Source organism: Cibotium barometz, chromosome 33 (genome assembly GCF_041138505.1).
Source record: "Cibotium barometz isolate CiBa-2024 chromosome 33, ASM4113850v1, whole genome shotgun sequence".
In the NCBI taxonomy this organism is placed as follows: domain Eukaryota; kingdom Viridiplantae; phylum Streptophyta; class Polypodiopsida; order Cyatheales; family Cibotiaceae; genus Cibotium; species Cibotium barometz.
The window spans coordinates 37,704,386-37,769,343 of record NC_141078.1 but is presented as its reverse complement, the minus strand read 5'-3'; the positions used below and the strand labels follow the sequence as shown (position 1 = coordinate 37,769,343).

At 41.7% G+C, this 64,958-nt stretch overlaps 1 protein-coding gene across 2 annotated transcripts; it reads right to left on the bottom strand.

Annotated features, from left to right (window-relative positions):
* Positions 1 to 7,539: 7,539 nt before the first annotated feature.
* RBL13 (RHOMBOID-like protein 13) lies at positions 7,540 to 32,316 on the bottom strand. 2 transcript variants are annotated; one of them, XM_086773224.1, is made up of 3 exons: positions 32,142 to 32,315; positions 31,733 to 31,825; positions 7,540 to 8,434 (listed from the first exon to the last, which is right to left on the bottom strand). In XM_086773224.1, exon 3 carries the CDS (start codon positions 8,394 to 8,396, stop codon positions 7,578 to 7,580), a length of 819 nt encoding a protein of 272 aa, XP_086629350.1. In that variant the 5' UTR covers positions 8,397 to 8,434; positions 31,733 to 31,825; positions 32,142 to 32,315; the 3' UTR covers positions 7,540 to 7,577. The 2 variants fall into 2 exon arrangements, with proteins under 2 accessions (XP_086629350.1, XP_086629351.1); XM_086773225.1 differs by lacking the exon at positions 31,733 to 31,825 and having other exon boundaries at positions 32,142 to 32,316.
* Positions 32,317 to 64,958: the final 32,642 nt, after the last annotated feature.

The window sequence follows — 64,958 nt, the reverse complement described above, 5'->3', positions numbered from 1 at the left end:
GAAATGTCAAGCTCGTATACAGCTGGGTGGAGGATAGCACATGGGTGCTGACAGAGTGACAGTATGGTAGATAGATATCGTGTGGTGTGTTTATGACCGCGTCCAGTTGGTCATGTGTGGTGTGGACATTACATTAGGTTTACTTTGTAGTGTGGACACAACACTATGTTGTGTTCTCCTTTGTGTGTGTGAGAGAGAGGGTGACTATGGCTTCTCTCCTTCTTTATGATTGATGGATATGGATTAGGGTTTGCTTCTCTTGTGTGTGCTCTCTCCTGCTTCTGTTTTTTTATCAAAACAGCTGCTTGAATTTATAAAGGTGTCCTTATCTAAACCTGTTTAAGAGAATCCATAAATAATAGGAAACATGAAAATTAAATTCTATAAATTATATCTCATAACAATTTATGTAAGTCATCACGAAAAATTTGGACTAAAAAAGAGCTCTTTAAGAAGAGCCATGTCGTCACTTTTCTATAAAAATGAGAACCATGGTGAACCTATATATCTTATGTCAAAACCCCCACACGTGACATACCATTAGAAAGCCCTTGAAAAGTAGATCATAAATCTACCACCTTCGACAAATTTAGAGTTGATATGCTCAAGTTATGCCTTCCCCACTAAAGAGTAGATTCCAACGATTGTGACATCCATGTTACAATCGCTGGAATCTACCTTTTAATGGAGAAGGCATAACTTGAGCATATAAACTCCATGGATGTCACAATCGTTGGAATCTATCTTGTAGTGGGGAAGGCATAACTTGAGCATATCAACTCCATGGATGTTAAAATTATTAGAATTAACCTTTTAGTTAGGAAGACATAACTTGAGCATATCAACCCCATAGATGTCACAATCGTTCAAATCTATCTTTTAGTGGGGAAGAAGGCATAACTTAAGCATATCAACTCCAAATTTATCAAAGGTGGTAGATTTAGAATCTACTTTACAAAGAACTATGGATGTCACAATCATTGGTATCTACCTTTTAGAGTGGAGAAGGCATAACTTGAACATATCCTAATTTGTCGGTGGGAGTAGATTTAACTTTTCAAGGGATTTCCAACGGTATGTCACATGTGGGGGTTTTGACATAAGATACATAGGGTTCACCATGGCCCCCTTTTTTCTTAGAAAAATAATGGCATGGCTCTTCTTAGAGGGGCCTTTTTTTAGTCTAAATTTTCTTTGCTCTCCCTCAATATTGTTGGAGTGGAGATCAAGATAGCAAACACACACACAGATGCAACAAAGCAAGGAGAGAGAGATAGAATCATAACACTTAAAGTAGATTGATGAGAATAAGTGAAGTACAAGTGAAGTGACATAATAAGGCCACTTACACTCATAAGAGTGTGTATATATGCTTGATTGAAAAAACCTCATAAAAAGTACTTGTGCACATTATTAGCCTACGCCCACACATCACTACAAATCCTCCCTATAGTGATGATGTAAACATGTGCAGGGATCATGTGGTTGATCCTTAATAAGCCCAAAGCTTTGCGAAAAGCTTCAAACTTGTCTCATATGAGAGAGCCTTTGTGAACGTATCTGCTACTACATTTTTGTACGTAGAGACATTAGCCATGCTAATCTCTTCCTTACATAATAATAATGCACCTTAATGTGCTGTATACGAGCATAAAACACTAGTTTCCTCGTCACAAAATGGCTAACGCACTCCTGGTCCGCCATACACTTCACAGTTGCTATAAAAATTACCCTATACTCAGCTTCATAACTCAAAGGGGCCATTGTTGAGCGGTTTCTTATTAAACTATGATAAACATAAATCACCAAGATGAAATCAAAAGCCACTAGTGACACTTGCATGTCATAATATCTAGCCCAATCGGAATCACTGAAAGAATACAACTGAATATCATCCCCCCCAGCATAGAATAGACCAAGGGACTAAGTTCCCTATAAATTTTGGAATACTCGTTTGGCATCTTGCCAATTCTTACTTAGAAGACTATGCATAAACCTCTTTGAGGATTGATTCATACTCATCCTGCATGTCTTGCATCCAATGATCATTTTCTTGTGCTTCCTCGAAGGAAATGGGTACCTCTTCATTGCATAATATAGTGGCAATGATGAGAGCATGATCCATAAAAGAATAACATGTCTTCCTTGGTAAAGAAGTAGATGATATGTGCAATGTTTACACACCATCCATTTTGGCATACCCTTAGATGCCTGTATGATTTCCCTTTCCTCATCCATTGCAAAATCCACAATTGCCTCATCACTAGAATGATTTGTGGGTTGAAGTTTAAGCTGATTTTCAACTCATATTGGTTAATTTTGCAACACCTTATTGAGTATTCATGTGTTCCACATATGGTTGCACAACATTATACAAAGGGAAGAGTGTATCAAGGATTTCCTATGAGCATACGTTTTGTTGTTTTTTGTATAAAAGCATCAATTGAACTATGTTCTCAACAAAGACAATATCTCTACTCACCAAAATCTACTTTGTCCCGGAGAGTAGAGTATATACTCTTTACCTTTTGAGCCATATTCCATAAAAATATATTTTACCATCTTATCATCCAACTTATTACATTGCTACTCATCATGTAGACGAGCATAAGCAAGATAATAAAAAACACGCAAATAAGCCACAAAGGGCTTCTTGCCATTCTAAGCTTCATAAGGGTTAATTGTCTATAAGGCCTTGGTGGGGCTTATGTTTAAGTACATAAGTGGCACATAGCTCCCTCCAACCAAAAAACATGAGGTAAATCCTAGCACACTATGTATAAGCTATAATTTCATGACAAGCCTAAACTTATCCATCTTTTGAGAATGATGCATGTTACATCTTGCCTACCCGCTTCTTGGGTCCACCTAGCCACCCACTTTTCAGTGCTTAATCCTTTTCCTACTTCGACCAGATCCATAGGCTCAACCTAGCCCCATCCAATCCCATGGGTCTAGCTTGCCACCTTGCACTCGACTTATGGAGCTACCCATGTGAGCTCACACCCCCATAATTGAAATTGCCATGTTACCCACACACACCACTTTTCAGCGTGCTTAATCTTTTTCCTACTTTGACCAGATCCATAGGCTTAGCCTAGCCCTATCTAATCCCATGGGTCTAGCCTACCACCCTTAGCAGCATTGGACCTTTGGAGCCAATGTGAGCTCACACACCCATGTAACCCACAGATACACCTAATGTTGCAAGACTTCGGGGGAAGTTACTTGCTACTTCTGCAATGGAAGGGATCCTCTTAAGGCTGAGGAGAGGTGCTTGCATTAAGAGGAAGAGAAGTAACAAGTACATATGTGTGTGATTTGAGCTCTATGTTACCTAGTTTGGATGCTTACTTGGATGCCATTCCAGTGATACATGTTGATGTGAGTACTGATAACACTAGTGCAAGTCAAGATGTCATTGATGTCATGACTAATCACAGTTGTGATATGAGTGCTTTGCCTCAATTGGACATTAGCAACAATGTGATAGAGATGGTAGATGAATGCCTTGAAGAGGAAGAGAAGTAACAAGTATAAGTGTGTGATTTGAGCTCTATGTTACCTAGTTTCAATGCTTACTTGGATGCCATTCTAGTGATACATGTTGATGTAAGATGTTAATCATAGAAGATGGTATGGCTGCAAATTTTGATGTCATTGAGCCAATGTCTGAAGCCTCGGCTTACAGTAGAATCCATGCTTGAAGAGATGTCATGTGAAGGATGTAGGCAATTTTGGCCTTGTGAGTCCTTGTTTGAGATAGCAAGATGGTTTATAGATCCAAAGGAGTGTTTGCTTAGGCAAGATTATGGCTTGGATTTGGATGTATCATCCAAAGGAGTGTTTGCTTAGGCAAGATTATGGCTTGGATTTGGATGTATCATCCAAATTGAGGCAGGATGCTTTGATTTCAATGATTTGTTGAGTGAGACTGAGATAGATGCAAGAGCTCACGAGAATGCCATGCAATTTGGTGAGATGAGAGAGCTTGTACTGTGGATAGAATGTGGTTTTACATGTGTTTCATAGCAAATCTACTATGTCTACGTTGTTGGATTCCAAGCTCTCACATGTGGATTGGTTACATCACAATTTTGGATTAAAAAAGGTAAATTATGGTGTAAAGATATAGCAAATTGAGTTTGTCTTTTTTGGCTACCTTTGATTTCATATGATTGACCCCTACTCCCGTCTTACACTCTATTCTCTTGTCCTTCCTAAATCTAACAATATTTTTGGAAACCTTCTTTCTTTTCTTCTTCTTCTGTCAAAACTTCTTCTTCATTCACAATCTCTCCTGTTTGCATACATATCCCTATATTGAGAAACCAATTCCATGCTTGAAGATACCATTGAGTACACTCCAATCCAATAGTCCTAGTTTGTGTATAAATCAATCCTATATTATAGGCAATATCAAAGTCTAGTACCATTCATGAGGTAGGGGATACATTCAACTTCTTGAGCATAGGGTTTGTGATTCATCCCTCTACTTATCTTTCTATTTTTGGACACATGGAAAGAGAAAATTATGCTCCAACGGCCATATATTGGTTTGCAATGTTGCATCAAATACCATATAAGGATGTCTAAGATACTAGTACCAATACAAGGATTATGAAAATGTATGCCTCACCATTATGTACGTTCATCACTATCAACCATGGAGAAAGAAGAGGAGAGTTTACCTTTGGTTTATTAAAGATTATAGACATAGACTCCACCATTCACCAAAATGGGAAATGAATTTATCACCTATCAAAACAAAGGCTAGATTTTCAAAAAACAAACAAAAAATCAATTAAGGACACCCAAGTTTGCTAGATTTTTTTCAAAACAAATCAAATAAGTACCCTTCAAAAGACACCCAAATTTACATTACAAAAAGGGTGGATCTACCCTTCTAAATGAAATTTGGGCTAGTATTCAACTTTGAGGCCTATGACAATAACCCCATTGTAGAACTGACTTTGTGGATCACCAGTTTGGAGTATTACATCTAATTTAGAGAAGTTGGCATGTGGCTTTATTTCGAGTGTGCCTCTCGGGTCATGAACCCCATAAGTGTGCACTAACAACAAACATTTCAATCTTGCCACTCCACATCACATGATTTTTGTTATGAAATTTGTTTATTTGACAAGTTCTCGAGAGATGCTATGGATTTGCTGGTGGAAGGTTCTATTGTGAAAGATTTTAAGCCATGGCTTTCATCTCTTTAGAGTATCAAAGTTAAGAACCAATAGGGGTGTCCGACTATGCCTTATTCTAGTGGAGCAATATGAACATGTACAATGAATTATAGAAAGCAATACATGTAGATGATTTAAATGTTGCTTCTTTTTTGGCCATCTCTTAATTTGTTATTTTTTGTATATGAAGAATTTTAAAGCTACCCTTTAGTTACTATTAGTTATTATTAATTATTTTTCTATTATCTAAACAAAAGTAGTGGCAATAGTAGCTCTTCAATCTACCATGGCCTCATCAAATGCAGACCCTAACCCAACGGTGCAATTAAGGGTAATGCACAAAATAAACTTGGTTAGAGGCTGAGGTATGTTAAGGCCTGAACCTCCAAACCTTGACCTTAGGAAGAGCCATCATTACAGTAATATAAGCTAAATATGAATACATTATATCTTAGGGGGAGCTATCAATATTGTTAATTATGAGATAATATGACATCAAGGAGGATAACTAAAGTATTCATTTCCAATTTCTCTCCACCCATTACCTATTAGTGTAGTAAGACCAACCAAACCTGCACCTACATGAGGAGTTGTATTAGTATTGAATGGTTTTGGAAATCCTCTAAAATACAACATGAATAAGGCAAAGCACAACTATGGTAGATGATAGAAGAGAGTATATTAGATAGATAAAGGCCATATACTTTAGGAGTGAGTGTTGTGTACACTTTGTAGTAATAGTAATTTTACTCTATATTTCCCTTGCGATTATATTATCAAGTACTAGTTCCTAGGCTATCTATAATGTTAATGGAAGTTTGACATAAGTAAATTAGAAGTTAACTTGGAAACATAAACAAGATGTACGAAACCCCAATTAAAATGCAAACTTTGTGCTTCACATGTTCAAATGAATGCAATTATATCAGGGTATGTGAAAGCTATGAATTGCAAAAGAAAACAAGTCCAATAGAGTCAATGCAATAATCTAGGTGATGTGGACTCTAGAGGCTGTGGATTAAATGTTGTATACGGCCTAGTATCATTTGTTTGAAATGCATAGTGATCACTACTGTGAATGAAATACAAGTATTGAATTGTAGTTAGCCATCCTTAACGGGAATGCATTTACATGATTGCATGCATTAGAAATGTACATGGTGATAACTAATGAGAATGGATTGCATGTGCTGTAGAAGTATTATAAGATAGAGATCATTGTTGAGAATCTCGTTACAGCATTTGGGCAAATGACTCTAAAAGACTTGCCCAATTTTTGAGGGTTAATGTGGCCAATAACTGAAGCCATTAAAAAGGCTGGTCTTTAATTTGGACAAGCCATACCATCTTGCAAGCTACATAAGCAATCACTTTCATTGTTTTAAAACACAATCAGTCAAATCACTGGCATGACATAAATTGATTGCAAAGAAGGGAGGACGTGAAGCATTGTGTAGGGACAATTGCAGTAAACCACTCGACTAACAACCATATGTGTACTTGCATGTTGACATAAGTATACAATTTTGTCAAGCCATTAATATCTTTCAATCTAGGCACGGGTGATGCATTAGAATCAAGGACCAGTTGACGCAACCGGTCAGCACAGCCCATCATCATACAAGTGACACAAACAAGCGATCGGTTTGCAACAAACCACATGGTTTCCATAGGATTGATGGTGGTGTCTGCAAAGAGTCTTAGACTTCACTAGAAACTACTCACATACCTACTTCACCAACTACAAGAGGTTTACACAAAAGGTTAAGTAGCAATTCGCCATGGTGTATCACTGGCCCTTGATGTGTGAGGCAAAGTGATAGGATTTCTGATTACAAAAGTGATTACACCAAAAAAGATAAAGCAAATTTTGGCTATAGCTCTGACCCTCCTGCCCCCACTTTCCTTAGCAGTCCAGCTAAATAGGAATTTGCTATCTACGGTAGGTTATGTGTATGTCCCTCCACAAGGTGTACGGACTTGATAGCCCGCAGGCTCACACCTTGAAATAGCATTGCCTTCTCTGGTTGAAACATCAGTTTCTTGTATGCACAACAAATTTTTGAGTTGGGAGCACAAGAATTTTGGAAGATTAGAGGTAAAACTCAAAAGTACCAACAAAGCAACGTGTAAACAACACGGTATAAACCCGATGCATCAAAATCATGTGAATTGTGCCATCTGAGGATTCAGGTTCCCTAGAGAAATTTTGGCTATAGACGCCGGACCAACATCCTTGTATGCTACTTGTTGAAATCTCAGTAGCGATAAGGTCATCTGGAAATTTGTGTGTCGGTGGGCTTCTTGTGTAGTGCCACGATCACACAGACTATACCAACCAGCATTTTGAAAAGTCTCAAATTCATATACATAGGAAAAGGATTACACAAGTTCACTCCCATGAGGAGGCCGGACGGAACCATTTTGTACAGACCCCAACTCCATAGTAAGAAGTCCCACCTGTGGCAATGTCGGATCTGCTAGGGGCTCGATCTCTAAAAACTGCATCGGCAGCAAGCTGGTGCGCTTCAAGCTGTATATGCACGCCACAAAAATCCACCCTAAAAACACCACAGCCCAGTAATTGGTCATCCCTTGAACCAGACCCCAAGCAATAGAGTAGCCCACAATAATCCCCGCCAAGTGCCCCAGAAAGCTTGCTTGTGGGACGATGATGGATGTAAATACAAGGGACTCAAACGGGGCAAAGCTGATGGGCAATGAAAGCACCCCAAAAAGATCCAATTTTGAGGAGGGCTGCTTTGCTGACAGGATGGTCATCCATCCAAACACAACGCAGGAGTAGCCCACTGCCGTGACCCTCTTGTAGTGCTCCATCTTAAACCGATGGATCAACAAGTGATACAATGCCAGCACAAGAAAAGCTGATAGTATGATGAGGACAAGTGTATACTGCAGGTAGAACTCAAATCCGAGTCCAATATCGCCAAGCTGTTCGATGACACCCAAGCTCCAGAGAGCATTCATGTTGAACACAAGATGAAGAATGCTGATGTGAGAAAAGGCTGATGTGATGAGCCGCCAATGCTGTCGTTCCGTTACCACTGACTCATAGCTCATCCCCACATCTCCATAGCCCACACTCTTTTTCTGTATGAACAGCCAGACAGCACTGCACAACGCTATGATACAGCTGCTGGCCGGTTTCTCAATGATCTGATAAAACAGTGGCTTCCCCATGGATGGCTAGGGCCTCTGCAAGGGGCTACATCAAGCGTCTGCACACAAAAAACATGTGCAAGATAACAAACTCAGAATGTAATAAACTTACCAGATACAACTATGGAAGAGTTAAAAAGCGAAAAGCGGGAAATATGTACATTCACAAATTTCGTCTCATTAAACCTGCCTTTGAATTAAGGATAACTATGTAACCTTACAAATGGAGAGAATAATTGCACAAACTTGCAAAAAATACAAGGACATAAATAAAAATATATAAAATTTGAAGTTCAACTGATAGAGCAACGGCAAAAAGAAGAAACTTAACAAGTTATGATTTAAATCAAGAGAACTAGTCTATTAAAAAAAAGTAGGGGGAGAGGAAAGAAAGAAATTAATGAGCACAAAGGGGGGAGAGAGAGAGAGAGAGAGAGAGAGAGAGAGAGAGAGAGAGAGAGAGTTTAACAAAGCAAACAATAACAAAACTACTTTAAATATATAAAATGTGGAGTGCACATATGCATGGATGATAACTAAAAAGAAAATGCAGGCTTACAAGCTCCCCACACACACAAATTTTCTTTTCTGAAATCCTAAACATTCTAAATCCTGGAATCCCAAAAACATAACAATACTATTCAACATAGACCAAACCTTTTTCATGAACTTCTTAGCCCTAGCAAATAAGTAAAAGAACTAGATTACTAAACTAAGGAATAAAAGTAATTTTGCTTGTGCAAAGATAAGAAAATCTATGATATTAAGAAGCAACGATTCCTTATTTAGCCATATCATACACAGGGTTGTTTCCGTACCACGTACGACACCTTATTGTACGGAATGCTGCTGAATTTGGAGCCCCCCCCCCCCCTCTCTTCGCCTTGTTTGCTGCTAGCGTGCCTCTTGATTGCTAAGAGTGGCTGCCGGTTGTGAGCCTCCTTAATACCTGCAGCGACTGCCGGTGGCACACTGTTCAAAGAGGCGCACCCTCCAATCGGCGATGTGATCCAGCCTTCGTAGCGGCGCACCCTTCCAGTCGGTGAAGCGTCAACTTTTCAACAAAAAAAACGAAACGTTTACAAAAAGCCTGATGATTTAAGGCTTATACACTTAAGCCTTTTTTTAATACACGTGGCTTCCACCAGCCACGTGAGCAGTCGGGCGCCAGCACCCAACGGCCGCCAGCGCAAGGAAACCCAGCCGCCGCTGACCAGCGCGCACACAAAAAAAAAAGAAAAAGAAAAAAAAGAAGAGACGGCAAGCCAGCGACCTGCGCATTTTATAATTAAAAAAAACCCATACACTTACGGGTTCCTACGAAATGGCGCCTGCCTTGGTCTTCTGCGCGCCAACTTGCTGCCGCCTCCCTTCCTCGAAAACAGCCTTCTTCATTGCTAGGCTCCTGCAGTCTATGACGGTGTTTTCCGCAGCTTGACGACTATGACCTTGTTGCTTCTTCTCCAGCAAAACTATTTATTATGACATTCACAGCAACAAGCTGCATTCCAGCGGTTTGAAGCCATGTTCCATCAACAACCAAAAGCTTGTATCGATGAGCTTCAACATGTTTCTCAACAAAAATTCTCTTGGCATGGTTCTTCAGAGACAACTAGACACAAAGTATCTTCGTGCGAGCAACGCAAGCCTCAGCATGGATATTCTTGGAAATGTTACGGTTCTAAGCAACCAACTTCTTATTGGAATCATCAGCAACAGAAGCAGCAACATGAAGCTTCCAAAGGATCACATCTTGGAAAGAAATCAGCCATATCAAGATGGGCTTACTTAGTGGCACGTGTGTCCGACCCTAGTCGAGTACTCGGTCGTGAACGCCGCGACGTTGGACAAGTTTCCCCTCGCGAGCAATGCCCTACATTCAAGTCCTTGCAAGCTCTTGGTGGCAGTGTTGAAGACTTACTCATTCTCACGTTGTGCAAGAGGATCCTTGAGAGGTCTAAGAGGCGCAAACAACCTCAACCTCCCCCTTCTCCATTGGAAGCCTTAATACCTGCTGAGAAAGCTGAAGATTCAGAAGATTCTGGTACATGTGTGACAAATACAATGTCCACAACCCCTTTTCTTGCCGTGACCCAGGCAGAAGCAATAGCCTCGTCACCGCCCGTGCAAAACGGAGTCTTTGCCTCTGACCAGATACCGGACGCCGTGGTGAATGATGATTCTTCAAAAATGAAGACTCCAGTCCTTACCTTCAGTGGTGCAAATGAATCTTTGGACATAACTTGTCCCGAGAACAACTTTCTAAGCACAGAAAAGCATATGGAAGATATTTCTTCTCAACCTACGACAACACTTGAAGACTTTTGTGTTCCAGAAAAATCAGTGGAATCCCTTTCAGACATCCAACAGGTGGTTGTCACCTCTCAGCCGGAAAGCGTGGTGACACAATCAGATAATTTACCAATAGTTTCACTTGAAGCAGATAAAGATTCAATCTTTTCTTGGACAAAGCTCGAAGTTACCAATGATGTTAACAAAAGTTCTACTCAAGTTACAGATATGATTCTCATGCTTTTGGTAAAGATGAGACAAGTTGCAGATGCAGTTAATATTCAGTTTGGTATATGCAAGATTGTTATGGTCAACAATAATGCCATGACATGGGATCTAGCAGCTAGAGCTTTGGATGCAGAAGCAATTCAATCATTTCCCTTCTTCCAGAGTCTCAACAACTACCCCTGAGTCTTATTTTAAGTGGGAGGGAATGTCACGATTGTGACTTAGTTCATTATACACAGTCTCCTTATGGTTACAGATACTGAAGTGACATGATTACAGAGGACCCCTACACTCGGATGGTCACGACTATTCACTCTAGAGACATGCCTCTTCATCAAGAGCCACACTCCTTCGACGACTGGTCACACCCCTTCGCTCTAAGGTTGCAACTCTTCATCCAATGGTTGCAGCTATTCGTCCAAAGGATGTGTCTCTTCGCCTAGAGTCATGACTATTGGTCATGGGATGTGTCTTTTCATTCGTGTCTCTTGGACTCCTATATAAGGAGCCTGTTGTATCACAATTTCAATCAATCAATCAAACATCTGTGTTCAAGGCTACTTTCAGTTTTAGTCTTAAATACACAGATAGTGTATGAAATACTAAGTAATAACAGTAATCCTCACACAATCTTGACCTTGCATATATTCTTGGGGGCCCAAACACCAAAACTCAGCCATAAACATGTGAGCCATTATTCACAAAGTGCCCAGCTTTTACTTTGTCCATCCAGTAATAAGCGTGTGTGAATTCTTTAAAAACACCGGTTGCCCATTTAATAATTTGTCCTTCCACACTCTAATGAGTGTGGACAGCCTTGTAAAAACCAATTTTCATGCTAATTCCTTGACGCTTGGGGACTTGCCAGGCCCATTTCTCACGCGAGAACCGGGCTTAAATGACCATTTGTCATCATTTGGCCATTTATATGGTTTTCCCCAGTTTCTCATGCCCAAATGTGGCCAATTTCTCGCACCCAAATGTGGCTGGATCCGAGTGTTTTGGTCCCAATTCCGTGCTTTCCGATGTGCCGATTCACGCCCGAAAAAATGCCAATGATATACATGTTCCATGACTAGGAGATTCGTCCATAATCAAGTGCACATGCACACATTTTCACATGCATGAGATTGTTTTCGTGTGATCTGTATTCATGTGTTTTCTTGCTATAAATGTCCAATTCACGAGCTTGGGACACCTACCCGTACAACAGCTGGGCAACACCTCCTTTCTCTTTTCAACCGGCCGTACAATGGTACAGCAGTCAGTTTTTGTCTCTCTCTACAGGCTGTACAGTGGTACAGCAACGGGGCACCCTTTTTGTCTCTCTCTGGCACAAGCCGTACAATGGTACAACAGCTGGGCTGCTGCTGCTCCTCTTAGATTCACTGGCCGTACAGTGGTACAGCAACAAGCAAGTTCTTCTCTCTCTTGTGCGGGCCATCCAATGGCAGATTCTTCTCTCCCTTCACCGCCCCCTCTTGGCCATTGGTTCAAGGGTTGTTTTGGAGACATCAGAGATTGATTTGAGAGCTCCTCTAGGGCAGATTTGAGGCTCCGTTCTGAGGACTCTTTTTGGCACAGAGTTCGGTGTTGGGTTTGACACCGCACCAGGCTATTGATTCGTATTGATTCCTGTGCAAGTGTTTGCTGGGGAAGCTTTGTGGAAAATCCGGTACAGTTTTGCACCTGCACCTTGGTTTGCTTGTACCCTGTTTATTCATTGGAATAAAGCAGTTATGGTTATTTTTGCTATATTTTCATATCTTTGTTGACATCTGAAGTGACTGTCCATTGTTCTAGGTTCCCGTTCAGTTTCACTGGTATCAGAGCTTAGGCTTTCTTGGAAGCAGAGGCTTTCTTCTAACAATGAGAAAGAGAAAAGATCAAAAGTGCAGACTACAATGATCAACACTTTGGCTATTGGGCTCATGGAAGTAGTCATGTGTCCAAAGCATGAGCAGCAAACGGCTTGGCATAAGGATTTATGGATTCACAAAATTTATCCTCCAAGTATGGAGTTGGTTTACGTGCCCGTGTTTAGCACTCGTTCCGTATGGGACTATTATGGATTTTGAATCAAATTTTGTTCAAGCGAGTTATATGGAGCTATATCTCAAGGTATCTTATGTGTATGCTGAGGAGATTTTTATTTTGGCTTCACGACGAACCTGGCAAAGAAAAGCTAAGTATACTTTGAGTTTTACCAAGTTGATGCTTTTTGCCAATATCTGGAATTTTGTACATGTTGATCTCCCTTGCTAATGCAAGTGGAGAATGTTTCTCATGTCTATCTTGAGATGTGTTTCAGTAAAGTTATTTTTTTCTTAAAAGCGTTGGAAAACATTTCTAATTCTGGAAAAGGCTTTTCTATGATTTTAGAAAAAAATAAATAGTTTACGGTTTTGGTCTTGTGTATTGGAGGCTCCTAGCAATATGGGATGCTAGAATTGTCGCCTACACAAGGATCTCATATGGGGAATATTCTAGTGGTATGGTGTCACCAGGAGGTGAAACTTTTTGCAATTGTTTTCCTTATTTACATTTCTTTATAAATATATATTTTTCTTTTCTTTCTCTTTGGTTGCTGTTGCTTTCCCCCGGGATCTCTTGGAAGGGCTTGGGCCATTGCAATGTCAGAATGGGTCAACTAGTGGGACTTTGAACCAGTGGTTGGCTAAGCCTGAGAACTACACTGAAAGATGAATGACAGTGTCCAGGACATGGCCACTGAATGAGGGCATAGGCCGGTTTACACTAGTAAGTGGCCACCACCGAAATGTGAATGTATCTTGAATTCTAAGCAAATTCTGAAGTGACCATAGTGGTCAAAGATGGTCAGGAGACCAGAAGGAATGCAGATGACATCATCCCTAAAATCTAGGGAACTGCTATTTTGGGCAGTGTCGGAATTGAAAAGTGTTCGCGTCAGTTTGTGCAGAATGTCAAGGGGACCAAAAGCTGACAAAGGACTGTTGTGAGAATGTGAACCAGTCAGGAGATTTTTAGCTTGGGAGATTGCATGTGGAAAAGGCTTAAAAATGTGCCAAGTGTCAAATTTATGTGCATTTTCCACATTGAGAAGAGGGAAGCGTGGGAATTTGGGCTAAATGAGGCTCATTTGCAGCCATTATGGTGGATTGTTGCAGGAAAACCAGCATTTGTGGTGCACTCCCTTGCCCTACAACTCATGAATTGAGGGTTGAGCTTGCTCCCCACAGCCTCTCTCTCTCTTTCTCTCTCTTGCAGACTATGGAAATGCTCTCATCAGATAAAATCAGGTACATTGTGTGAATTTTTCATGCTTATATGCAAAGGCTAGTTGCCTCCTAACCGGTGTAGTTAGTTCCTACACCAAAGCAGGGATGGAAGAGGGTAATAACCTCTTCAATACAATGCTGTTTCACCACTGTTTAGGTGCTGTTTTTGGGCTGTTATGTTGACCGGTTGATGCCAAAATGCAGTAGGACTTTGCTTTAGTCCTCCAGGACAGTACAAGGGTTATTTTGGGCTGAAAACAGAGCTGAAAGCAGGTCTGTGCAGAAAATTACAGCAAGCTGAATTGTGATGTTTTGGACTCCATTGGGTAGTCTGATGCCTATGGAAGTGAGCCTGTCAGTTGGGACTCATTCTGAGATGTTATGGAACAGTTTTAGTGCAATTATGCTGGCAAATTTCTCCCAGAATTTGTAAAATTCAGCTGATGCAAGTAGAGTGCTTTGTTGCACTTGTGCTTTGTATTTTCCAACTCTTTAACAATAAAGAAATACCGTAAGGGGGCGCCGGACTTCGGGGCCAATGTGTTGTTGAGCGAGGGAGCAAGGATTCTGTGATTGTGTCTGAGTAAGTCCAGGTTATTTGTGAATGAATTACCACTTTATGTGTCCATAGACCGGTTTTATGGTTCCATTGCCGGGATAGGGTCCTCTTTTCTGCAAGAGCCCGGACACGGATTGGATTGGGTGAACAAGAGACACACATAGTGAGGCACAATTGATTACAGGTGAGAAAGAGTACGGTCTCTTTCTTTGGATACAGGTTCCCTTAAACTTTCAGTTGACAGTATGACAGACAAAGGGAAAGGTAAGCTCCCTGCCGAAGAGAGTTCCTCTTCTACTCGAAGACAGCGTATAGAGGTGACAGGTGCCCAGGTGTCAGCCTCTGCTCGGACGGAGCCAGTACTACAGCCAGCCTTGTTAGAGGAAGAATAGGAACAAGAGGATTTATTTCATGCGCAGCTCCTGTGAGCATGGTTGGTACCTTTGAACAGTTGGTGAAGAATCCCAGGATGAAGAGGTATTTGCAGTCAAGGACAGGGGATTCCCAGGCTTAATCATCTCAGCATGCAGTTGAGAGGGCACAGGAACAAATGCCAAGGATGCCACAGCATGTAGAGCAGACACCAGCAGTGGCAGCTGATCCAGTGCAACATGTTACACAGACACAGGTACATGCATTCAATGGCCAGGAAAGTAATGTGCAAAGGGTCATGCCGACCATTCCTCCATTCGTTGCTTTCCAGCCTGGCTATTTTGGTGGTGGGTCTGTTTTTCAGCCATGGCTAGGCCGCCCACAGTTTTGCCAGGATTGATGTCAAGAGGGTCACCAGGAATGATGCCTATGGAAGCTGTGAACCCTCTTTATGCCAATATAGGTGTGCAGCCCGGATTTCAAACTTATTTTAGTCCAGCTTTGGGGCCCGCAGCACCTGTCAGTGTGGCTGAATTCTCTCAACCTAGTGGACAAAGAGCAGTAAGGACTGATGCAGAAAAGGTGCAAAAGGATTACAAAGAAGCAGGTCAAGCAATAAAGTTTGAGACTTTCAGTGGGATGCAGGACAAATTGAAAGCACTGACTTTCATTCAGCAGTTTGATGCAGCATACACTGGGGGTAACTTTACAGAGTCTTCTAAGGTGCGGAAGGCTGCTACTTTCTTGAAAGGTAATGCATTGCAGTGGTGGACTTCACTGTTGATGCAAGGATAAGCACCTGCTACATGGGTTCAGTTTAAGCAACAGTTCTCTTTTGCCTGGCTTACAAATACTTTTGAAGTGGATGTTATGACAGCATGGCACAAACTTGATGCAGCCAACTGTGCAAATTTGGAAGAATATAATAAGAAGTTTTGGGATGCACTCTTGCCAGTAACTTCCTACAGGACAGTGTCCTTGTCAGAGCAAATAGAGAAGTATTGCTGTGGTTTGCCCAAAGAAATCAGGGATTATTGCATTAAGACCAATGTTTCTAATATGACTCAGCTCATTGAGAATGCAAACATGGCTAATGCATTGCTACAGGGAGGTTCACGTGGTTTTAAGAGCACAGTGAACAAGGAATCTCAAGGCAAACAGGAACCACTTGTGAAGAGGGATTTCCCACCTAGACCATTCTATAGAAAGAAGCCATTTGAGAAGAAGATTTGGCAGTCACAGCCTCAGAAAAGTGCTGGTCAAGGCAAAGGACAGAAGAGGCCACTATATGGCAAGTCATTTGAAGAGAGAAAGTGTCAAATCCCCACGGATCCCCTCGTGATCGATCTTGGTTCGAAACTCGAATCCTGCAAACAAACGAACAACAAACAACAAAGGGGGTGCAGGCCTGACTCACCTCCCAACCATGACAGCCGTGGGCTAGCCCACAGTCTTGGCTGTCCCCACCGAGCCACGAGCTGAGCTAACTAGGTTGACGTACCGACCAATCTCCTCTTCGCGACGTCCCATACCGCCACGAAGCTGCCCTCGCGGGCCTCGAGACTGCTGCCGGCCTTGGCTGCATAAAGCAGGTGCACGTCTGCACTAGATCCAGGCTCCAAGACCATAGAGCTCTCACAAACTCGCGAGACTCTCTATATCCAATAACTAACCTTGGCCACCCTTTTATAGGCTCTTGGCCGGTCATCGGGCGTCCACACTTGGCCGCCCGCCCGTCCATACTTGGGTGCCCGCCCGTTAGTATATCCCTAACTCAGCTCGTCAATCAGCCTGCCTAGTTCCAAGCTTCCCCAAGCCTCGAAACTAGTCTTGCATGCGTATAGCACACGGTAGATACCCACTGTGCACATGACATACTCCCCTTCCTCTAAGAGCTCACTCCTGAGCTCACTAGAGGAAGGGATATACTAACGGGCGGGCACCCAAGTATGGACGGGCGGGCGGCCAAGTGTGGACGCCCGATGACCGGCCAAGAGCCTATAAAAGGGTGGCCAAGGTTAGTTATTGGATATAGAGAGTCTCGCGAGTTTGTGAGAGCTCTATGGTCTTGGAGCCTGGATCTAGTGCAGACGTGCACCTGCTTTATGCAGCCAAGGCCGGCAGCAGTCTCGAGGCCCGCGAGGGCAGCTTCGTGGCGGTATGGGACGTCGCGAAGAGGAGATTGGTCGGTACATCAACCTAGTTAGCTCAGCTCGTGGCTCGGTGGGGACAGCCAAGACCGTGGGCTAGTAATCCGACTAAGCGCATCTGCAATATTATTCATGGACCCTTTCCGATAACGGATCTCAAAATCAAAATCTTGCATTAATTCTGCCCAACGAGCTTTCCTGCCTCTCAAATCGTCCGCATCACACACATACTTGATTGACTGATGATCAGTCAATACCACAAACTTGGAGCCATATAAATAATGTCTCCAAACCTTGAGAGCATGAATCACAGCATAAAGCTCCTTCTCAAGGGTTGGCCAACGAGATTGAGTGTCATCTAGCTTTTTACTTTCAAAAGCAACCGGTCTACCATCTTGAAATAAAGCAGCCCCGATAGCATAGTCACTGGCATCAGTTTCAAGAACATAAGGCCGACTAGGATCAGGCAATGCTAAGATAGGTGCTTCCTTGACTTTATCTTTCAAAAGTCTGAAGGCCATATCCAAATCGTTATTCCAAGTGATAGGCTGATTGGACTTACGTCCACGACCTTTCAATAAGTCGGTCATCGGTAGTGTGAGCTGAGAGTACTCCCGTACAGATTTCCTAAGAAAAACAACAAAACCGAGAAAAGAACGAAGTTGTTTCACTGTTCGCGGTATAGGCCAGTCCAAAACCTTCTGAACTCGGTCATAGTCAATGCTCAATCCATCTCTAGTGATCTTGTGTCCCAAGTAAATGATGTCGGTCATAAAGAACTCACATTTACTCATCTTGGCATATAGTCGATTCTGTCTTAAAATAGCTAAGACAATCGTGAGGTGTCTGACATGATCCTCAAGAGTACGACTATAAATCAAAATATCATCCAGGAACACCACCACAAATTTCCCCAAATGTTCACGAAAAAGATCGTTCATCATTTGCTGGAAAGTGGCTGGAGCATTGGTCAACCCAAAAGGTAATACGAGAAACTCGTAATGGCCATACCTAGTCCGAAAGGCGGTTCTTTCGACATGCCTTTCATGAATACGTATCTGGTGATAGCCAGTACGCAAATCTATCTTCGTGAAATATTTCGCTCCTGCTAACCGGTCAATTAGGTCATCTGATCTAGGGAGAGGATAACGGTTCTTAATGGTCAGCTTGTTCAATCTTTTGTAATCTATACACATTCGCCAAGTATTGTCCTTCTTTCTCCTAAGCAACACAGGTGCACCCCAAGGTGATTTACTTGGACGGATCTGGCCCATCCTCAAATAATCTTCGAGTTGTTTAGCCAACTCATCTTCCCCAGCTGGGCTCATCCTATAAGGTGGAATACTCACAGGATGAGCACCAGGGATCAAGTCAATACGATGATCTACTGCCCGTTCAGGTGGTAAACCCGATGGCAATTCCTTAGGAAATACATCTTGAAACGAATCAAGTATCTTCTGTAATTCTTTGCTTTCAAACACACTTAATTCATTCACATCCAATGAAGGGATGAGAAAAGAAGAAAGTGGAATCAAGACACAATGGAAAGCGGTGTACAAAGAAGAATTCATTATATTTCCAAAATCAATTGTATTTACAAGAGGTCCCTGAGAGGGATGGATACAATCACCTAAAATACTATACTTGGTGTCCCTATGCTGAAAAGAAAAAATATGACTAGACCAATCTATCTGGACATCAAGAGTCTTAAACCACTCAATCCCTAATAACAAGTCTACATTTTCCAGATGCATAACATAGCATTCCAGAGTATCTTTGTAGTCCTGAATCTGGATTGGAAGCATCTCGACCTTGCGATCCCAAACTTGTCTGCCCGCAGGTAGACGTACCTCATAGGTATGGTCGCTGAGTGTCGTGTCAAGACTCAATTTCTGCACAAGTTTGTAATTAACAAAGTTATGCGAACTGCCAGGATCTAAGAGAATGTGAATTTTATGGCCATTCACTTCTCCATAAACTCGGAGAAGATCATGCATGCCAAATACTTTAGAATTGAACAGACAATCAGAACAAGTACTAGGGCGAGAAAGTACAGTAATTGACGTACCTGTCAAAGACAACTGATTAGCTGCCTTTGGCTTGGGTCCTGCGTTTGACTTGGTACCCTTTTGCTTTGGGCACTCATTACGCATGTGTCCTTTTTCTTCGCAGATAAAACAACGTCCTTCCTTCTTGAGCTTCAAAGCCCTAAGGAGTCGTTTCTTCTTCGCTGGTGTCGAACTTGTATTCTTTGAAGGTTGGTCCGAAGACTTGCCTTCATTCGTGTTAGCCATAGGTGCGAAGAACTTTCTTTTATGCTTGTTCCCGTGCTCGGTAACGGGTTTCGATTTGGAAGAGACCATCGTATCATCATAGATACGAGCTGAATGAATGGCCTCGTCCAAAGTTTTACATTTATTATTTTTAACCTGTAATCGGTACGAGTCTGGTAAACCAGCTACGAAAAATCCCAAAAGAGTAGTGGGATCCATCTTTGTAGCCTTCATCTGCAAGTCACGAAACTTCTGGAGGTAGACCTCATAAGTGAGGTGCTGCGAGGTCATGGTCAAAGCTGAAAACCGGGCAACAACATCGTAGTCATCCTCTTTCTTGAGGAATTCTTTCTTGAAAATGTCTTCAAATTGTGCCCAAGTCGTTGGCTTTGGGTTCAGTTCCTTCCACCAAAGCAAAGCTTTGCCGGACAGGAAACCTGCTGCTAACTGTATCTTCTTTCCATCATCATATGGATGAAACTGAAAGTGAACTTGCCACTTGTGTAGCCAAGTGTCCACGATCTCCTTGGTTCTCTGCTTTTGCTCGCCCCCGAACGGTTCCGGAGTAATATTGGGGCCTAAAGCTGAAGCCAAGGTATCCATTCCCGAGAAAGTAGAGAGGGTAGTGGTCAATAGAGCGATGGAGTTCTGCAAAGCCTGCATCTGGGCTGCGATTTGTGCCTGACGTTCCGCCGAAGAAGCTTCGAGAGCTACTTTGAACTCTTGGAAATCTGATTTTGACACAAACTCGTCAAAAAGATCGGCATCAGTGCCTTCCGTAGCCGGCAAGCCTTCGCGTTCCACGAGGGGCTCCAACTCTGATTCTTGGGTCGACATCGTGAAGAGGGTACGCGGAGAGAAAATTTGGTCTTTGCACAACAAAAGTGCGAGCGAAACTCGAGAGCTTGAGAGCTTGAAAACTTGAGAACTTGAGAACTCGAAAACTTGAGAACTCGAGAACTCGAGAGATGTGTGGCAAGAAGCCCACTAGAGGGGTTTATAAAGGTTTCCCAAAAGCCAAAAAAAATCTTGAAAAGCTATGCTTAGCTTTTACTTTAGCTTTTGTGTTTTTTTTTCTTTTTTTTGTTTCTCTTGAATAAATATATATATATATATATATATATTTATTAATATATATATATGGATATATATATTCGGTTTTCTTAAAAAAAATAGACACCTTTGGAAACCTTAGAGAGGGGGGGTTCTTTTAAAATTTAAAATTTTAACCTCCCCTGAAAAAAAAACAAAAACGAAAGCATAAAAAAAACGTTGCTTTCTTACTTGTGTTTTTTTTTTTTCTTCGCATCCCTCCTGGCGCCTGGATTAGCCGGCGGTTGCCAACATGGACTGCTGACGTCACGTGCTGGTGCCTGCGTTTCATACGTGCTGCTGCCGCTGACGTCAACCTGCGCTGCAGGAGTTTGCTTTCCAGCCGGCGCCGCCTGTGCGCACAGGTGGTCTTGGCCATTGTTGCCTGCCCGCCTGGCCTAAGCGACTACGTAGGCCTGGCCTGGGCACCAGCCCGCCTGGCCTAGGCGCTGCGTAAGCTGCTGGCCGCCTGGGGGTAGGCCTGGCCGCCTGGTTACATGGCTGGCTGCCTGCGTATACAAGCTGCCTGCATACAAAGCCTGACAGCCTGCCTGCGTACAGAACCTGCCAGCGCACAAGTCTCAGCCAGCGGTACCCTGCGCATACCACAGCACGCGATGTTCTCCTCTCTCTCTCTCTCTCGTTCAACAAAAAGCAACGAAAATCAACATGCTTTTTTCTTCTTCTTTTTTTTCTGTTTTCTCTCCCTGCAAGATATGCGACTGCACACAAGGCCTCTTCTTTGAAAAAGAAATCAACCCTATTGCACTACCATCTCCCATCAACATGGGGTACTTTGATGAAGAAAAAACACATATCAAAACTGAAAACTGCAGTATGCACAGAAAAAACAGCAAGCTTTTTTAACACATACCGTACTTCGACCTCTTCTTCTCTACCTACCGACTTGCTCGTTCACGAGGTATGCTCTGATACCACTGTCAAATCCCCACGGATCCCCTCGTGATCGATCTTGGTTCGAAACTCGAATCCTGCAAACAAACGAACAACAAACAACAAAGGGGGTGCAGGCCTGACTCACCTCCCAACCATGACAGCCGTGGGCTAGCCCACAGTCTTGGCTGTCCCAAACGAGAAACGAGCTGAGCTAACTAGGTTGACGTACCGACCAATCTCCTCTTCGCGACGTCCCATACCGCCACGAAGCTGCCCTCGCGGGCCTCGAGACTGCTGCCGGCCTTGGCTGCATAAAGCAGGTGCACGTCTGCACTAGATCCAGGCTCCAAGACCATAGAGCTCTCACAAACTCGCGAGACTCTCTATATCCAATAACTAACCTTGGCCACCCTTTTATAGGCTCTTGGCCGGTCATCGGGCGTCCACACTTGGCCGCCCGCCCGTCCATACTTGGGTGCCCGCCCGTTAGTATATCCCTAACTCAGCTCGTCAATCAGCCTGCCTAGTTCCAAGCTTCCCCAAGCCTCGAAACTAGTCTTGCATGCGTATAGCACACGGTAGATACCCACTGTGCACATGACAGAAAGGCATTGATGCAAGCTGGGAAATGTTTCATCTGTGAACAAAAAGGGCATATGGCTGCAAAATGTCCACAACAGCCAGCAAAAGATGCCGAGGATAAAGAAGGGCCACCCAAGAAGAAGACAATGCCGAGTGCAGGATTGGTACCTGACATGGTTGGTGACCAGCCATGTGATAATGCTACAGAATTGTGCAGAGCATGGGGTAAAATCAGAGATGCTACAGTGCTGATTTTCTTTGACCCTGGTGCTCAAGCCAACTTTATTTCACCAGCATTGGCAGCCAAGTTGGGAATTCGTGCTGAAGAGATGGGACCAGTTGGACAGGCTGATTTGGCATGCCCTGGGCATTCAGTTCCTGTCACTCCTATACTTGGCAAACTTCGCATGGATATACAGAGTTATGTGGACACAGAGGAGTTTCTTATCATGCCCTTGGAAGGATGTGATGTCCTGTTGGGAATTCCATGGTGTCATAGGAAACATGCAGTGTTGGATGCTTTCAACAGGGAAATCACAATTGTACATAGGGACAAGACTCATGTTCTGGATGTGAAGCTAAAAGGAGAGTCTGTCCCAGTTATTTCTCCTTCTGCCATAACTTCAGTAATGAAAAATCATCTTTCTGCGTACTTGGTTTTTGCAAAGCAAGTGAATGAAGTTGAAACTGATTTGTCTACACTAGACGAAGGTAGAAAAGCTTTCTTGGATACGTTCAGAGACTGTTTTTCAGAGTCTTTACCAGGAGAGTTACCCCCTGAGAGGCCAGAGGATCATGCCATAGATCTTATTCCAGGGTCTAGTCCGCCCAATAGGCCACCATACAGGGTTAGTGCAGCCCAGCAGATTATGACACAGGTTAATGAGCTGTTAGAGAAGGGACTAATTCAGCCCAGTAGTTCCCCGTTTTGTTCACCTGTGTTACTAGTACAAAAGAAAGATGGTTCATGGCGAATGTGTATTGACTACAGAGCCTTGAACAAAAACACGATCAAGAATAGATTTCCGATTCCGCGCATAGATGATATTCTTGACCGTTTGCAAGGAGCAGAAATGTTTAGCAGGATAGATTTGAAGAGTGGGTACCGTCAGATTAGAATCAGACCCGAGGATGTGCACAAGACCGCATTTCGCACTACATTTGGTCTCTAGTCATGCCCTTTGGATTGACAAATGCTCCTGCCACATTTAACAGAATGATGGACAGAATTTTCCGTCCTTACAGAAGCTTTGTGGGCACATTCTTTGATGACATGATAGTCTATTCAAAGAGTGAAGAGGAGCACAGAGACCATCTGACAGCAATCTTTAATGAGCTGAAACACAACAGATTGCTCATTAATGGCAAGAAGAGTGGATTCTTTCTGGAAGAAATTCACTTCCTTGGGCACATTGTATCAAAGGATGGTGTCACAATGGATCCTGCTAAGATTGAAGCAATCGTTTCATGGCCAGATTTACAGACCGTGCATGATGTTCGCAGTTTTCTTGGCCTATGCTCTTACTACCGCAGATTTGTAAGGCATTTTGCAGAGATTGCTTCACCGTTACATGCGCTTGAAAAGAAGGCTATTAAATGGCAATGGACAGATAAAGAGAAATCAGCATTTAGATGCCTGAAACAGAAAATGACTACAGATCCTGTGTTGACATTGCCAGATCTGTCTAAGTCATTTGTTGTGCAATGTGATGCATGTGGGAATAGCATTGGTGCTGTCTTGATGCAGAATGGCCGAGTCGTGGCATATGAGAGTAGAATACTCTCTAACACTGAGAAGAACTATCAGATTTATGAGAAAGAGCTACTAGCTGTGATCCATGCACTTACCAGTTGGAAACACTATTTACTTGGTGCTGATTTTGTTGTGCAAACGGATCATCAGACGCTCAGATACTTTCTCACACAGGCAAAGTTGTCAGAGAAACACATGCGCTGGGCAAATTTTCTGTCAATGTTCCATTTTCAGATAGTGCATGTGGAAGGCAATGTTGCACATGCATTGTCTCGCAAACCACAAGTGTCAGCTGTTTCTATTTCTTATCACCAGGAATTGGATGATATGAAAGAGCAGTATGCCAGTGATGAAGATTTTTCTAGAATCTATGAGCAGCTAATGAATAATCAACATCATGATCACTATGTTCTGAAAGACGGCTGTCTCATGATGCATGGAAAGCTATGTGTGACTACGCAGTTAAGGCCGAAAGTAATGCTAGAAAGTCATGCTCCACCGTATGCTGGACATCGAGGCATTGATGCTACAATGAAAGCCGTTGAGACTTTCTTTTATTGGCCAGCTTTGAGACGTGATCTTGATGCTTATGTCAAATCTTGCCTAGTATGCCAAAAGATCAAGTTTGACAGAAAGAAGGCACCTGGGTTATTGCAACCACTGCCTATTCCAGAGAGACCATGGGAAAGTATTGCCATGGACTTCATTTTTGATCTTCCAAGGACAACGACAGGGAATGATGGAATCTGGACTGTTATATGTAGATTCAGTAAGCAGGCACACTTCATTCCTGTTAGAAAGAAGATTAAACCAGAGCACATGGTTAAGATTTTCATGCAGAATATCTTTAAATACCATGGTATGCCACAGTCTATTGTCAGTGTGACAGAGACCCAAGGATGACTAGCTTGTTTTGGAAAGCATTGTTTGAGAATATGGGCACAACCTTGAAATTCTCATCTTCTTTTCATCCTCAAACTGATGGGCAGTCTGAAGAGGCTAACTCTACTGTCTTGGATCTGCGGAAATGTTATGTGTCAGAACATAAGGCAGCTTGGGAGCATTATTTGCCATTAGTAGAGTATGCTTACAACAATACAGTGCATTCCTCTACTAGCAAGGCGCCTTTTGAAATTGTTGAAGGTGGCAAGAAAGTACCTCCCATTCTGCAGACAAAGGATAAGATATTTGAAGCATATCGGTATGTTGAGGGATGGCAAGAAGCGTATAAGAAGGTCAAATATGCCTTGGAAAAGTCACAAGCTAAGCAGAAAAGAGCTGCTGACATGCATCGTCAAGAGCTCTTGTTTAAAGAGAATGACTGGGTCTTATTGCGCTTTGAAAAGGCACGACTGAGAAAAAGAAAGGGCAAGGAACGTCTGTTTCCTAAGCTGAGTATGCGATATTATGGTCCTTTCCAAGTCTCAGAGAAGATAAGTGATGTAACATACAGGCTGAAATTGCCAGAAACCTGAAAGATACATAATGCATTTCATGTGAGCCTTTTGAGGCCTTTTATTGGCAATGTGCCAGAAGATATGGTGCCAGAGGAACAGCCTGAAGTGGAGGAATTGGATGAAATTCTGGTTCCTGAGCAGATTCTGGCCCATAAAGACAGAAAAATGATAGGACAAGTTGCAAGAAGATACTTGGTGAAATTCAGAAATTATTCACCAATGGATGCTAAATGGATGGATGAGGTTGAACTGGCTGATTCACCTCAGTTGATGCAACTTTACAAGGAAGCCTTCCTGTTAGAACCTGCAATGATTTAATATGCTTTTTGAAGCTGAATTCTGAATGACCTGTACATTTGTATTATATGTTTGGCAATGTACAATTTTGACATTTGTTGTCAATGACTTAATCAATGAATGAACTTTCAGTGCTTTGAAGTTGTATCTGTTACGCTTCAAATGAATGATTTACATGTTGTGACACTAATAGTACAAGATATATGCTATCGCCCTGTGTTGCATCCGGAAACATGTATTTGAAAGGCTTGAACCTGCGATGGCACAAATGGTAGTGGGGAATTCCTATCATCGCCCCGTGTCATCCGTTGGCAGGAGATACATGCAATGACACTAATCACCTGGGGAATCTTGTGATCGTCCTGTGTCATCCGTTTGCATGTGGACTTGCAATCGAGGTCGCTTGCTTCTTTCAAGAGGGGGGTATGTCACCAGGAGGTGAAACTTTTTGCAGTTGTTTTCCTTATTTACATTTCTTTACAAATATATATTTTTCTTTTCTTTCTCTTTGGTTGCTGTTGCTTTCCCCCGGGATCTCTTGGAAGGGCTTGGGCCATTGCAATGTCAGAATGGGTCAACTAGTGGGACTTTGAACCAGTGGTTGGCTAAGCCTAAGAACTACACTCAAAGATGAATGACAGTGTCCAGGACATGGCCACTGAATGAGGGCATAGGCCGGTTTACACTAGTAAGTGGCCGCCACCGAAATGTGAATGTATCTTGAATTCTAAGCAAATTCTGAAGTGACCATAGTGGTCAAAGATGGTCAGGAGACCAGAAGGAATGCAGATGACATCATCCCTAAAATCTAGGAAACTGCTATTTTGGGCAGTGTCGGAATTGAAAAGTGTTCGCGTCAGTTTGTGCGAAATGTCAAGGGGACCAAAAGCTGACAAAGGATTGTTGTGAGAATGTGAACCAGTCAGGAGATTTTTAGCTTGGGAGATTGCATGTGGAAAAGGCTTAAAAATGTGCCAAGTGTCAAATTTATGTGCATTTTTCCACATTGAGAAGAGGGAAGCGTGGGAATTTGGGCTAAATGAGGCTCATTTGCAGCCATTATGGTGGATTGTTGCAGGAAAACCAACATTTGTGGTGCACTCCCTTGCCCTACAACTCATGAATTGAGGGTTGAGCTTGCTCCCCACAGCCTCTCTCTCTCTTTCTCTCTCTTGCAGACTATGGAAATGCTCTCATCAGATAAAATCAGGTACAGTTGTGTGAATTTCATGCTTATATGCAAAGACTAGTTGCCTCCTTGAACAGGAACCGGTGTAGTTAGTTCCTACACCAAAGCAGGGATGGAAGAGGGTAATAACCTCTTCAATACAATGCTGTTTCACCACTGTTTAGGTGCTGTTTTTGGGCTGTTATGTTGCCCGGTTGATGCCAAAATGCAGTAGGACTTTGCTTTAGTCCTCCAGGACAGTACAAGGGTTATTTTGGGCTGAAAACAGGTCTGTGCAGAAAATTACAGCAAGCTGAATTGTGATGTTTTGGACTCCATTGGGTAGTCTGATGCCTATGGAAGTGAGCCTGTCAGTTGGGACTCATTCTGAGATGTTATGGAATAGTTTTAGTGCAGTCATGCTGGCAAATTTCTCCCAGAATTTGTAAAATTCAGCTGATGCAAGTAGAGTGCTTTGTTGCACTTGTGCTTTGTATTTTCCAACTCTTTAACAATAAAGAAATACCGTAAGGGGGCGCCGGACTTCGGGGCCAATGTGTTGTTGAGCGAGGGAGCGAGGATTCTGTGATTGTGTGTCTAAGTCCGTCCAGGTTATTTGTGAATGAATTACCGCTTTATGTGTCCATAGACCGGTTTTATATGGAACGCTAGAATATGTCGCATATGGGGTTACAAAACTATGAATTATTTATCAGTATCATGGATTGGCTAATTCTAGTCTATGAGCTGTTTTGAAACCAACATGGTAGGTATTCTGCACTCGTATGCCTGGTAGAAGATATGCAAGGCTGTCCTGGACAACAGCGTGCCAGTTGAGCTTCCTTGGCTTGTGTGAACATGTGCTTATTTCTCTGGTTTTGCGGAGAAGGATTTTCTCACATCGATCATGCCATGGCACATCCCTTTTGCATGTATGTGGATGGATCCCCGAAAGGAATCTAGTGTGAGCCCATTGACATGTCAATAGGAGTTTCTATCTTTTACATATATGTGGGATATTTGGGACACAGTTCCCTCTTATCCCTATGTTTGGTTATTATCAAAGTTGACTCAAGATATGGATACAGCTTCTTGATACGGTTGGTTCTTGTGCATGTATTTGACTTCGGATCGTGGATCTAGAATTAAGGCTTTAATGCTGGACTTAAGTAATACTACTAATGGAGCAGTGGATCTGCTATACTTGAAAGATATTTCAGTGGTACCAGGCTTGCACAGTTGCGGACAGCCGTCTTATAAGACGGAGGGGATGTCACCAATTTGGTCCCCTCACCAGTCTTGAAAGGTGTTTCAAACACTGTCTGGAACCAAGGTGTGAATGGGGATTTTCCACAAAAGAAAGCTAGAGTATTTTACTGGCATCGTTTGGCTTGAAAGATGGCCACACAGCATGGCACCATGGGATTTTTATCAATAAAGTGACTTATAAGTCGGTGTGTTCACATACTATTAAAGACGGGCTGGACATATGATATTTTGGGCATGACAAGTGGACAAAAGGAGGCACCTAGATGAAACTTGGGCATCAAGCCAAGAAAAGCATAAAAGTTGATATTTTTTTGCTAAAACTTGTAGTTAAATTGATATATTTGGGCACGTTCAACTATTTTTGGACCAATCGGGTTATTTTTGGCAAAAGGGGAAAAGCACAACTATTTTGGGGCTGGTCGACTCCTTTAAAAGCAGTAGGAAGCATGCGCATAAGGGGAGGGTGGCGGGCAGTAGATAAAAACGTTTTCTTCTCTCTCTTCGTCTCCATAGCAACTGGCCGTACAGTGGACAGCAGTGCAACTTCTCTCTCTTCCCCTTGCGTTGGTCGTAAAGTGGACAGCGGGGCTGGATAGCCTTCTCCCCTCTCTGGTGCAAACTGTACAGCAACTGGGCAACACCTCCTTCCTCTTTTCAACCGGCCATACAGTGTTGCAGCAGTCGGTTTCTGTCTCTCTACAGGGTGTACAGTGGTACAGCAGCAGGGCACCCTTTTTGTCTCTCTGTGGCACAAGACGTACAATAGTACGATAGCTGGGCCGCTTCTTCTCCTCTCAGATTCGCTGGCCGTACAGTGGTACACCAACCTGCAGGTTCCTCTCTCTCTCTCTCTCTCTCTCTCTCTCTCTCTCTCTCTCTCTCTCTCTCTCTCTCTCTTGTGGGGGCCATACAATGGCAGATTCTTCTCTACCGCCCCCTCCTGGCCATTGGTTCAGGGGCTGTTTTGGAGACATCAAGGATTGATTTGAGAGCTCCTTTGGGACAGGGCAGATTTGAGGCTCCGTTATGAGGACTATTTGGCACAAAGTTCGGTGTTGGGTTTGACACCGCACCGGGCTATTGATTCGTATTGATTCTTGTGCAAGTGTTTGCTAAGGAAGCTTTATGGAAAATCCAGTGCAGTTTTGCACCCGCACCTTGGTTTACTTGTAACCTGTTTATTCATAATAAAGCAGTTCCCGTTGGGTAGGAGGGAAGCTAGCCTGCACACACACACACACACACACACACAACCTCAAGCACAGAGAAACGTGAGTGCTGGAAAAGATGTACTCAATAATGATATGAAATGAAAGTTGTAACACGCGGAAGCTCTGAGAGTCTTCTTTCAGCCCTAAACACTCCTGGCAACATGCTGATGCAAAACGCAGATATAGAGAGAGAGTAGAGAGAGAGAGAGATGTGCTGGAAAATTCAATATATTCATATAGTACAAAAAGGTACTTGTCTACACTGTACAGCCAAAGGCTGCCTTGAAGAAAAGGTGATAACACCCAAAATTCTGTCCCCCTATGGGACTCCTAATGACCCAATCCCTAGAGGATTGACCATTTTTTGGAGCAACACGTCGCAGCCTACATGGTTGTTTTCTTCCAAAGGAGCGGTGTACCTAGTAGCTTGTTCTGTTGCTTTTGTAGCTGAGTTGCTGAGGAGATTGCTTGCGGAGCTTTCCTAGTACCTATTTCTGCAATCTTTCATCTTTGATCGAGGACGGCATCTCTGGCTTCTTGGAGTTCACTCAGCATCCAGTGCTAAGAGGGGGTGTTAGACATCATCATCTCCTTGCTGCTGGCTTCCTGTTTGGTGTCCTATTTTAGCCTCTAGGGCTGACCATGTTAGCTAGAGGGGTTCGTCACCCCTCACATATTTTTCCCATATTTTATCCCCACTTTATGGAGTCTTGGGCACTTTTTCCCTAGTCGTGAGCTGGTCAGCTGTTGCCTACATCTCGGCATATATATAGCCGGTCCCTCCCTCACTCTTTTTCATTGCTTAGCATTGTTTGCTATAGTCCCTCACATACGAGGTCTTCTCTCCTCTTGCTCGGGACATGTATTCTTGGTTGATGATATTGAGAGCAGGTCTATACACATGTTTCCTCTCTCTCTCTCTCTCTCTCTCTCTCTCTCTCTCTCTCTCTCTCTCTCTCTCCTGTGTTTCACTTTCCAAAGTTATCAAATAATGCCCTCCACAAATGACTGGTAAACTTCGCACTCGATCAGACACAATGGTCCTAGGTATGCCACCTATGGGGTACCAATGTCTGATAAACAAGCTAGCAACATCTTCGGGAGCAGTAACAATAGCCCTACAAGGAATAAGCATAACAAACTTGCTAAAACGATCAACAATCGTCAAACACTGTGTATTTCCATGGATACATCCTGAAAAGGTCCTTCAAGAATAGGCAATGGTTGTAACAACCCTATCTTCTCCCTGCGGGAAGCTTTCATCTTTTGACAAATCAAATAATGCTCCACATGTGCGAACACGTATCACCTCATTCTTAGCCAATAAAATTGCCGCTCTAATATCTCCAAAGTCGAGTTCATGCCTCCATGACTGCCATGCACAGCATCATGGACATCGTTGAGAAGAGTTGCCAAAAATTGTTTCAATACACAGAGGCGACCTTTGTAGAAAAGCCAACCATCGTATATCAAGAAATGGCATGGTCATGTGCATGTTCCTTCCACAAAATCCACATACTTGTGCTTCATCTCGTCTAGTCCTATACCAGCAAGATCCATCCATGTGGATTGGATGTGAGACAAGTTTCCTTTCCTAGTCAACGTGTTGGCCACTGGATTAGCCTTGCCTGGAAGGTACTCAATCATTCGATGAAACTCCTAAAAATTTTGGCTTGTGCGTTGTCGACAATCACTCCAATTTGCACTTGGCATCATTTGAAAACCACGGAGTTTTTGGATCCCATATAAGGCGTTTGTCAGACCGAAGAGCGTGACCACGAATTGCCCATTCGGTTCATAATGCAGTTTTTGGGATGTCCCTGTCCACAATTCGCACCTATTGGTTCAGCCTATCTAATATGTAGTCAATCCGAGGCATTGGGGACTCGCTTTTGATCATCAGCTTGTTGAGAGTCCGATACTTAACGCAAAGTCGAGAGAATCCATTCTTCTTTTTAACAAAAAGGATCGGGGCTACGAATGGAGACACACTACTACATTATACAATAGTAGCCTTTGTGCTCTCATCATTGCCAATGCCACACGCATGTGAGCAGTACTAGCCTCCATGGCTTTCGCCTTTTTATATCTTCCCATTGTGCAGCCCACCGTTCCTCTTTATCATACAAACTAATGGTTCGTCTTTCATGGACTCTTAATCTGAAAAAAGAAACTCACAAGCCATTGGGCTACTCCCACCATCTAGTAGCCTTCACAAGGAAAGGCCTTGAAGGGTCCAAATAACTAATTGAGAACCAAATTCTGTTAAACCGCTGAAGGTGCTGATAAATGAAATATTTATGCTGATGGGCAGCCAGAATCAAGGAGTGTCGTGTAAGTTAAACATGGATCTAAGGAAAGAGACTAGGCAAACCCTTGTCTCGACAATCATTCCTAAGAAATTTCAAGTTTTTCCCCCCTTCACGTTTTAACACCAAAATTTTTAAAATTACAAAGTTTAAAAATGAAATCCGTGCTCTCAATAAACTGAACTCACCAAAACAAATTTCTTGCTGTGGATAGGGCTATTTTGATCCAGGTGCTTGTCTGTAAAGATGAAAGATGAACACTTCTCCAGCCTACATACAGTCTACAAATGCATGGAAGACGTTCTTTAAAAAACTAAATATATGCTCTCTCTCTCTCTCTCTCTCTCTCTCTCTCTCTCTCTCTCTCTCTCTGCAGAGAAACCCTAACCCTCAATTCTCTTCCGATGACCCTAACCCTAACTTCTCGATCTCTGATGCAGAGAAAACCGTAACCCTAATGTAAAAGAAACCATTTCTTATGTTCCTTTGTGTGCTAAAGCAGATTTACCACGAAAAACCTAATTCAGGAGACTATCAATGGGCGATCGATCACAGACAGAAGATCTCTTTGGGGTGTCGAAGGGGGAAAGGGCTTACCTGTGGTGGAAGCCAAAACAGCGTGCGATTGAACCAGTTTCTGTCCACGCCCACGAAAAAATGTCCAGCCTGATGATGATGCTGCCCGCAATAAAGCAATCCTCCCAAGCAAGGAAAGATCCCCTTCAACAGTCATCTATCTACTTATAACAAAATTTCCTCCTCTACAGTATAAAAATCAGCCAAGACTTTGCTTCTCTCGTTGTTAAATTTGTGCTTGTGTTTCGTTTCATACTAAGAAAGCAGGCCTGCCCACATTGAAGAGTCAGGGGAAGGTGTGACCAAACTAAGTTTATCAAAGTGGATTAATGATTTGATTAATACCTTAATAACCCTAATGATCGAATTAATATACCTTAACAACCCTAAGGTGAATGCATACCTTTAGATGGGGCAAGCATGCTTGGCACCTTGCCTCCTTCATATGCCAGCGCCTCACATCTCCCCCTTCCTACACCAAACTACACTAGGCATTTCCACCACACATGGAAGCAACAAAGTGAGCAATTTGGTGCGTTCTACTCTGCATACCCTACTTACAACCTGACAGCCACAAAGAGGTGTTATCCTCACGCAAATGGTCAAGCCAAATCCACCAATAAGGATTTACAAATAATTCTAAAGAAGGTGATTAATGAAAATCTGATTTATTAAGATCAAAGTTTTTATTCCATTATGGGATTTTAAAATGGCCGCTCGTACTTTCTTTTCTCTTGTGTTTATCTTGAAAGTTATGGTGCCTATAAAATCTGTGGCTCCTAGTCTCAAAGTTTCCATAGGTACCAATTTGTAGAGAGCCAGAACAGGCCATAACATTTTTGGAGCCGGTACCAAGCAATCTTGCATCCTCCACTCTTTTTAGAACCTCTACTCCCTAATGCAAGTAACTCTTCCCTTGGCCATTACTTTGTGGATAGTGTTATGGTAGGTGAGAAGTGGATAAGATTGTGTGTGTTGAGTGAAAAGCAAGGAAAAAGTGGTTGTTTTTTATGTTTTTGTTTGATGTTTTGATATGTGAATACTTGGGAGACCTTAAGGAAAGGAAATCAATTGTTTTTTTCATTCATTTACATGTTCTGTGCATTGTAGTTTCACGCTATGAAAGTATACTTTTTTGGTTCTTTCTTGTTTTCAAAACATCATTTTTAAAAAAGGTGTGAAATTCAATCTCATTGATAGCAAAATTGAATAATTCATGCTTAGGAGACTTGATTTGAAACTTTTGGTCAAGAAAAAACACTCATTTACACCTCCAAATTTGTCAAAATTTGGTTTTTCATGTCTTCTTCCACAAAGTTCTTCTTCACGTTTTTTTTTAAATTGTGACTTTGGAGCAACCATTCAGCATCATTAGAGCTTGAAGAGGCTTTGGAAGGGTGTTTTGCAAGTGTATAGAGCTATGGGGACGCCCAATCAAGTTGTTTCGTTGTGCTGGTTGTTCATGAATGAATGACCGCCTTGCTCCATGGTGTTCCTTCATTGAAGCTTAATAATGGCCATTGCATATGTCGTAAGCCTCTACAACTCGTATGTGGAATGGAGGGATGTAATGCATGAAAATAAGAGCAAATCACCATGTAAACATGATGCCTAAGTGATTTTAGTCTCTCACCAAGAGAATGGAAATAGCCTTCCATAAGCCAAGTGTGAAGCCATAAGCTCCAAGAAACATGAGTTTCAATTTCTAAAAATGAACATCAAAAGTTACAACCATGGTCCAAGTCCCCTCTTTTATACATGGACTTGTCCCATTATTAACCCTATTGAATAAAGTTCCTACTTTATTACAAACCATCCCTTCCCAAAGATTTTGTCCTCAAAATCAATAACATGTACAATCTCCAAGTATGAGACTCTAATGTAATCGATGGGAAGTGGTTAAGAGTTCTCAAGTACATCCAAGGCACATATACAATGAAAATTTGGATGTGTACAAGTCCACAAAGCTTCAAGCCCAAAGTGTATGAGTGGGACTGTTATGACAGCCCTTCTAGTCGATGAAGACCCTTAAAAATCCTTCATTTAGACTCCATATATTGGGCTGAAAATGATATGTACACTCAGCCATATGTAGCCCACATCATAATCTTTCATTAGGATACGCCATGAAGCTTGTTGGAGTAGAAAAATAGGCCCAATAGTAGACCTTCCCAAAGCTGTCCAGAAATTACAGCATGTATACTTCTCCTCATATTACCCAATTTGCTCAAGTAAACCATACCACTTGGTTACGGAAAGTCATCCACAAGTAAACCATGTTGTTGGACATACTCCAATGATTGCCAAGTAGCCTCATCCATGGGTAATTGCTTCCATTTGACAAGGTATTCATCAATATTCCGATTCCTCAACTCTCTTGTCCTCTTGCCAATAACCCTCTCCGGCTCATAAATGATCTCACCTTCTTCATTCATGGGTGGAAGCTCTTCCATCTCTTGAGGCAAAGATCCCATAAACCTCTTAAGGTTAGATACATGAAACACATTATGGATCCTTGTCGAAGAAGGCAAATCCAACTTGTAGGCCAAATCACCAACCCTCTTGATAATCAAGTATGGTCCATAATACCTATGAGCCAATTTTGAGTTGGTTACACCTTTGAGAGTGTTATGCCGACTCTTGGGAAGCTTCAATAGCACATAATCACCCTCTTGAAACTCCACATCCCTTCTATGAACATCCGCCTTAGCCTTCATGACATCTCGAGCCTTCTTCATATTGTCCTTGCAAAGTTGAAGAAGCTGTCTCATTCTTTCCAACTCTTCTTTTGCCAATGGATTGACCACTTTGTCTTCACGGAAGGCTGTCGATGGCACATGTACTTGATATCCATAGAGAGCCTCAAATGGTGACATGCCAATACTCAAATGCTTGCTTGAATTATGGCAAAATTCAGCAAGATAAAGCCACTCATCCCAAGATGTTTGCATGTCATGACAATAGTGCCTCAAGTACACCTCAAGCCATTTGTTTGTGCACTCCGTTTGCCCATCCGTTTGAGGGTGATAGGCTGTAGATGGAGTGATTTGAGTACCCAAGCTCTCAAATAATGACCTCCAAAAAGTCCCCATGAACTTGGTATCTCGATCACAAACTATGTTGAGTGGCAAGCCATGTATCTTGAATACATGTTCCAAAAATTGCTTGGCAATATGAGATGCTCCATAAGTGGTCTTTGAAGCAATGAAATGGGCTGATTTTGTAAGCCTATCAATCACCACAAATATTTGATCCCATCCATGCTTTGTCTTTGGTAGACCCGTGATGAAGTCCATAGAAATGTGAGTCCATTTACCATCCAGAATAGGTAATGGATGAAGTAAACCACTTGGGAGTTGATGGCTATCCTTATTCTTTTGACAAGAAGCACATTCCATCACAAACTTCTTCACATCTCCCCATATACCTTTCCAATAAAAACTCTTGCTCACTTTATCATAGGTTTTGAGTACACCAAGATGGCCCGAAAGTGGTGAAGAATGCATCTCATGAAGCACCTTTGGTATGTAGAATGAGGTAGGAACCAAATACACCTTATTCTTGTACCACAAGAGACCATTGTGAAGCTTGTAATGAGGAAACTCTCCACCATCACCTTGCTGTAATTTGGTATAAATATGAGCAGCACCTTCATTGATGAGGTATTCCTCTTGAATCCCCTTGATCCATTCACTATATACCTCCATGATTGAAGTTGTAGCGCATGCCCACATTCTAGACAATGCATCCGCCACTACATTGTCCTTCCCGGGTGTGTAGGATATCTCAAAATCATATCCTTGAAGTGTGGCCAGCCATCTCTTTTGCTTTGGAGAAAGATTTGGTTGGGAGAGGAAAAATTTCAGCACCCTATGATCACTTCTCACCTTGAAATGAGCACCATAAAGATAGTGATGCCACTTCTTGATGGCATGAAGTATGGCTAGCATCTCTTGCTCATAAACATGAAGCCCCATCTCCTTTTCGGTAAGCTTTCTACTTTCAAATGCAATGACTCCATGCTCTTGATACAAAACTGCCCCAATTCCTCTACCACTTGCATCCGCCCTCACATAAAATGTCTTTGCAAAATCCGGACATACAAGTATAGGGGCTGAAGTGAGCAACTCCTTGAGCTCATTGAAGCTCTTGTTGGCAATGGAATCCCAAAAGAAAGCCTCCCTCTTGAGCAAGTCGGTAAGAGGTGCCGCAATGGATGCATAATGTTGCATGAATCTTCTATAGAAAGAAGATAATCCCAAAAATCCTCTCAATTGAGTTGTATTGCTTGGTGTTGACCACTCTTTGACACATGCCACTTTCTTAGGATCAGCCCTTATGCCATTCTCACCCACCAAGTGTCCAAGATATTCCACTTCATTGACCATGAATGTGCATTTGCTCTCCTTTGCATAAAGCTTGTGCTTCCTCAACACTTCAAACACTTGCTTCACATGACATAAATGTTCCCCTTTGCTCTTGCTATAGATCAAGATGTCATCGAAGAACACTAGCACAAACTTGAAAAGAAGGGGAGCCAATATCCGATTCATCAATGCTTGAAAAGTGGCCGGAGCATTTGTAAGACCAAAGGGCATCACCATGAAGTGAAACAATCCCCTTTCCGTCCTAAATGCTGTCTTCTCTTCATCACCTTCCTTCATCCTTATTTGATGATATCCCGATCTCAAATCAATCTTGGTGAAGAACTTTGCCCCTTTGAGCTCATCAAGAAGATCATCAATGCGAGGTATGGGATACCTATTCTTGATTGTGACCTTGTTCAAGTCACGATAATCAATGCACATTCGAAAGGATCCATCCTTCTTCTTCACCAAGAGAACGGGAGATGCAAATGGAGATTGTAAAGGTTGAATAAGACCCATAGCAAGCAAATCTTGCACTTGCTTAGCCACTTCCTCTCTTTCTACCTTAGACAAACGGTAAGGAGGCTTGTTGACAACCTTTGCATTTGGTTCAAGTACTATGGCATGGTCAATCTCCCTCTTAGGTGGTAGACTCTTTGGCACTTGCAAAATATCTTCATACTCCTTAAGAAGAGTTGCCATTTCCTCATCTATGTGTTGTCCACTGCCTTCCATCCCCTCTTGGGTAACATGTAACACATAGATAGTGCCAAAAGCCTTAATCTCTTTCTTGAGTCGCCTTGGAGTGATCAAAGAGAGCTTCTTAGGTGCATTTGCAGCAAGTACCACTTGTTGCCCATGATGTAGAAAGCTCATGAAACCTTGTTGAAGGTTCATGTGAATGTCACCAAGTGAAGCCAACCAATCACACCCCATGATAATGTCGATGGGACCCATATCCAAAACCACCAAATCACCTTCCCAAGTGTATGAAGAGGATAAAACCACTTTTGTAGAAGGGCAAACCAAGCTAGTCTTCTCACTTTCCCCATTTGCCACTTGCACTTGGAACGTTGTAGGTGTCTTCTTTGTGTTGAGTTTGAGAGAGTTGATGGATTTAGAGTTGATGAAGCTATGAGTGCTCCCGGAATCCACAAGAATATGTGCAACCCTCCCATTGATGGTCCCCACCAACCTTAGTGTGCTTGGGTTCTTGCAACCCGCCAACAACTCTTGCGAGATAGAGCATATGCAAGCTGAAATTTCTGCATTTGTAGGCATGTCTCCATCCACAAGGCTTTCCTTAACTCTACCTCCCGGATCAAACGGAAACTCACCATCCTCCGTGATGAAAGAATGGTCTTCAAGTGACTCCTCATGTGCTTCTTCATTGCAATCCTTCCATTCTTCAATGTTATGAGAGTCATCCTTGTTCTCTTCCTCATCCATGAGGATCATAGTGGCCACAATCTTCTTTGATTTGCACACATGCCCGGGTGACCACCTCTCTTTGCACTTGAAACATAGCCCTTTGCTTCTCAACTCCTCAATCTTTGGATCATCCATTCTTTGAGTCTTCTTGAAGGGTTGAAAGGGCTTCTTCTTCATGAAGTCACTACTCCTTTTGGCATCAAATTGATGTATCCCATTCTTTGGCTGTCCACCCCCAAATGATGTAGGAGTTCTTGGATTAGAGGATGGTAATGTAGAGGTAGGACCTTTCCCAAAATTGTAAAAAGTAGTGGTTGGTTTGAGTGTGTCTTTGGTGAAGGTCATGGGCTGAGATCTCTTGTACTTTGGCTCATAGAGTTCGGCTAACCTCATAGCTTCTTTGAGAGAGCTAGGCCTTTGAGCCGACACATCCGCCTTGATGAAGTGTTCAAGCCCATGCACAAACTTTTTCATCTTCATGTCTTCACTCAAGCCTTCCACGTACATTGAAAGCTTCAAAAATTTCTTGATATAATCTCTCACCATCATCCCCTTTTGAGAAAGTTCATACCATTCTTCATGGTAACGGTCAAGCACTAGGGGTGAAATGAAGGCCAAGTTCATCTCCCGCTTCAATCCTTCCCAAGTTGATGGCGTGTTCCCTTGTTTGACCAAGTGCCTCCACCATTGATGTGCATAATCTTCAAGGTGTAAGGAAGCAAATTGTACCATATCACGCTCACTTTTTGGGTAAAGTTGGAAATAAGTGTCAAGCGTAGTAGCCCACTCCTCCAACTCTTGCGGAGATGATCCATCACCTTTGAACTTTGATAGTGAGACTTTGTCTTTGACATCCTTAGAAGCTGTGTAGGATGGGTTGTCATGTTGGGTAGAGGGTTTGAACCTTTGCATCTTCATATACGATTCCATGAATTGCGCAGTCTTTGTAGTCCCTCTTGATGTCATTTGGTAACTCCATCCACTTCTCATGAGCATCCCTTTGTCTTTGGGCAAAGGACAATTGGTTCCAATCGAGTACCACCTCTTCATCAATCATGTGCATATTGGAATTAGATGGACCCGAGTGAAAAGAAGAATGAAACATGTCCTTGACAAGGGGCCTCCGTGCATCCGCCATGAATCCAAAAGTAGCATTCTTGGTGGCATGCTCATGCATTACTTTGGGAGAAACCTCTTGTGCTATAGGTAGCTTGCCTTCCCTACGGCCTTCAAAAGCTGTCCCATATTGCTTGCCTGCATGTGAAACACCATGACCACTATCAAATGAAGGTTGGCTCATTGGCCGAGCCACCCTCTCTTCCAAGACTTCCATCCTTGTGGCCATAGTATCAAGTCTATCATTGACCTCCACCCTTGTAGCCATCGTGTCCATCTTCGCATTCATTTGCATCAGCATTTGCATGATCGAATCGATGGGGATGGTATGTGACGCTTGTGGGGTGGGCTTGTGGGCACTTCCAACATTCACTTCTTCATGCACTTCCCTTGAAGTATGCCCACAAGTATCTTCCGGAGCATCTAAGATTCCTTGCTCCATAATTGCTTCTTCTCCCTCTACCTCGTCGGGAGTCAAGGTGTTATGCTTTGGTCGCCCTCTTGTCCTCGTTCCCATGGAAAGTATCGGTTTCAAAGATTTGGCTCTAACTTGAGGTAGGGATGTCCGATTGAAGTGGTCTAGAGCTTGTTGGAGAGCTAATGAGGTGTACTAGACCACTATACAAAGACCCTTAAGAGGTGAGAAGTGCTACTATTCTCTGTTTTAGGGTTTACAGGGTTATAGGCTGAAATAGTATTTTGAGCATAACTTGAGCTAGAAATATCCGAATGCAAAACTTCTTAGCTCAAATCGAAGCCCTCGATGAGTACTACGAGCCTATGTGATTAGATCTTGAAGACCTTAAAACCCCTATGACTGAATTAGGGTTTACTGTTTCTGCAAAAACCCTAATTTCTACCCCAAAGAGATATCGAAACGGAAAGGTTAAGGGCTCGTTGGGTAGCTCTAAGGAAGCACTAAGAGCTCGTATGATCACCTTTAATTCAGTCCAAAAGGTTTGGGACTGAATTAGGGTTTTGTAAATCTGCAATTTTCTTGCCCAAGTGACCCTTTTGTGCCCCCAATGATCCTTGCTTGTTCCCGCACCTTTGTTAGCACCTTTTTGCACTTCCTTTGCATCCCAAGGTCTGCAATTAATGTTTCACCAACCTCAATTGCCATGCATAGCCAAGATTTTGGAAAAATTTCGCCATAGTCTCCTTTGTAAATGGAGCCAAATCTCAACTGAAAATGCAATTTCTGAAATCAAAATACAATGCTCTTTGCATCCCACAATGCCATGAAAGCTCTTATGCAATCTTTGTCCATCAAGGCATTAGCAACATCCACACAATATGATGGAATAGGGGCCCCATTGCCCAAATGCATCCATAAAGTCGATGTGAGGATTGTTGAGGACGCGCGTTGAAGCTTGCCGATCTCCCAGCCAAGCCCTTCTCACCCCTTCACCAAGTTTTCCTCCAAGGTGAAGGTTGAGGCCATTTCTTCACTCCGTGTACCTAATCCCTCTTTGTACCGCTTTTCCAAGGCAATCACGGCACAAAGAGTTCAAGACATTCTCCCCTTGGCCTCTCCAACCAATGCCAAGGTACCCTCACACATTGCTAGATTCTAGAAAACTTGAAGTGGTAGCAATGGTGAGTGTAGGTACAAAAATGATGTGAATGTAATGGAAGAGATCACTTACAAGTATATGGAATGACTCATGCCATTTACAATTTTCTCATGAATCAATACGCATGAACTCATGCTCATTCTCCTCACTCCAAGTGTTCACCATCCATCAAACAAATTCCAACATCAACAACATCCAACAACACATTGACACGATGACATCCCATGAGCTTCAATGGTGGAAAATGTTGAAGAATGCTTCATGTTGGAGAAAAACGTGGCCCTCTTACTCACTGATTTGCAGCCATGAAGGAGATCACCAATGCTCATGGAAATGACATGAAAAGGCTACCAAATCATGAGGGAAAGCTTGCCAATGCTCAATGGAAGGCTAAGCAATGTTAACCAAGCTCTATTTCCTCATGAATTCGGCGCATTTTCGCCATCAGGCTGCGCTGGAAATCGCCGTTTTCTCCACGATTTGATGAACAAAACTCACATAATGTCTTCATACCTTGCTTGTAAACGATTCCTTCAAGATTTCTTGTCATTTGCTTGAGGTTTGCTTGAGGAATCCATGGCTAGGGTTGCAGGAAATCTCCACAGTAGAAAAACGATTTTGGAAAAAAATTTCAGAAATTACTTGTAAAAAAAAAAGTGCTCTATGTGTTCCTCTCATCAAGATCAGTAAAAGCCCTATGAAATGGGAGCAAAACGGGAAGAATCAAGGGAGTAATGGCTATGGAAAGCTTGGAGAGGAAGCACAAATGATAAACGTGATTAACAGAGAGATTAGCAAGTGATTAATTCAAATTTCCCCCAATTTTTGTACCCCGCCTCAAATATTTGGTCCAGGGAGCCCAAATTAGGTCCAGAAATGCTAAAATTGGCCAAAATCCCTCAAAATTCAAGCAATTTCCATAAAATGCCCACCATATCCATGAGATTAAGCATGATTAGAGAAGATTTGTCAAGAATCACTCAAGGATTAGAAGAAAATAAGGAAAAAAATGAAAGAAACTCGAATTTTCAAGCAAATTTTCCCAACAACCCATGCATGCCCATGACCAAAATCAAGAGCTCTGATACCAATTGGAATGGAGGGATGTAATGCATGAAAATAAGAGCAAATCACCATGTAAACATGATGCCTAAGTGATTTTAGTCTCTCACCAAGAGAATGGAAATAGCCTTCCATAAGCCAAGTGTGAAGCCATAAGCTCCAAGAAACATGAGTTTCAATTTCTAAAAATGAACATCAAAAGTTACAACCATGGTCCAAGTCCCCTCTTTTATACATGGACTTGTCCCATTATTAACCCTATTGAATAAAGTTCCTACTTTATTACAGTATGGTGCTCATAATGTTCGACATTTTGCATGATTTGCTTGAGTTTTATGCTATGCATGCAAAACATGAGGCACCGATTACAGCTTGAAGAGGCTTTGGGAGGGTGTTTTTCAAGTGTATGGAGCTATGGGGATGCCCTATCGGGCTCCTTCAAGCATTGAAGATTAATAATGGCCATTGCATATGTCGTATGCCTCTGCAACTCGTATGGTGCGCTCATAATGTTCTACATTTTAAATGATTTGTTTGAGTTCTATGCCATACATGCAAAGCGCAAAGCACCGGCTTGTTTTAGTTCTTTTTGGACTTCATAGCTGCTCACACATAACACCTCTAATGGACTTCCTTGCCATTAGTAGTTGATTTTCTTGACTTCTTGCCGAATAAGGTCAATAGGGTGTCCAATAATTGGGGCTTTGATAATTTAGGAGTTATTGAGGTCTTCCATGCATGGATTAAGATCCATAAATCAACTTAAAGCCTAATCATCTCACTAGCCTAGCCTTATGATCACTAATGCATGATTATTTTGATCAATCCTACTTAATCTCATCACACTAAAGCATGTTTAGTCATGCCCTAATGCATTTGCAAGAAATCTTTCTTGGGGCTATGCAAGTTATGGTAAGCATGGGGCTTTAAGTACGAGTGGTTGAAGGTTGCTAATGCATTACAATTGGCTTCTTGGCTACATTGGTGAAAGAGATTGAAGAATCTATATCTCCTTAAAAGTGGATTGTCTTGTGTGACCTATTGGCAAGAGGCAATGATGGTGAAACCCATGTATGGAGCAAGTTTTAACCTGATGGAACCTCATCACTAAACTCTTGTAATGGGATTGATTGTATTGGCATGCAAATGCCCGATTTGTAAGTGGCTTCACTTTACGTATTTGAAGCTTGCACTTACCACATACATTGTACTCACACATCATTCATATGATCTATAATGTGTGAGGGTACCCTTGGTGCTGGAGAAGAGGCCAAGGGGGAGAGCAACTTGAAATCTCCATATCGTGATTACCTTGGAAAAGCAATACGGAGAGGGATTAGGTACATTGGAAGTGAAGACATGGCCCCCATCCTTGTTGCCATCGGATTCTAAACCTTGGTAAGGCAACGGGAAGTGCTTGGTGGTCGGGAGATCTGCAAGCATCGATGTGCTTCATTGAATTGGCATCAAGTATCATGGATTGCATCTGGGAAATAGGGCCCAAGTAATCACCAATAGCAAGAATTGGCAACTTTTGGGATACATTTGGTGTGTACATTGGATTGTGAGATTGGGAACAATGATGTTATGATTGAATTGATGCTTTGGTAAATTAAGATCTCGCACTAAAAACAAAGGAGATGATGCCAAATTTTTTTACAAAATACACATGCATGACACTTGGAGTTGATCTTAGATGTTCATAAGGATACCAATTGGTGTTGTACGTGCTTTTGGATGACTCCAAGACATCACCAATGCAATTGGGAGGATTGGATAACAATTGGTGGGGGCACTGCTAGCATAAAACCCTAATTCAATCCGGAATGGTTCGGGCTGATTTCAATCTGGAATGGTTCTGTCTAATTTCAAGGTGTTTGCATAGCTTCATAATACTCTCCAAAGGCTACATTTGGAACCCTCAAGTGTCTAATTCTGATATCGTTTGCTTGTCCAACTGGCAAGGTTCACTGCAAAGGACAAAAATGGGTCCCATAAAAAGCATGAAGTTAATTTTCACATTTGAGCATATGGTTGGATAACACATGCCGTTAGCTTCCTAACAAACCCAAGATCACTTGATTTGGACATCGTTGACTTGTCAAAGGCCATAATTGACTTTTCCACAAAAGTCAAAACTAAGTGTACCTGAACTTTGACTTTAGTCAAACTTTTTGGGCTATGGATAGTGCTAACAAATGACTTTCCAACAAGTCAAACAAACCAAGATTTGGACCAATATTTGAGGTTTTAGGGCCAAAAAGTGATTTTCAACAGTGTTACATAAACCCTAAAATAGAGAATATTAGGGCACCTTGGAATTTTATTATTTTTGCATAGTTGGGTAGTACACACCTCGGACTCTCTATAAAACCAAAAATATCCAAAGTGCGACAAGCTTTGAGCTTTCTACTTCCATTTCCCATTTTCAAGCATGCCCAAAGGGAGATCCCACAAAGTAAAAGAGGCAAAACTTGAAGAGTTGGAAGATATGGCAAATGAGGATAATGTGATCATGCCAGAAGAGAATACTGAAGCTGATGAAGGATTGGTGTATGCTATTGGGGAGCCATCCACTAATACTGTTGTGAATGCAAGTGGACATGCTAACCTGAGTATACAAGTGGCTCCGGTGATGAACAATGAAATGCAATCAATGGTTGAAATGATGCGTGCAATCCTTGAAACCATCAACAATGGTCAAGTTCAACAAACTAATGCATTTGGGAACTTAGTTGAAAGCATGAAGAAGAATCAAGCCACCTTGGTTGAAAGCATGAACCAAAATCACGCATCCTTTGCTAGTGGCTGTGATGATGAACAATGAAATGTAATCAATGATTAAAATGATGCGTGCAATCCTTCAAACCATCAACAATGGTTAAGTTCAACAAGCTAATGAATTTGGGAACTTAGTTGAAAGCATGAACAAGAATCAAGCCACCTTGGTTGAAAGCATGAACCGAAATCACGCATCCTTTACTAGTGGCTTTCAAAGGGGAATCCATCCACAAGCAAATGAGCTCCAATGAAGAAGTCACCTACACAACGTGATGCAAATGTGATGGACCAAGTCAAAGGCTTGATTCCTTCTCAACAACTTGAAGCCTTCATGAATCAACGCAAGAATTCGGTTGGCAATGTGTATGTGCAATTGGGTAGCAAGGAAAATTTGCCACCAAAGTCATTCTCTCTTGGGAGTTTGCCTACATATAGTCCATCTACGTTATGCAATGATGCAAAAGGGAAGCGTGTAGCATTTGATTTTACACATGTGGCTGGGTCGTGGGATCATGATGTTCCACCTATGAGGCCATGCATGGGTAATGCCAAAGAGGATGATGATGAGTTCAAGGGTATAAAGGATAAAGTGGTCTTCTCAAAGTTTAAAGGGAGGGATCAAGCAATGAAGAATATGATGAGTGGGTTGATAAGTTGGATATGTACTTTGAAATGAACCCAAGAAGTTTTTATGCTAATGTGTACTTTGCTTCACTCCACATGGAGGGGTATGCGCACACTTGGTGGTGACACTTGCATGACAACGGGTATGAGATCACCACATGGGGTGCTTTTAAGGGTGAAATGCAAAATATGTTTACTTCCAAGTTGAGAAATCACAAGTTGATTGGTGAATGGGAGGCCTTGGATCAAGGCTTTGGCAAGGTCAAGAACTATAAACAAAAGTTCTTGAAGCTCATTCTCCATGTGGATGGATTTAGTGAAAAGTTCAAGATGCTAAAGTACATCAAGGGTCTCAAAGCAAACATTGGGGCGGATGTAAGAGCACAAAGGCCTTCTACTCTCCAAGAAGCAATTATGTATGCTAAGATCAATGAAGACAAATATCCATATAGAGGGCTGACAAAGAGTGGAGGTAGGACTGATCAATGTTTGGAAAGTTTGCAAGGGACGCCTTGTCAACTCCCACCATTCCTAGGTATCCTATCGTCTATGGTGGTGGTTCCTTGCCAAATTTCAGATTTGGTTCCTTATAAAGCTTTGAGTGGGGATGGAAAGCCACCGAATGGTGGTGTCCATAAAGCAAGTTCATGAAGGAAGACCAAATCAATGAGTTGAAAAACAAGGGCCTTTCCTATAAATGTGGTGAGAAGTGGCCTAAGGAGCATAATAAGACTTGCAAATTCAAAAATGTCACTACTAATATGGTCTAAGGAGCATAATAAGACTTGCAAATTCAGAAATGTCACTACTAATATGGTCTTATCTGAGGTCATTGAAGATAAACATGAGGAAGACAATGAGGCCTTTGGTGATTACAAAGAGTTCATCGAGGAGGGGGGCGATGATGATACACTAGATGGGGAGTTTCCTTTTGACCCCGATGGTACATTGCAAGAGACTTTGCAAGAGTATGATAATGGGATGCCTATGTGTACTTTTGATCAAGCAAGCATGAAGCCTACCTTGTGCCACTTATCTCAAGATTCTTATGGTGGCAGATGCAAGGGTGAAAACACTTTGAGGTTCAAGGTCAATGTCAATGAGTGGCTCATGTTTTGGGGAAGTACACATATTTTTGTGAATAAGAAGTCATTATACAGTCTCAAATTACAGCCCATACCTTTGGCAACTTTTCATGAAGTTCAGGTAGCAAATGGGGCTTCAATGGACTGTACAATGATGTGTCATGAAGTGAGTTTGGAGCTATCAAAGGATTACACATGCAAAGCTGATTTACTTGTTCTTGACATGGGACCCAACGACATGGTTCTTGGTTTGTGATGGGCTCTCAAGTCTTGGATCCTTCACTATGAATCTAAAGCAAGTTTTTATGGGGTTTATGCATGGTCAATAGGGTGTTACATTGATGGGAGTCAATGCATCAAAGCTTACCTAGATCAATGCCACTCAACTTAACAGAGAGATCAAGAAGATGGGTTATGTATATGTATTATAGCTTTGCAGGGATGATGACAATGATGTCAACAAGAAGGGTATGCAAAAGTTATTGGATGAGTACAAGGATGTATTTAATATGCCCAAATGTTTTCCACCACCAAAATTTGGCCTTCGATGATGTCCCTTTTTTGGCAAGATTTTTGTCAAATGTTGTTAAGTAGGACGTGTTATTGCATGCTTCTTCCCATGTGCTTTCTATGCTTTTATGTATAATTTAAGTACTCTATGGAGCAGATAAATATGAATTACATGAAATGAGTCAAATAGACTCTTATTGAGCTGCTACTCCACTTGTTGGTGAGCCATAAAAGAATCACGTCGACTTGGGAGGCTAATATAGACATCTTCACTAAGGATTAGAGATCAATGTGTTGTGAAGACTCTAGTTTTTGTTTGGAGAGGTTTTCAATTTGAAGAAAAATTCCAAGCGATGGGTTGTACCATTGACTAGGCTTGTGCCCACCATGGCCCCCTAATCTAGAGATGTACCTGGAAAGTTGTTGATGGTGAGGCTCTGGTGCAAATGTCCTCTAGTGCATGAGTATGGATATGTACTCATGGAAAAATTTCTACATTAACTTAGCTAGAAGAATAGTAAGCTATAAGCTCATCAAAAATGTATTGGTGGCTATTGAAGATCGTTTTGGGAGTTGCTTGTGATATTCTTCCATTTTTAGCTATGTAATTTGTGTGACTCCCTTGTTGTTTTGTCTTTTTTATTTTTTTCTCTCTCTCCTTTTTTTTTGGTTACCACCTTGCGAGCAATAGGTTCTTGTGACTACTCTCTCTTTTGACAAAATAGGTTCTTATGTCTGCCGTGTAGCTTCTGCACTCATGCTTCTCATCCAAAGGGGTGAAAAGAGCATTGTGAGTTTGTCCTTGATGTACTCATAAGTATCCATTGGTAGACGCGGGGATTGATTCTTGATTTTATGGCTCAAGTGTTATCGAGGCTATAGGTACAGCTTCTGGTTGGTTGCCATTAGTGTTGACTGTGTATGTATTGTATGGCACGAGAGGGATTGAGTGGCTTGCTTGGAGTTGCTTGATGTGCATAAGTCTCCATTGGTAGACGTGGGGATTGATTCTTAAATTTGTGACTCAAGTGTTATCGAGGCGGTAGGTATAGCTTTTGGTTAGTTGCCATTGGTGTTGATTGTGTATATGTTGTATGCACGAGAGGTATTGTATGGCACGAGAGGGATTGAGTGGCTTGCTTGGAGTTGCTTGATGTGCATAAGTCTCCATTTTGGTAGACGTGGGTGTTGATTGTGTATATGTTGTATGCACGAGAGGGGTTGAGTGGCTTGCTTGGGCCTCCATTCTTGTTGAACTTTAGGTGAAGTTCTTCGAATTGAAGTCGGTTGTGAGGCTTTATTCACTTTGTTTGATCTTAGCAACCGTATGATGGAATTTCCATCATAATATCCTTGTTCTTGAAGCACATGCACATGCACCCATCTTTGATGAGCTTTATGAATTGGTGGCTTATGATTTTGGTGCTAAAGTTTCTTTCTTTATGAAGGCTTAGGTGATTTCTTGATGCACTTGGGAATCCAAGCTTTGGTATTACCTTGGTGTACCCTTGAGCTTGCAGTAATCTTTTTGGTACACACACTTGTTGAGTGGCTGGAGTTCTTTGAGGAACTTGCATAGGCTCTTGTGGAGACAATGTTGTGGAGTACTTTTATTCTTGTTTAGCCTTTGAGTTTTATGTTGAGGAAGAGGCTTTGATGAGGTCAAGGCACCCAAATTGGATTGGCACCTTCATAGTAGCCTTGAGATATGCTTCTCCACCCACATTTTGATACCATTAAGATACCTTGATTTTGGCTGTCGATGGAGGGTTCTTTTTAGATAAAGTGAAAGATTTATTTGTGGAGTGGTGGCTGATGAGATAATGAGGCTTTTGAGCATGCAACTGTCTCTTGTGGTGAGGTTGGTGGATGAGGAGTTATCGAGGTTGAGGCTTTTCCTTTGAATTTCGTTTTAGAGATAGATGGTTGCGCTTGGGGGACTTCTTCAGGAATAGTTGTTGATTGCGAGGTTTTGGCATTGGACTTTGTTGGTAGTTATGTTTTCATGTAGAGGGGCTTTCGAGGACGAGGCTTGTAGTCTTTTGCATTCAGCATCATAGAAATCCCTTAGGGTTGGATCCTCTTCCTTGTAGTATGGTATTGTCAACTTTGTGTCATTGATCATCATGATGACCCTATCGCTAGCAAAGCACAGTGGTGCTTGGACAACAATAGTCCATTTATGCCCCAAGATCACATCTGCCTAACACATATTGAACCACAAAAACTTGCAAGTAAGGGGGTTAGATTATATATACATTGCTTGTTCAAAGTACCCCAAAAATGGCATGTTCACGTCTTTTGTGAAAGGAACTTTCTCTGGATGTGCTTTTAGTGTTGGTTGACCTAACAAATCCCATAACTTGAGAGTCATGAGATTGTGCTCTCGCCGTGGATAAAGCTGTGCTTGGAGTGTGTTGATTTTATTGTAAAGTTCAAATCCAACCTTAATTCTTGGAGAATTTTGAGTAAGATATATTGGGAGTTCCAGCTCCTCCAAAGTCTCTTCCTCCTGTAGGAGCAATTTCACTTCTATGGTGGTAAGCCTAGACACTTGAAGAAAGATTGCTACAACAAGAAGAGGCTATCTACAAACCTAGTGGAGATGGATTTGTCAATTGAATACCATGAGTCATGTACCCAAGTTCTACCAAAAGGATGACATCATATTCAAGGGAATCTGGGGTTGCATGGAAGTCAAATTCCACAATTTTATCGATTGTTTGAGTAGCATAGCTGAAGCAATGTGGAACCTTAATGTTTTCTCCATTGGCACTTATCTCAAGAGAATATCCTTTAGGGATGATTGCAGGTTGGCCCAATGATATCTAAGTGTCTATTGTCACAAGGTCATGGATTTCTCGAGGGCTAATCAATGCATATTTGCACTTAACCTTATTTCCCACATAGAAATTTAACCATACCATAAGCGAAACCATGGAACTCTCAGTTTTTGTTTCAGCTTTAGTTCCCATTTTGGTTTTATATTCCCATTCACTTTCATCCTTTTCTAGGCTCTCGGATTTTTCAAGGGTGCCCAATGTGTACAATGGTACCTTGGGTCCACCGACCACTTTAATTGAGGTCTATTTATAAACTTGTGAATCCTTACAGTCTTGTTCTATGTATCTCTTGAGATCTTGGTACAGCTCATGGTGGTTAGCTTTTAAAGATGTAAGGGCTGAAGCTATGCTAGCCTCACCTTGAGAGAAGAGCTTTCCTCCAAATGAGGATTTGAGAGACCGCTTAAATTTTGTAAGGGACTCATCGAATTTCTCACATGCTTAACTGCATCATTCTTGCAATCTTCCTCACATGCTTTTTCAACTGCATCATTCTTGCAATCTTCCTCTGATGACTCTTCTTGGCTTGATGAGTTCATTTCTATAGAGAGTACGTCTTCCTCTTGTAGAAAGGGGAAGCGATACTCCTCCAGTTTTTGTATTTTGGTTGCTTTTTGAGGTTTGATATTATGAGGTTCAATCACAACCTGTGATCCTGTTAAGCATGATTTCTTGAGCTTTTTGCATTCCTCATATGTCATGTGATCATGATTTTTAATATGGGTGGTTGGCGGGTTCTAGTTTCTTGATTGGACTGTGATGTGCATTGAGTGACAAGTCAGAACTTGTTTTGTTCTCACTAAGTGGCGTACTAGAACTTGTTTCATTTTTTGTCTTTCCTTGGATCATCGTCGTCGGGCTTTCATAAAATTTTCCAATGTGATGAGAACGAACTTTCTTTTGGGATTTTGTATTATGTGTTGCACATGTGGATTTTGTGGTTTTAGGGGCCTTTGAGATGGATGCATTCACATCATGTGTAGCTTTTGCCTCTTTTCCCTTGTCCTTTATTTCAACCTTGGTTTTAATAGTTTGTTGGCTCTTGTTTTTCTTGGGTTTAGAATGTTTTGCATCCTTTTTCGGTTTTTGTTTGAAAACATGCTCTTCTACCCATTTCAAAGTGTGTTCTTTTGCATTATTTTTGGTTGTTTCTCGTGCCTTGGCTTGCAAACCTATAAGCACATTCAAGGCTACTATGGACAATTGCCCATTTTGCACACTCAAGATGTTAAGAGTTGTATTCTGCGAGATAGGTTGCATTGAAGCAACTTGCCTTGAGCAATCTTGGAATATGTGATCGATGTTAAGAGTTGTATTCTACGAGATAGGTTGCATTGAAGCAACTTGCCTTGAGCAATCTTGGAATATGTGATCGATGCCACATTGTTCACATATGGGTTGCAAAGTGTCAGGCATGGAAGTATTCCAGACTGTGTAGTCTGCCACTTTGTGCGGTCCACAATAATAGAAGCACTGCAGTGTTCGTTGAACTGTTTCTTGAGCAATTTTGACCCTTTGAGTTGTGTTTGTTTGGGGCATGGGAGGTTGTAGTATTGATGTAACTATAGGTGAATTAGGATATTGAGATGTGTCGGACGACTAAAGGTTTTGCAATGTATGAACTACATAAAGATAGGCCTAGGGTACACACATTGGGGATTGGGATTGAGGTAGTGATGGCAATGAACACAAGGCATTTTGCCCATCACTTTGAGAGGAAATAAGGATGTTTGGTTTTGAGGAAGCTCATCCTCTCTCTAATAATTTGGTTCAAGGATTTGAAGCAAGGCTGTGTAGAATTCAGGGAATGACAATTCTGAGATCAATGTTTCTTTAGCCTTTGCTTCACTTGGTTTAGATGAGGAACATCTCATATCGTGATCATCCTCCATCATGTTGTCATCTAAATGTATTGCTTCTTTATAACATTGATCGAATGTTTTCGAATTGGATACAATGATCAAGTTATGTAAGATGTTTTTCTTTATGCCCATCATGAAACATCTCTTCAATTGAGTATCATTTAGTTTCTCCCATGGCTCACGTCGTGAGTTCAAGAATTTTATCCCAAAGGATAAAATCTCTAATGGCTTTGTTTTGTTTTCGCTCAATAGAATAGAGTTCTCTTGTTGCACTCCACCAATAACCTTGTCTTGAAAAGCCATGGTGGTAAAAGGGTTAGCATCATCACAAAACAATGTTGTGAAAATTGGGGAAAACCCGATCTGAAAAGAGCAGATCTTATCGTTAAAATGGCAGATGGAACATCTTCAAGACCCAAATGTTGGGCTTTTAGAGAATGTGAGACTCAAACTCTTTGCATTTCACTGCCATCATACATTTGTAGTAATGGACTTTCTGCGCCAACCAGACTCATATGACATAATATTGGGGAGACCGTTCATGAGGGAATCTAAATTGGTGTACGATTGGGCATTAGATCATGTGTATGTGCGTAGGGATTCACAAATTCTAAAGATAAATCTGAGAACGTGGAAAGCACACCCCATGGAAGGGCAATTGTTCGGTAATGATTCGGTCACAACCGAGCGGACCACATCCGTACAAATATGCCAACCCACGATGGAAAATTCCAAAGAGGAAGAGGAAATGGAAATGCATCACTTCCTCCTCTGGATTTTAGTGAAAACTGGATTCATGTGCTAGCTACCATAGATGTGATGCAACCTCAAGGAACCCAATATGTGGAATCTGGAGCTATTCCCACTATCTCTATCTGTATGGCCAATTGGCAAACCATTGATGAGGAATCAGAAGAGGAGGTCTCTAGCATAGAAGGGACTAGATCACACATTGTTGGAATTAGGGTTGTAGGAAAGCACACAAAGCTTGGAGAAGAAGAAGCAAGAATGCACACAACACACAATGTATTAGATTGTGTCAATGTACAAAGATAAGTTAGCCCTAGAATAATGGGCGTATATACAAGCTGGGAAAAAAACCTCCTAAAGAGGGAAAAAGTGTCCCGGTGGTCCTAAGTGTGTTCACACACCACTGCCTATATATATGGCAACAAATCCCCCCTAGGAGTGATGGTGTGAACGAGAGCTGGCACTTATGTATAGGGAAGTGCCATGCCTGAAGTAGATCAGTCCATAAAGGGGAGCAAGCCCAAAGCTTTGCGGAAAGCTTCGAACTTCTCACGAGGAAGCGCCTTTGTGAAAAGATCGGTGAGGTTGTCCTGTGTTGGCACATAGGCCAAGCTGATCTCTCCTGCTGAGAGTCTCTCCCTGACATAGTGATAATGCACCTCAATGTGCTTTGTACGAGCATGAAAAACTGGGTTTCTCGCAACTACCCCAATGCACTCTGACTATCAGTGTAGATAGAGGTGGCAGACTCCTGTCCAACACCCAAGTCCGCCATAAGCCGTCTGAGCCACACATACTCAACCGTAGCTGTGAAAGCTGCCCTGTACTCAGCTTCACAACTAGAAGTGGCCGCAGTAGGTTGCTTCTTGCTCAACCAAGATATGCATGAGCTACCGGAAACAAAAATCACTTGTGGACACTCTTGTGTCATAGCAACCAGCCCAATCTGAGTCCGAAAAAGCATGTAAATCTGGTGACAAAAACGATCTCCCCTTGGGATAAAACAACCCAAGATGTATGGTGCCACTCAAGTAGCGAAAGATGCGTTTAACTGCCTTCCAATGCTAAGACCCTGGGCTATGCATAAACCTGCTCACCTGTGAGACTGAAAATTGAATGTTCGGCCTCGTAATGCATACATAAATGAGGCAACCAACAGCTATCTGATAGAGTGTGACATCAAAGTGATCTCCAGCATCATGAAGACTCAACTTCAAACCTATCTCCATTAGAGTAGCAATAGGCTTGTAGTCTTCAATTCCAAATCTCCGCAACAATGTCTCAATATACTTTGTCTGACATAAAGCAATACCTCCATCACGCTGCTTAAATTGTATCCTCAAATAATGATGCAAATGCTCCAAATCTGACATCTCAAAAGAGGCATTCAAATCAGCCTTAAAATCAGCAATATGACTCTCATTTGGTCCTGTGAGCAGCATGTCATCGACATAGAGAGCAATGATTAGATGTACATCATCCACACGTTTAACATACAAAGTGCTTTCTGTTGGACTATTCTGAAAACCATGTGCAGTCAAATATGCATGTATCTTTTCATACCAAGCTCGTGGAGCTTGGTTTAAACCATATAAAGCCTTTTTCAACCGGCACACTTTGTTTTCCTGCCCTCTTTGAACAAAACCACGAGGCTGCATTACATACACCTCCTCATGCAAATCTCCATTCAAGAACGCAGTCTTTATGTCCAAATGATATACATTCCAACCATTATGAGCTGCCAATGCACAAATGCTACGAATGGTAGTCATACGACAAGTGGGAGCAAAGGTTTCATCAAAATCAATGCCCTTTTCTTGAGCATAACCATTTGCAACAAGTCTAGCCTTATAGCGATCAACACTGCCATCTGGCTTTTGTTTCAACTTAAAAACCCACTTACATCCCCAATGGCCTTTTTACCCAATAGGCAAATCACACAAAGACCATGTACCATTTTTCATTATAGTATCATATTCACTTTGCATTGTAGCCAACCAATTTTTTGATTTTTGTGCCTCATCAAATGAAAGAGGTTCTTCCTCTTCACACATACTAGACACAGCCAAAGCATAACAATCTGATGCATAAGAGGCATGTTGAAAACCTGAACGAGTATGACTAGAAATAGGTGCATCAATTTTACTACCACGTAAGGTTTGCACCAGCCATTTAGGCATACCTCTAGCCTGCTCATTTTCAGCCCTATCCTCATAAATTACATCCTGTAAATCTGCATCTGAAATAGGCTGATCTATGATGTCGTTTGAAATCTGCATAGGCTAAATATTTGCCTCATTAGGACTTACATTTGAATTCTCACCTGTAAACAGAGGCAACAACATATCAAATACATCCCGTGAGCTCACACCTGTCTCTTTGGTACATGATAACAAAGGCTGCACAGCATCTTCCACAAAAACAACATCTCGACTAATCAAGATACGCTTTGACTGCAGATGATAGAATCTGTAACCCTTGCTCTCAGCACTGTAACCAACAAAAATGCATTTGACAGCCTTATCATCCAATTTTTTACGTTGTTGCACAGGCACTAAAGCATAGGCCAAGCAACCAAAGACACGTAAGTGACCAATAGAAGGCTTCCTGCCATGCTAAGCTTCGTATGGAGTAACAGACTGCAAGGCCTTAGTGGGACACCTGTTGAGTACATATGCAGCACACATGGTAATGATGGAATCTGTTCTGGAGTCTTAGGACCTTGCTGATTTCATTGTTGTTGGGGTTCCACGGCTAGATTTTACCCAAAATACAGCCTTCACAAACATGTTTTAATGGTGCCTCAAGAGGGGACAATGAAGCAACCATATCAAATTTCTGCAAACGCAGCAAACTAGCAAAGTTCAGATGACCAAAACGAGCATGCCATAGTTTTGCATCTGAAACTGCCTTTTCATCAGAAACTGCATTTGCTGAATCTTCCACACACTTGTCATAAGAATTGAGCCTATACAGCCCACGAAACAAGGTGCCAGATGTAATAATCGTATCACCAGAAGTCAAATCATGAACAGTACATCTGTCCACAAATTTGACTACAAGTCCAAGTCTAGCAAGCGCAGAGACAGATAATAGATTCTTTTTTATCCCTGGCACATACAAAGCATCTGAAAGTGTGAAAGCGCTACCATTTGCAGCAGTAAGCATAATTTTACCAACGCCCTTCACTGAGTAAGAAGCATTATTAGCACATGTGACAATATTCCCATTAGGGACAGCCTCAAGACAAGTGAACTTATCACGATGCGAGGTAATGTGCTTTGTAGCACCACTGTCAAAACACTATACATCAGAGTCAACAGAAACTGCCAAACATGCATCATGTACAGATGGGTCAAACTGGCAATACACACTAAACACCCATTCTGTATCCTGCACAACATTTGCAGAATTTACAGCAGTTATAGAAGCATCCTCTATTGTTGGTTGCATTTGACTCTTTCTTCTTTGCCTCTTTAGCCTTTAGCTTAGGGCAGTTCTTAATGACATGATCAGTTGCTTAACAATAGTTGCACCACTTGATCTTTTTCTTGCCTTTATCAAGAGCCTTCTCAGACCTATTGTTGCTACCTCTGGAAGGAGAAGAAGTTGCAGACCTATTAGTAGGAGAAGAAACAGTGGAAGGGGCTACCTTACCACTTCTTCTCTGTTGGGCAGCAACAAATGCCTGATCAACTGCACACTGCCTAGCCCTATTTTTCCTGGACTGCGCTTCTTTTGCAAGAGCTTGTTGACTAAAGTATCATACTTGACAACATCAGGTCTGTTCTCAGAACAAGTCTCCACGTGGAAGCAAAAGTCTGAAATGACTCAGGTAAAGCATCAAGAACAGTCTGCACAAGAGAATGATCAGGAATAATCTCACCTGCAGAAATCAACTATTCCTTGTTGAGATCTTTAATCTCAGCAAGAAAAACATTCATGTCATCATCTTCCTGCATAATCTTCGATTCTAGCTCTTTACGTAGGTAAGAGATTTTTACCTCGTTACGACCTGCATACAAACCAGCTAGAATATCCCAAGCCTCTTTTACTGTTTTAGCTGAATGAATATGTGGAGTGATGTTACGTTTGACAAAAAGTGCAATCAAGGCATGAGCCTGCGCATCTTTACCATCCCAACGAGCTTGTTCAGCAGTGGGTAAAACAGCAGCAACAGTAGAGCTGCTAGAACTTGCAACATCCTCAACAGATCCTACATCCACAGAACTGGGACGTACATCCATACCCTGCACAATGTTCCACACTCCTTTTTTGCAACCAAAACATGCTGCATCATGTATGCCCAAAGTAAGTAGTTGCTATCTTCATCCAGTTTGTCATCAGCAGACAACATGCGAAATACATCATTGCTGTTATTAGCCATGGCCACTGGCTGAAACTGATGCAAAAGCTACCTGTAATGAAGCAAAGCAGAAAACAACTCGTGCTATGTAGCACGGTCCACAATAGAATACGTATGCCTATTTTATAAAAAACTGCACTGTATAGGGACCTGCAAGCGCTCGTGAAAGCTCACCTCAATCGGAGAACATGAGTCGGAGGGTGCTGGCGGCATAGCCCTGGGAGCCGATGCCTGCTCTGATACCAATTGTTGGAATTAGGGTTGCAGGAAAGCACACAAAGCTTGGAGAAGAAGAAGCAAGAATGCACACAACACACAATGTATTAGATTGTGTCAATGTACAAAGATAAGTTAGCCCTAGAATAATGGGTGTATATACAAGCCGGGGAAAAAAACCTCCTAAAGAGAGAAAAAGTACCCCAGCGGTCCTAAGTGTGTTCACACACACATCACTGCCTATATATATGGCAATACACATGGCCGTACCAGTGCCCAACTCCTTAGAAGGTGGCAAAAGCAATAACGATATATCGCTCGATGAAATGCCCTACTACAAAGAAAACCCACAGATGCCCAGTGGTGGCTGAGATACCTTGAAGCCACTAAGATACACGATGAGTTTTCTAAGGATTGGGGTGAGGAATTGAGTAAGATATCACTTGAAGGGAAACACAGGGAGAAAGTCATCCTTCAAGAACCGAAAACTCCTAAGCTTGCGAAAACTAGGCACCAAAAACGAAACAAAGCTTTGGTAGAAGCTAGGTGAGAGGCTAGGAAAGTTATGGCTAAAACAAAAAGTGAGAATGAGGATAAACCAGACCTGCTTTCAGTATCAGACCATTTCAAAACCTACACAATTGACGAACGAAAGGTAGTCTGACTGACGAAAAAAAGAGTTAAGGAAGATGGGTTGTCCACATCATACGATGGCCTAGCTGAAGTTAAGGAAGTTGATATTGTGGAACCAAGGGAGGAAACCAAACCTGTTTATATCGCTAAGGACTTGACTCCGATTGAAGAAAATGAGCTTATTACTCTCCTTCAGGAGTTTAAGGATTGTTTCGCCTTTGGAACTACAAAGAGATGAAGGGTGTACCATCTAAGGTGGTGCAACATATAATCCCAATAATGGAAGGATCAAGACCAACCAAGAAAAAACCATACCAGATGAATCCTAAATATGTGGAAATTATAAAGGAGGAAATCGATAAACTCATTATTGTGTAGATTTCATCTATGAGATAGAACATATGGATTGGTTGTCACCAAACCAATCGTAATACTGCCAAAGAAGAATGGGAAACTTAGGGTATGTGTGGATCTTAAAAAGGTCAACGCAACTACTCTAGGAAGGACCATTATCCATTGCCCTATACTGAACACATTTTGGAGAGAGTAGCTAGTGAAGAAGCTTACAGCTTCTTGGACAGATTTTTAGGCTACAAATCAGGTGTCTATAGCACCCGTCGAAGACCAGCATAAGACAGCCTTCAATACAATGTGGGGGAGGTTTGGTTATAAAGCCATCCCCTTCGGTCTTACCAATGCCCCAGAAACATTCCAATGATTAATGTGCATAGCCTTCAAAGACAACTTGCAGAAGTGGTTGGAGGTATTCATTGATGATTTGTGTGCACACTCTCGATGGATGGACCATCTGGCTTGCTTAATGAAGGTGTTTAAGCGATGTCGATTGTATCATATATCCTTAAACCCTTTAAAGTTCCAATTTTGGGTTAAACATGGCGTGATATTGGGACACATTGTCTCTAAGAATGGTATATCCACATATGACAGCAAGGTCAGGTTGATCTTGGAGGTGCCACTACCCACTAATTACAAAGGTGTGCAAAGATTTATGGGCCACGTTGGGTATTACCGCCGCTACTTCATAATCTTCTATGCTAAAATTGTCAAGCCATTATATAAGCTACTCATTGTCTTTGAATGAACTGAAGAATGCCAAAATCATATGATAGATTGAAGCAGGCATTGGCTAGCACGCCAATTCTAACACCATACATACAGGTTTAAGGTGGAAGCTTGTGCCTTTCCTTTGTGTTTTTCTTTCTTTTCATGTTTTCAAATCTTTTCTTCATACACATAAAATTGCAAGATTTGAAATCATTGATTACCCTTGTCGACAATATCATTCGTTATCATCGTCGCACAACCCCATGCTCTATGGTTCAATAACATCATGCATTCATAAAAACATGTTAATCAAACACGAAAACAACTTCATTAATTCAAGGTACAAAACCTACAAGTTCACAGCTCACAGCCAAAAACCTGCAATTTCATGGGTTTTCCCATCTCACAGGAGGGTATTTTCCCATCTCATGGGATTACCCTCCACGGCCTACACTTTCACAGAATTCAATTTCACAGAATTCTACCATTTCACGAAAATGACTTTCAAAATGGCCTTAGACAAAGAGAACAGATCAACAAAGCAAATGCCAAGAATATTAGAGCACTCAATGAGACCATCAGCACCAATCAGTCTGATATGCAAAGAATGATGGTTACACACCAAGACGCTATGGTGCAAGTCACACAGCAACTACAAGAAAGTCAAAAATTGGCTACAGAAAGACTTCAAAGGATTACAGAGGCTCAAGGAAGGGAGGCTGTCACCAGACGAGCACAAGAAGAAGCAATAAGATGCTTTGTAGAGCTGGATGCTGCTAGGATGGTAAGAGAAACATCAATTTCAAACCTTCTCACCACCAAGGACTCGCGCATCCAAGAGTTGGAATGCCAGTTGGCCATCCAAGAATACAGCCAACGACAAGAACCCACAGATGAGATGCGACTACTCCTTGAGCGAGCCTCAGAGATAGGTCAGTTGCAGTAACTCTTGGAGCCCCTCCTCAAACTCTGACTCTCTTTTTGTCTACACTAACCCTCTCTTTACTTCAATATGATATAAACCTGTCTGAGGATCTAAGCCTAGGAGAACTAACACTCATTAAACAAAACATAGAATGTGATGTTGATCCTAGCATCATCATGGGAATTTTTTGGGGAGACTTAGTGCTAACTGATTCTAAAGATATTTACTTTTATCCCTTGCATCCCATTGTGCTCAACCTTCGTAGTTGGTGTTGGGTGCTACAAAACTCTAAAATCCTGGACAACAGCGTCGATAAATTAGACCTCTTTGTTCTAGATGATATTCCTGACACACCGGCCAACTACGAGGTTGTAGCCCAAAGTTATCAATGGATCATAAGCCATGGGTGGCTAGAGGTATATAATACTCACCAGCACTTAAATCTATGTGAGTCCTCTTTATATCATCCTTTTGGTATTCTAAAACTATATCATAATATCTACAAGCATCTAGAAGCCTTGTTAACCAACGTCCTTTGTACTTTTGATAAAACACATATTAAGTATCCCAACATAAATCCGGAGGACATAACTGAGCTACAAGACTTTATGAAGCTCCACAAACCCAGCCACCCACCCCTAAGTTTAGGACATGGTCAATAAGAAACATCAAGTTCATCACTTAATCCTACTTAACTCGTATATTCTAATCTCACTAATAAATTACTTAATCCATATCCAAATGCTCTGCCTTACTAACAAATCTCAAGCGGACTGTATTTTTTCTACTCTTTCTTCCCAACCCTTAGAATTTCCCACTAAGGAGTTACCGGCACCTACCCATCTCCACCATGTCCAACTCACGAGATACGTCACACTCTGCCACAAGACACAATTGAACCATTTACTGATGAATCTATTCTTGAGTCCTTATCTACTACAGTGTATAAAGGTTTCATAAGAGCCGGGAATCCACTACTCAAACCAAAACTCATATTCAAGGTGTTAATGCAAATAACACCCTTTGAACCAACTCGGTGGATTCTACCCGAAGCATACTTGAATGTCACACCAATGAAGCAACCCTATGTACCGTACCCTCTCCGAGCACCTAGACCGAAATTAGAAGAGCTATTGCCTTTGGCTAAAGAGGGCACGTTATGGTCCAACGTGACACAGCACACAAAGCTAGCAAATCCACAATTGTCAGATCTGTTGGAAATAAGAATTATGACATTTATGATCAGTTATACTGCTTCCATAGGTGGAGGAAGGCTCATCCAATCCACATAAGAGGGGGTTATATAGCAATTATCACAGATGATGCCAACCCCAAGCTGGAGGATTTCAGAATACAGCCAAATTGGAGAAAAGAGCACCTTACAATCCCAAAATATAGCCATGAATATATGTGTGTGCCACCAACACAAAGAGTAGATCCCTTGTACATGCCACTGAAGAGAAGATGGACACCATTGAAGTTTTAAGAGGCAAAGAAAAGGGATTCAGATGTATGCTATAACTTCCCCATCTTCATGCCAGCAACATTTACAGATATAGGAGAGCAAAGAAAGCAGATGCTGAATTGGATACAAGCATGGCGCCGTATCCCGGACCCGGCAATTATGGCCCAGCGTTTGATTCCTAAAATTGCTCGTGGTCCTGATAGATCAACCCAAGGAAAGATATGATGGATATGGTGCTGCAATTCAACATGAGTCAAGGACCAAGTGACAGAGGCATGATGCTATATTATCATCGCCTAAGGTGTCTACCAGCCTATATGCATGTCACATTCAAGGACACGGTCGACACTGGGTTTTGCAGATCACACACTACATTTAGAATAACCCTGAAAAGGCTTCAATCGCACTAGAACTTCTCTCGTCTCACAAGATCGATGACTAGGACTTTCGACCTCGGTAACAAGTTCCAAGGATAGAACCTACATCAGGTAGTAGGGGGGATGTTAATCCCATTTTGGATTAACAAATATGCTCCTCCATTTGAGGAAATTAATAAGTGTCATGCAAAGGCACTATAAAAGTTGTATGTTATGAGATATTAGCCACCCAAGGCCTTAGTTAAGTAAGTTTTGGGTGCCCAAGTGTGAATAAGGGCCAATCGTATGTAAGGCATTTTCTCATAAAATGAATGGACACAATCCCCCTTTGTACTATTGAGAGCTCTTGCTTTTGTCTCTTGAGAGAGAGACTGAGAGAGAGCATTCTAGAACTTGTGCCTTCTCTATACTTGTATCTTGCATGCTTGTGTTGAGGAGTGAGAGAGAATGATTTCCTTGTGTGGTGGTGTGAGCGACTCTACGGTGACAGCGTGGAGGTGGAGCTTGGAGGATTGGAGCTTCTCAAGTGAGCTTGGAGACCTCAAGGGACACAAGTTCGAAGCATTGGTAAGTGCCCTACGATAGTTGTGTTCTATTGCTCTTCCCTAAGGTGAATGCATTGAGTTCCCTCTTGGAGGTGTGGTAGCCCATAACAAGAGTGTTGGTATGGCTAATTGGGGGGAAAACTAGAAGGTTAGTCCAATTCATTGGTAAATACACCCTATGAAACCAACCCAAAAATAAAGAAAGACCAATGGAATATAGACTTATAGTTTTCCATCTACTTGAATCATATACAAAGTGCATGCTCACTAGAATGTGAGTACTCGGCAACTACATTTAGGAGGGGGGTGGATCATGGGTTCCTAAAATTCCAAGAAGCAAACAAGTGTTACATGGTTTGTGCCTTCAAGCTCATGCGGCACAAACCATAGGTTCCCTCATGGTGCTACTACAAGTTATCTGAGTTAAACCCCTCTTATTCATTGAACCCAACATGGTGGGAAGATCACACCAAGTGTTATGCAAGGCTACAATTTACTTTACTCATATCACATAATGACGGTTTACTTTGATTCATCATCTCACTCAGGGCCATATTTCACAAAGGGAATGGCGTAAACATTACACGTGGAGGAATGGAGGGCATGTTACTTAAAGCTTTATCACTACTCAAAGTGGAACATGTGAGACAAGACAATATACCTTCACTACCATTGTTAAAAGCTTTGAACCTACAATAATATAGAAAATCTATGAGGCTATTCCACTACATGTTTTGTGTTACCTCTCCCTAAATCAAGGCCTATATAGCATATTAATCCATTTATCGTGAGAGTCAAGACTTACTCTCCTATAATGTCTTTGAGTGCTTTATCTTTGTGACATCGCGTTTGAAACAAAGCAAGGAAAAAATGCCCCCAGCAGTGCACTTGCTTCATGGGCTATTGGGTGTGTTTTTTCCTTGCTTTGCCTACCTCAATAAATGAAGCATGAAGCAACCCTAAACCCTTACCTCAGTAGCCCATGAAGCAAACCTAAACCCTGACCTCAGTAGCCCATGAAGAAAATGTGATACATTTGCTTCATGGGTTGCTAGGGGTGTTATTTCCTTGCTTCATGGGTTGCTAGGGGTGTTATTTCCTTGCTTTGCCTACCTCAAATGAAGCATGAAGCAACCATAAACCCTTACCTCATGTGCACGTGCCTACCAACTAGAAGGCACCTTCGTGCCAAAGTACTTTAGACTCGTCAAAATGAAGAAAATATTGGGAAGATAAAGAAAATATTGGGAAGATGAAGAAACCAAATATTTTGATAGTCTCTTTAGCATAGCTACTAGTAACACTTCTAATGCTATTAGAAGGGTTACTAGCACTAACTATTAGAAGGGCTACTATTAGCATAGCTAGTAACCCCCTAGGGTTACTAGCACTAACTATTAGAAGGGCTACTATTAGCATAGCTAGTAACCCCCTGGGGTTACTAGCACTAACTATTAGGGCTACTATTAGCATAGCTAGTAACCCCCTGGTGCTATTAGCACTGCTAGTGATGCAAATCAAAGCAAGGAAAAAAAATCCCCTAGTAGCCGCATATGAAGCAAAGAGAATTATTTTGGCCTTATCTTAAACAAGATTTAGCAAAATTTGTGGGACCGAAGTTATGTTTGTTGTCAAAAAATTAAAAGCTACAAAGGTAAGACCCAAGGACTTCTTACCCCTCCACTAATCCCTAATGATACTTGGGAACAAATATCTATGAACTTCATTATAGGTTTACCTACTACATAGAGTCATAATGATATGATTTGGACTATAGTTGACTGTTTAAGTAAGCAAGCATATTTCTTACCTTGTAAGAAAACTTTGAAGCGACGGCCGGTGATTATGTTTATAACAAATCTTTGTACATCACAGATTGCTTTACAGAGACTCAAGATTTTATAGTAATTTTTGGATCACTCTACTGTCATGGATCTACTCAAAGCTCTTCTCTAGTTTTCTTACAATAATACTCCTCATTTGGCTGTTGGTAGAGCACCTTTTGAAATTGTGTATGGAAAACGTTTGCCTATTCCTACAACTAGACTTTTTCACAGAATCAAAGTTGTTGATCAATTCACTATCGATTTTAGTAGCATTTTGAATGATGTAAAACATTCTATTGCTCATGCTCAAGAACAATATGTTAAGAAAGCAAACCTTAAACGTAAAGCTATAGCTTTTGAAGTTGGAGATTATGTACTTTTGAGAATTGAGAAGCGTAGACTTAAGAGTGTTTAAAATTTCCAACTGTTAAGCTCGCCCCAAGATTTTATAGACCTTTTAAGGTGATTCACAAAATTAATGATGTTGCTTATAGCCTTGAATTACCTTCTCATATTGGCAGAAACATAACTCATTTCATGTGAGTTTGTTAAAACGTTTTAAGGAATCACTTCCCACTCATCTTCTGCATGAGCAACCATCTCTTATTGAGGGTGAGGAAGAAGTTTTGCTTCCAACAGTTACTATCATTAATCATAAGAATACATCAACTCGTACTGGAAATCAATATATCAAATATTTGGTGACTTTCCAAAATCACCCTCATGAAGATGCAAGATGGATAGCTAAGAAATACTTTCGTGCCTTCCTTGAGATCCTCTTTTCTTTTTAACAAACCTACAATTGAGAGCAATTGTAAACTCAAGCAAGAGGGAATGTTATGGGAATATATTTTAAGCTCTCTTAAAAATATTATTCTACTCTCTTAGATAATTCGGGGATGCTTGGATTATCTTTGTGTCAAGATAAATTACATTAATATCATGGGTAATACCATTATAAATATTAATACGTTTGGTATACATTGACGTATGGTTGGGGCCTCCAATGTTTGTTACAATTTGATTTATATGGAAAGTTACTTATGCATGATGGCAAACATGTGTGTGGTTATGGTTTGTATACTTATGAAATATTTATTACCTAATTTATTGTTGATTATTTTTGTAGGTGAAGAGGATTCAGAAGATTGAGGGAAATTCACACATTATTATTATTTGGCACACATTTTTGTAAACAAGCTTTGCATATACATGTGCTAGCTTGTGCATATTTTGATTTATTTTAGAAAGCCTTGGTTTATCAAGCTTAGACTTGAACTTTAATATTTTTGTAAAGTGTGATATGCTTTAACCTTAGCCTCAATTTATAAACACTCTATTTTAAGCATAAGAGAGTGTCATGCAAGTAAAGGCACCTTTTTGTATTTTTGGAGACTATGGCTTATTTTAGA

What these genes read in the sequence shown, in the direction of transcription:
- RBL13 (XM_086773225.1), bottom strand. Translation starts at nt 8,396, where the DNA reads ATGGGGAAGCCACTGTTTTATCAGATCATTGAGAAACCGGCCAGCAGC.